The sequence below is a fragment of the Gracilinanus agilis genome, chromosome 3 (assembly GCF_016433145.1).
Source record: "Gracilinanus agilis isolate LMUSP501 chromosome 3, AgileGrace, whole genome shotgun sequence".
Classification (NCBI taxonomy): domain Eukaryota; kingdom Metazoa; phylum Chordata; class Mammalia; order Didelphimorphia; family Didelphidae; genus Gracilinanus; species Gracilinanus agilis.
In genome coordinates this window covers 88,223,488-88,295,576 of record NC_058132.1, presented here as the reverse complement: position 1 = coordinate 88,295,576, position 72,089 = coordinate 88,223,488, and the positions used below count along the sequence as shown (strand labels likewise).

The window sequence follows — 72,089 nt, the reverse complement described above, 5'->3', positions numbered from 1 at the left end:
ATTACTCTTATTCTGTCCTGGAAAAAGCTACCTGAACTGCAAAGCATGATGGACTAGTTATGAACTACTACCAAGGGAGGAACATTAAGCAGTGGGGCAAGAAAGAGATGAAAAAACTTCCTCCCTCCTCTCTGTGAAGGGATTCTTCGGTTGGGTCCCAGAGTATTAGATAAGATGTCACACACAGTTGCTATTGGTTGGTTTTGTTTAACTTTTTTTTAATGTTACAAGGAATAGTTAGAGAAGGGTATATCAGAAATGACTGTGGCATAAGAAACAAAGCATATCAATAGCATTTTAGAAGAATGACAAAACATGAACATAAGTAGGCAGCTACATATTATCAGTTGCAATTTTTGTACAAAAATGCAGAATGAGGCATTATAGAGAAGATAAATGATTAGGAATGGAAGCAGACCAATCCTGTAGCAAGTCATGCACAAATATAGTAAGAACTTACTGTTCACATGACACTATGATAGGCATTAGAAGGGATACAAAGTTTAGTTCTGACAAGCTCTTACCTAAAAGGGGGATTTCCAAATATAGCCATTACACAGAATTTTTCCTTCATTGAATTCTATCAATACCAGCAAAGTAGTCATGGTGAGATACATGCTGGTTTTTAGAATTACCACTTTAAGCATCAAAGTGAGCAGTTAACAGTTTTTGTTAAAGAAAAATTCTATTTGTTCAGAATTCGTATTAACAACAAAAAAGAAGCAGTATGTGTATGTGTGTTTGCTAAAACTACGGAAAACACTCTGGTATACACAATCAGCTTTCATACTGGTATAGGTCCATGATCAAGATGACTGAAAGAAGTTGTTTAGTAGCAGTAAATTCCACGGCATGGTATTGTAAGCTCAACTTTGATCCTTTCTCCTCTATTGGCTTGCTAGTGCTTCTGTACTTACCAACTCTAACTTATTTATAGGACTAATAACTTTGTTGTGCTCTCATGGGCATTTGGGCTCAGTGTCATTTATTTAATACCCCCTTGGTTATCAAGAATCATTTACTCTAATGTCATTTCCTATGATAAGATTGTTTGCAGTTAAAATCCTTAGAAATCTCAAATCCAAGCCCAAAATACAGTAAGTACTTAATAAATGTTTATTGACTAAGAAGTTCATTGCATTTTTTTTATCTTTTTCAATAGTAGGCTGGTTCACTTTGTATGTCCTGAGCACAGAAATCTGTATCTATGTCTTTGATAATGAACTTTGAAAGCATTTAATCAATAGGATCTGGGTGATTCTTTTTGTAAAAGATCCAGCATTATACAGAAAATGTACATAAGTTCTCAGTGATGCTGGGGCATTGATGGTGGTGTCAACGAACATGATGATCATCTTGACAACTGATAGAAATTATTTACTGGCCTGGGAGCATAGATGTCAAGGAGAAAGGAACAATTTAGCACACTAACCACAAAAGTTGAATCATTTAATACATGAGAGAAAGGATACAGAAGTATTTGAGACTCATTCTGAGTCCCATGAGGCAGCTCCCATTCAATAGGGGCAACATTTTTAAGGCAGAAGTTTGGAATATGGTAGTTCCCTTATTTTTGCTCATCACTAGTATAATATTAAAGGAAGAAGTACCTGCCTGGGAAGCATGGATTTGTTTAGATTGTGAGTTAGTCCACTGATTATAGAAGTGACTGCTAAGTGTCTAAAGGACTCACAATTTTGAAGTTCATGCCCTGAGCTGTCTTCATATCAAGCTTTTTTCTAGCCTATGCATTGATCCCAAGGCCAACAAAAGAGGCGGAGTTCTTCCTCTCTTTTTTTCTGATTAGTTAGATGAGCATATGTATAAATCATTTAGTTGTATTACTTAATACAGATTAAAAAGTATAAACTATATGAAAATAGAAAAAGACAATGAAAATGGGAAATAACAATGAGGTATATCTAGCTAACTAATTATGATATAGATAATTAGATAGGAATATACTTTAGAAGCCAATTAAAGAAAAGGATATGCTCCTCTTCCCACAACTACATACATACTTATGTAGTTGTGTATGTAATGTATGCATGTATGTAATATACATATCATATGCATATCAATATTGGAAAATGTTATTACTACAATGGAGAAAAATAGTTTTGTCACACATCATTCCAAATAAAACTTCAATGAACACTTCTTTTTTATTTTTTATTTTTAAAATTTTTATTTTGAATATTTTCTCCTAGTTATATATTTCATGTTCTTTCCCTCTCCCCCATTCCCCCCTAATACTCCTTAGCCGACACACAATTCCACTGGGTTTTACATATATCATTGATCAAAACCTAATTCCATATTATTGATAGTTGGACTACAGTTATCGTTTAGTGTCTACATCCCCAATAATATCCCCATCAGCCCATGTGATCAAGCAGTTGTTTTTCTTCTGTGTTTCTCCTCCCACAGTTCTTCCTCTGAATGTGGCTAGTTTTCTTTCTCATAAATCCCTCAGCCTTGCTCTGGATCCTTGCATCACTGCTAGTACAGAAGTCCATTACATTCGATTTTACCACAGTGTATCAGTCTCTGTGTACAATGTTCTTTTGGCTCTGCTCCTTTCACTCTGCATCAGTTCCTGGAGGTCATTCCAGTTCACATGGAATTCCTCCAGTCATTGAACACTTCTTGATTTATAATAGAAGCTAATATTTTTGTACCCATTCTAAGTACATGTAAACTAATAATTCTTCTGAGGCAATTTCTAAATTTTATATATACTATATACTAAACACCAGAAAGATCATAGTATTGATATGATTGGGATTATGATAGTGAAATGGGGATGGTAATGGGAATGGTGATGATTATGATGGTGATGATAATGGTGACAATGATGATGGTGATGGTAATAGTGATGATGGCCAGCTTCTTTTCTTCTCTGAAGGTCTTCCCCTATCATTCCTGTCTTCTCTGAAGACCTGAAGCATTTATTTTTTGTATCACTCATGTGACATTTCCTTATGCTACCATGATAGTTCAGGATTTATTTATATGTATATCTGACTCCTCTATTAAAACTACAAACTCATCCAAAGCACTTTATGTTATGGTAGCTCTTTCTTTCCCTAGTAAGCACTAAACAACATTTATGGATTGTAATGATGACAGTGGTTGTGAGAACTTTTAGAGCAGTGCCACAACACCTAAATCCAAAAAGGTCCCATGCCTAGTTGGCCAGTCGTTGGAACATGCGGACGATACTTCGTCGGATCTCCTTTGTCTTGGCACTGTAGATGATGGGGTTGAGAACGGGGGGTACGAAGAGGTAGATGTTCGACATGAGCACATGCACATACCGAGGAGCGTGTTTGCCAAAGCGATGCACGGTGGAGACACCAATCATGGGGATGTAGAAGATGAGCACGGCACAGATGTGGGACACACAGGTGTTGAGAGCCTTGAGCCTCTCCTCGCGGGAGGCGATGGCAAGCACGGAGCGAAGGATCAGCATGTAGGAAAGGATGATAAAGAGGAGGTCCAGGCCAAAAGTAGACACAAGCACAAACATTCCATAAATGCTGTTGACAGTAATGTCAGCACAGGCTAACTTCATCATGTCTGGGTGCAGGCAGTAGGAATGGGAGAGCACGTTGGATCTGCAAATAGGCAGCCTCTTAATGAGAAAAGGGAAGGGAAAGAGGGTGGCGAAGCTCCGGGCTGTCACAGCCAGGCCCATCCCGACAATGACCTGGTTGGTGAGAACAGAGGCATACCTCAGTGGGTTGCAGATAGCTACATAGCGATCAAAACTCATGGCCAGCAGAATGCCAGACTCCATCATGGAGAAAGAGTGAATGAGGAACATCTGAGTGAGGCAGGCATCAAAAACAATGGTCCTGGCATTGAGACAGAAGGTTCTGAATACAGTGGGAAGGGTAGCCAGGGACATGGCCACATCGCTGAAGGAAAGCATGGACAGGAAATAGTACATGGGTGCATGGAGGCTGGACTCCCCCCACACAGCCAACAGGATCATCGCATTGCCCCCAAGAGCCACTACGTACATCACACAGAGGGGCCCAGCCAACCACTCCTGAGAGCTCTCCAGGCCGGGGATCCCTGTCAGGAGGAATACAGTGGGGTGTGAGACATTGAACAGTCCCATGGTAAGAGACCGGAAAAATCTTCACTGTCAGATCTTCTATCACAGAGAGATCAGAAAAACCCTTTTAGAGGAGAATCAAAAGATAAGGAAATTGAAGGCTTACATTTAGAATTATAGCTCAGGAATTTAGCTATTCCTTAGCTATTTCTCCACATGCAAAAGGGCTAATTTTACTCCATTGAGTAGTCAGTCCCCTTTCCCCCTTGATTTTCTCTCTCTCAGTGCAAATGTTATTAAATCACTTGGCTTCACATCTGGTGGAAAAAGAACAATTTACTCAAAAGAGAAAGAATCACCTTATTGAGATAATATTGTGCCAAACAGCATAAAATATACTCAATATAATGACTTTGACAGAATCTTCTAAGAATGTTCTTAATTACCAGATAACTAGGTCTATGAGTCCAGAGCTCCCCAGAACTACCTCATCACATAGTGCTGTGAAATAGGGAATCATCAGAATGTTGGACTCACTCATCAAATGAACACAAATGGTGTTTGTTTCCCCACTGCTAGCAGTGTCTTTTGTCAGTAGATGGGTAAATTACTCAAAAGGCTGCAATCAAAGAATATATTATCAAAAGTGAGGACTCCCATGCTTCATAGCCATATCAACCCCTCGGGCTTAGATGGGACATGACTCATGGGGCACCACTCATCTGGCAGCCAAAGTTCTTTCTCTCAAGTGTCATCCCTCTCATCCCCTGTCTCCTGTCCTTTTAAAACTCCCATGATCGGCGATATTACTCATGTACAGCCCTAAGAAAAGTTACCTGCTAGGTTCTTTCCCAGTGATCCTGCCCTTTGACCCAAAGCATTCTGGAAAATGAAATCCCAAGAGAGCTCTCGTCTACATATATACAAATTTGTCTGGAAGTTAGGTGGAATTCCTAATGGAAGAAGAGAGGAAAAGGAATATGACCATAAGGACATAGGCATAGATTTAGAATTGGGAGATCTTAAAAATTATCCGGTCCAGCCCCTTCATTTTACAGATAAGGAACCTGAGGTCTTATAAAGATAAGTGATTTGGCAAATGTCACAGAAGTATTAAGCCTTAGAGACTAGATCGGAATACAGGTCCAACAATTCCAGCAGTGGTGCTCATTCCATTAGACCAGGGATCGGCAACTTTTTTGGCCGTGAGAGCCATAAACGCCACATTTTTTAAAATGTAATTTCGTGAGAGCCATACAGTGCTCACAGCACGCGCTCCTGTAACAGCGCCTGAAAAAAAAAATGGACTATATGGCTCCTGCGGAAAGAGCCATATCTGGCCCTCAAAAGAGCCAGATATGGCTCCAGAGCTATACATTGCCAACCCCTGCATTAGACCATATAATATAAACCACAGATGAGAAAACAGAATCTACGAGAAATATAGGACTTTGCCCAGTATAAGCAGCAGAACCAGAACCAGAACCTAGAATTCTTGATTCCCACTTCAATGAACTTGCTTCAGGAAGCATCTATTTGGAAACTGGCATTAAATCAATTTGCTAAATGTATGGAATCCTTTATAGAATATTCAAGTCACTGAATTTATTGACAAGTCCAAGAAAATTGATCTCCACTACACTGACAAATCATGGCTAATTGTTCTCTAATATCAACTGCACACACACACACACACACACACACGCACACACACACACATGCACACATACACACACACACACACACTATTCTCTAGGACTTTCAGCCCGCTACACTATATTACTGGAATCAAGGAAAGGCTTTTGCCAAACATCTCTTCTCCTCCTTATTATTACTGCCAGAACCAAAACTTAGGAAATACAATCCTTCCCTCCTCAGGAGAGCTGGAGCTCAGAATGGAGATGCTTTGGGAGCATTAGCCCACTGATAGGAAATCTCAGGGGTTGGTTAATAACTTAAGAGTCTTTTCTGAGAGCAAGGTTAGACTGCTAAGAGATTTTGAGAAAGGAGTGCCTTGGAAGTATAGTGAGTGGCAAACAATTCAGAACACTTTCCAATCTTCTTAAATTTTCTCCCCTTCTAAACACTACAGGCTACATTGGCCTACTTGCTATTCTTTGCCCTCAGTACTCCATTTCTCTCATGCTTATTCTTTCCTACTAACTGTCTCTTATTCCTGGAATGCTCTCTGACCTTACCTCAGCCTCTTGGCTTTCCTAGTCAAGATTCAGTTTAAATCCCACCTTTTGAAAGAGTTTCTCCCTGCCCCTCTACCCCACATACAGACCACCCCTGCCTTCCAGTACCTGAGGTTACCTTCCATTAACACTGTAAATATCTTGTGTTTGTGTGTGTTTGTGTGTACATTTATAGATTTATTTGCATTCTGTCTATCCCATTAGAATATGAACTTCTTGAGGAGAGGTATCATGTTGATATTCCCAGTGCTTACTGCATGGAAGGGACATATATAGGGGAAGGACATAATAATATTTTTTTTTTAATTTTTTTTTAAACCCTTGTATTTCGGTGTATTGTCTCATAGGTGGAAGATTGGTAAGGGTGGGCAATGGGGGTCAAGTGACTTGCCCAGGGTCACACAGCTGGGAAGTGGCTGAGGCCGGGTTTGAACCTAGGACCTCCTGTCTCTAGGCCTGACTCTCACTCCACTGAGCTACCCAGCTGCCCCCGGACATAATAATATTAATATATTAATTTTAATTTAATTTAATTAGTCAATAATCTATTCAATTTATGTTTTATTTTTAATTAAATTTACTTAAATTAAAATAATAAAATTTATAATTTTATTATATTATTATATAAAATTTAAATAAAATCAAATAGAAATCATTTATTTAATTGATTAATTGATTGATTGAAGTTAATTAATTAATATTAATATAAGGGACATATTAAACACATCATAAGTGCCTGTTGATTGCCTGCCTAAACAGAGATTAGAGTAGTGGGTGCCACCACCCCCTGGTGGGTGCTGCAGCGATTCAGGGAAGCGGTGATGGCCACAGGTGCATTTTGCAAAAGAGGTAGAAACATTAATACATATATCTTTCCTATTGATTGCTATTAAAATTTAAAAAAATTAATTTCCAGGGGGTGCTAAGTAATATTTTTTTCTGGAAAGGGGGCGGTAGGCCAAAAAAGTTTGGAAACCATTGGATTAGAGGATTGATGAAGACATACTTTGCACCAGTCAAAAGGTGACTGCCCACAAGTCTTCCTCAGCTGAGTGTATTATCGTTCATGGGAAGGAAAGGGTTTGTGGTTTGAAAACCAAGGTTCCAAAGAATCCCAGAAAGAACTTTCCCTAGAAAATCCATTTGTGCTGCAGGGTCCTTGAAGCCTAGAAGTGAAGGGGTGATTTGCCAACAGGAATGCAGGCTAGAAGCCACAAAAAGAGAAAATTAAAAGATCCGTAGTAGATCAGAACTGGAAGGCAGTTTAGAAGCATCTAAGCCAGTGGTACTCAAAGTGTCTTCCGGGAAGCCCCAAGATCCTTTCTGGATGTCCAAAAGGTCAGAATTATTTTCATAATAATACTAAGATGTTTTAATTTATAATATAGCCACTAGAAACAAATATGACACACAAACAAGCATATTGGGGGGGGCTCAGTAATTTTGAAGGGTGTAGAGTGGTCCTGAGAGTAAAACATTTTGAGAACCCCTGTTCTAGACCAGTCCCCTCATTTAAGAGAGGAAAGAAGTCATCCCAAAAATCATTGAGCTAATTTGTAGTGGATGTAAGATATAAATCCTGGTCTTCTGATCCCAAAGTAATGTTCTTTATGCTACCCCAAATTGTCCTGTCTGAGATGCCATCCTACCAACCCAACCTGGCTCTATTGCTAACTCTTCCCGACCTGCAGAATTTTTCTTAGGAATGATGGAGAAAATAAAGTCAGAACTAAACCTAGGATTTAAAAACATTATGAAGAGCAGATCAGAATGAAGGAACAATCAGTTAAACAATAAGTGAATTGCCAAGGCACTCTTCAGCACTAGAAATTCAGACAAAAATAAAGTAGTCCCTGCCATTAATGACCATATGTATCCAAAAGATATACAAATTAAATACAAGATAACTTCCCTGGGCCAATGAAAGCACCTGGGGGAGGAAAGGGAAAGTAGAAATACCTCTGCATGGGTAATGAATGAATCAGGACGAAATATGTCTGATTTCTTTTTCTTTCTGGGCTCATTTTCTTACTCCCCAAAATTATAATTGACATGATGTTCCTGAAGTGTGGGAAAAGGTTACAGACATTTACTTAGCATCTGCCAAGTGCTGGGAATTATGCTGAGTTCTGGAGATAACAAAGGAAGGCAAAAAACAGGCCCTGATCCCAAGGAACTTCTAGTCCAATGTAGGAACACAGTGGAAAAGTTCAGATTCTTAAGTTTTCACACTGGCTCTAACTCAACTTAATCTGGTGTGACTTTAGGTAAGTCATTTTATTTGAGACTCCACTTTTTCATCTGTAAAATCTGGATAACATTTACTTACCTTAAAAGATATTTTGTTAACCTTCAAGCATATGGAAGTTTAAATAATTCTTTCAGCTCTGATTTTGGATAACTGGAGGAAAATAATAAAATCCTGCCCAAGAAAAGAGTCTGATACTCAGACTCACAGAGAACCTGCTTTTGTAGCATATTCCTCTAGTTCCTGCTGAGAGCAAAGCAAAATGCCTGCCTGGGAGGCTGTCTTGAAGAGAGCAAGGAACAGGAAATACATTCCCCTCCCCACACACCCCATTCTTTATCTTAAAAATTCAGGCCTCAAGTAACTTTAAAGCTGGGGTTTTTAACTTGAAGTCCTTTGTTTTCCTACTTTTCTAAGTGTTGTTTCCTACCCCCAGGGCTCTGAACTCCCCTTGTTCCTTCTCTAACCAGAGCCCATTCTTTCCATTCCTATGTCTCTGTGCTGAACAGCCTTAGCTCTGACCTCAACTATCTCTTTTTTGAAAGAAATATCAGAGACCAGCTTTATAGGCCTAAGACCCAGCTATTGTATAATCCTAAATTCTGATTCAAGAACACATGGGTTTGAATCCTAGCTCTGACATTTATTAGCTAGTTAAACATGGACAAGCCACTTGGAAGTGCTTTGTTAAGAGTAATGGGAATTATTAAGAATTCTGGGAGGACAGATTTCATATTGGGCCCCTTTTCCACCTCCAATTCCTTTCCTTTGAGAAACTGATGCCTTGAAAACCTGAATTATCCCCTCATATTTTAGCTCCCTCTCTGTATTTGTCTCCTCAAGTTCCTTCAATTATATCTCAACTAGGAGGAATAGTAGGGATCATCTAATCATATTTCTCTTTCTCTCTCTCTCTCTCTCTCTCTCTCTCTCTCTCTCTCTCTCTCTCTCCTATTGCCTTCTCCCCTCTTGGTCTCTGTCTCTGTCTCTCCCTCAACACACACACACACACACACACACACACACACACACACACACACAAGCCCAGAAAAATTGAATTTACCCAAAGTCATACAAGTAATTGGTGGCAAAACTGGAGTTTTGCAAATTGTCTCAGCTTCCAATCTAATGTTGACTATCTTCTTTGAGATGCTGTCATGTTCATCTCTGTAACATCGCTCCATCCCTGGGACTTAACCTATCCTGTTATAGAACCAGGACAAAATTGAAGGGAACGGGAACCTTGCCAGCCCAGGAGGATCTCAGAACTCGCCAGACCCATTCAGGAAAATAGATTGATGAAAAGACAGCCTTATACACAAAACTGTTTGTATCCTTCTTGCCTGTCCCATTGTGAGCAAATGTGTCCTCACTATATTTATAGCCTGTTCTAAGGCTCCAGGGAAGGGATAGAGTGGAACAGGTGGAAGTGAGGAATGAGATGAAGCTCAGGACTCTTGAGAATTCATACTGCTCCTCTCTCTATGAAGATGTATCCTCCAAGTTGAAAGTTCCAAGTAAGAGAGTAGAATATGATCAGGCACACCTGTGGTCATTCCTTTCCTGGCTAGATCTGGTCAGGTTCATGATCTTCATCCCAGTGTGGAAGAGAATTTAGAATTGGTTAATTCTTGACTTCAGTTTTAAGCAAATGACTTTCAGCTCTCTTTCCTATGAAACACTGAGACAGGAAAAAGGAGTCTTCATTTTCCCTCCCCTCTTTTCCTGGCTCTCTTATCTTCCTGTGAAAGCACTGTAACCAAAAACTTCAAGATTAGCTTCAATGTGACAGACAGGATGGGGCCTGAGTTTAAACTGCATGCTGTGGTGCCAGAGCAATGATTCCAAGTCTCAGAAATTTTCTAGCTTTTGCATGACTTTTATATCAGACACCCGAGGTTTCAAGATTCTTTTGCAGTTGGATTGATTCCTTTTTTTAAGTCTTACCTTCTTTTTTTTTAATAGAAAATTGTATTTAATTAATTAATTTAGAATATTTTTCCATAGTTACAAGATTCATGTTCTTTCCCTCCCCTCCTCCCGCCCCCTCCCTCAGCGGATGCACAATTCCACTGGGTTTTACATGCCACTGATCAAGACCTATTTCTATATTATTGATTTTTGCACTAGGGCAGTGATGGGCAAACTTTTTTAAAGAGGGGGCAGAAGGAAAGGAAATGCTCATCTGTCAGTCTGTTTTTAAGGCAACAATTTTGAAGTTTCATTGTATTTGTCAGGGAGGCTATGGGAAGGATAGCCAGAAAGGAGAAAGTGAAGTGAAACCTGATGAGCTTTCCTGAAATATTATTCCAGGAGAGGTGGTGACCAGTCAGAAGAAATATAACAGGAGACAAGTTTCTGTAGGGCATGGTGTCTGGTGTGGTCACGGTGGCAGCTGGCAGGGAGGTTAGAGAAGAGGTACAGGGAGTAAACTGCAATTGAGATTTGAATTCAGTTCAAATGAACTCCAGTTCTAAAACTTTTTTTACTACATCTTAGTGTCTTCATTGACAGACCTTCAAATACTTGAAAACAGTTATCATGTCTCTTCTAGATTTTATCCATTCTAAACTTCTCTGTGCCTTTCAAACATTCCTTATATGATAAAACTATTTCCTAATATTTCTTACTGTCCATAATACATTTAATTTTGCCAATGCCCCTTATAAAATATGGCACCCTTATTTGTTCAAAATATCCTATTTAAGAATGTGGTGAAAACCACCCTACTCTACCCAATTTTATCTATGATTTCTTTACTTGGTAAAATATAATATCTCAATAATCACTTCTAATCCTGGGCCAAATCTTTGAAAGCCATGTGATGAAATGAAATGATGTTAGATAAGAATTCTGTTCCAGCTGGCTGGGGGATTTTTTTGATGCCTCTTAAATTGTATATAAAAGCACCAAATTACCTTAAATGGGATTGATTTCCAGAAATGGTAACATGTGGCTAACCTCAATATAAGTTTGACTTGGGCAGAGTACTCTAGGGCTATTGACTACCAAGTTTTTGTTATTGAATTCCTGCTTCTTCCTTACTGTGTGACCTGTTACTTGAGTTGCTACTCAAGCCAGAGAAAAGGTCAGACGTTTCTGAGCATTGGAACCCTTTATATACAGTCATGATATCAAAGATTGAATGATTATGGAGATAACAGTTTATCCTCTGACCTCATAGGATTAGGACTGAAAGAGATCTTGCATATCATTTATTTTAAATCCTAGTTTTAAGGATGAGAAATCTGAGATCTTCCCAAACGACTTCTTTAAGAACATGTGTCTTTACAGAAATTGAATGTGAACCTAGGTCTCCTGAAGTTCAGTGCTCTTTCCCCTATACCAGTGGTTCCCAAACTTTTTTTGCTTACCGCCCCCTTTCCAGAAAAAATATTACTTAGCACCCCCTGGAAATTATTTTTTTTAAATTTTAATAGCAATTAATAGGAAACATATCTGTATTAATGTTTCTACCTTTTGTGTAAAATATAATACAGGCGTAAATTAGAAACATTCAACTTTGAAATTATGAAACTATTTATTGAACTCAGAATAGAATGTAATACAAAAAAAGTTAAAACATTCAAAATCCCAAATGCACCTGTGGCCATCACTGCCTCCCTGGATTACTGCAACACCCACCAGGGGGCGGTGGCGCCCACTTTGGGAACCACTGCTCTATAGCATGTTGCCTATTAAATTCTCTCATATGTAAAATGAAGAGGTTGGACTACCTCAAAAGCTATAGTTATTGCTTGTATTGGTCTATGATTCTATTAATAGAACCCAAGAAGACATTTGGGATTTTTATTCCATTAAACTAATCTGCATTAAATGCCAGTATCAAAATATCTACCTGGAACCCATTATTACAGACATAGGTGGATGAATTGCTGAAGCTAACTCTTGAGTCCTTTATATACATTGGGTCAAACAGATCACCTCAAACTTCACTCATCATTTTTTAGACTTTCCAGAAAACTTGGCAAAGGCTCTCCCTTCCAGATATCTAGTGGGCTCTCCATTCAGACCTCTTAAAGTTCCCGATCTTGTATACCATCTTTATTTTTCCACCTAAAACCCAGAAAAAAAATAGACAACAGAAGACAGAAATAACAAGAGTCATTTGTTCATGTGAGATGCAGTAGCAACTCAAATGTAGAGTTTTCAGACCTTAATTACTATTGGAGGCTTATAATAGATCTTGCCTCTGAACTCAGACAGTATTAGTTAGTAAAGAGACAAAGTCTTCCTTTGACTGGTTACTTCCTTTGAGAGAACTCCAAGTTCCAATACAGTAGTCTATCTTTTTGATGTGGTTATCAGACTAGAATCATGTATAGAATTCTGCACATTCTCCAAACTCAGAAGCAAGGTCCTTCCAGTACATGTCATTACAGTTTTCCAGAAGAGGTTTCCAGCTTCTTCCACTAAGAAACATTATATTAGCTGTGCATCATGCTGAGAATGCTCACCTCCCTGTAACATTTGTGTGTTATGTTTGTACTCAATTAGAACATGAGCCCTAACAGCCCCAATGTAGCATGCCTATAGTAAATATTTCATAAATGCTTTGACTTGCTTCTTGACCAAATAGAAAAATAGATATTTCTCACTCTAATAAATTAAAGAACTTTGTTCTTTTTTTCTATAATTTGTATAGTTCATCTATCATTGAATTATAATTCACTGAAGTATATGATATGTATGGGGGGGGATGAAATCCACTTTCTGCCCAAATGTTTTCCATTTTTTCCAAGCATATTGTTAAATTAAGGATGCTTTCTCCCATTTTTATTTTCTCTTGGTATATCACATGCTATTTGTATATATTTGATAGGAAGTCTGCTTCATCTTTTCTATTACAGTGAGCTATTTCTCTGTTTTTTTTCTCCTTACTAACAGATACATTTCATGCTGAAAAAACTGTTGAAAAATGCTGTCAATTTTCATTAGGTTTTTTGTTTGTTTTTTGTTTTTCCTTTAACTTTGCATTATTGCCAGTTCATTTTTTCCAAATCAATATTGTGACTAATCCATTTCTAAAATGATACTCTTTGATATTTTCATTACTATTACATTAAATAAAGATCAATGTGCACTATTGGATAGTAAGCTGAACTCAGATTGTTCTCCAGAAAGATTGCATCTGTTCATAGCTCCACCAATAGGGTGCTAATGTTCCCATTGGAAACTTGCAATTTTATTGCTGTTAGATAAAAGACTGATAATGAGAGTATTTATTGGATGTCTGCTGTGCCATGCACTATGCTAAGTGTTTTAAAAATATTATCCCATCCTTGTAGCAATCATGTGAGGTAACTGCTATTATCATCACCCCCATTTTACAGATAAGAAAACTGAGGCAGAGAGAGGCTAAATGACTTGCCCAGGGTGACACAGCTAGAAAATATCTGAAGTCAAATGTGAATTTAGGACTTCCAGGCTCTGGTCATATCCACTACTGACTGCATTCTAGAAACCTATGCTATATGTAGAATGAAACAAAAATGTATAACAAAGAAACTAGAAGCTGACAACTCCAAAGGGTTCTACCAGATATTTTCTGTCTTACTCCAGGTTCATTTTCATGACAGCCATGAGCATGATGAAGGTTGAAAAGACATTTATTACTGTGCCTTTACAAAACTCCATTGCACTTTTCCTAAGTGGAGTCCCTAGGCTCTTTAGAAATGATGCAGAGCAAAAAAAAAAAAAAAAGAGTATAGTTGGGTTGAAAAAAAAATTAACCCCAAGTCTGATAGGAAGCTGGAATCAGACTTGAGGTTAATTTATTAGAATGAGGTGATTTTTCCCTGTTCAACAGTAGGAGACAAGAGGAAGTGATCCATTTTTTAAAAATAATTGTCTTATAATTGTTCTTTTAGACAAAACTTTGGAGCTGAAATAACCAGTTAGATGAGACTTCAGCATCTCTCATCCAAGAACTACAAAAAGTTGTTACAACAGTGAACAAGACCATCTGTTTTACTATGTCTTTGAACAAGTTGTTACATTTTATTTCTTCTCAATTTCTACTACAAGATTACCAGTGGTTGGAGGATTTCTACGTTAAGATGATACAAAATAATTGTGGTTCCTATTTTCCTCCCTTAGGAGTAAACAAAGTACTTAAGGAAGGAACCATGAGTTCTGGTTTTGAGATGATGCTTACTAACACCTGAAACATGCCTTGAACCTCGGATTTGATATAGCTGTATGACACTTGGCATTTTGTTTGGAAGAAAATAAAGTCAAGACAATCAAGAGGGAGATGGAGAAGGGGCTGATTCAGGGAGAAAGCTGTTTGACTCAGTTTCCTCATCTATAAAATGGGGTTAAAAATAACATCTACCCATCTTCAAGGGTTGCTATAAAGATCAAATGAGATAATACTTGCAAAGTGCTTAACACAATACCTGACACATAGTAAGTGCTATATAAATGCTAGCTATTATGTGTGTGTATGTTAATATTGCCAGTTTTTTGCCTTGCTCTGGATCATTGCATTGCTGCTAGTAGAGAAGTCCATTATGTTCGATTATACCACAGTGTATCTATCTCAGAGTATTTGAAACCATGCTTGCATACTCGTGGCCATGAAAGGGTCAATGCTGATGCTGGCACCAAATATCAGACTGCTCCAGGGAATTGATCCCTTGGGAGCTCTTCTTCCATTCCCACATTTTATCCTTAGGGCACTATAAAGGTTCTATAAATACTGGACTTCCAAGTAAGGAGTAGCCACTCTGCTGGCTCTCTCCATGCAGGAGAAAACAGCTCCTCTCACAATCCAGTGAGTGAATCCCTCACTCCTAGGGATCCCATCCAAGTCTTGAACCCAAACCAGACTCAGAGCCTTATCCAGGGCTTTAGATTCAATCACCATCCTGACCCAAACTTTAATCCTAACTCTTGCTCCATCCCAGACCTTGATCCTAAACCTTAGAACCTCTATCTAGTATCAGTCTTAACCCTGACCCACACCTACCAAAAACAACAACAACAACAACAACAACAACAACAACAAACAGTCCAAAAGGAGCTAGCTGTCTGAATGTGAGATACCAGAGTCTTGATCTGATTCGTTCTAAACTCCTTCATTAAGAGGACCACACCTGCAGGGGCCAGGGTGGGAGAGGTGAGTGAATGTGAGTCTCTGCTCCTTCTTCCTCTTGGTAAAAAGACAAGGGATTTAGGAGTTAGAAGTGGGCTGGGGAGGTTATATATGCTCTCAGTCTCAGTCTCTACATTATTGGTCTTACTTAATTTTTTTTCATTAAGAGGGAATCCATCAGGAGTTAGAGGTGGGGTTCCATATGAGGAAATGGCTGTGGTATGAGAACAGGTAATCATAAGCTATAAAAACAAACAAAAAATTATGTGTATATAAATGTTCATGTGTGAAGGATTTGGAAATATTTGTTTCTGTATGTATTTGCACATCAGTGAATGTGACTTTGAGTTGTATTGTTACTCATTTTCATGAATGTTTGCATGCCTTTGACTGAGTTTCCAAAAAAAAAAACCTGTATGTTTATAGATGTACATATTATGTATGTGTGTTATATATATACATGCATATATATACACACATATGTATGTAAATACATATGATTGGGATTCTTTTGTGTTTGAATTTATGTGGGCTTTCTATTAATGTGTCTTTGTTCTGTGAGTGCCTGTTAAGAGTAGCCTTGTTAGGAACAAGGGCAGCCAGTGTCTAAGGGGACAGAGTACCAAGCTTGGAGTCAGGATTGCCTGGATTCAAATCTGGCATCAGACACTTCCTAGCTGTGTGACCCTGGGCAAAACGCGTAATTCCAATTACCCATATGAGTCCTTTGCCTTAGAATCCATAGTCATTACCCATTCTAAGAAAGAAGGTAGGGTTAAAAAAAACCCTTAAGAACATAGAACTTCAGAATTGAATGAGACCACAAATTTCCATTCTAATCCTTATTTTACTAAGTTAGTTAAATTAAATTTAAGAAATTAAATCCTAACAGCCTTTTTATGTTGTGAGTTCCAGGACAAGATCCTAGGGGATGTGAACATAAATAAAAAGCATAAAGCTGATAGTGCAATAAGAGAAATAGCCTAGGGGCACAATTAGCCATGGGGCATAATGTTGGGAGTGCAGAAAAAGGGTTTTGGGGAATAGTGGAAAGAGCACTGATGTTGCCATCAGATCACCTGAGTTTGAGTCTTAGCTTCACCATTTTTTACATGTGGAATCTTGGATAAATTTCAGCCTTCCTCAAACTCAGTTTCTTCATCTATAAAGTGAGCCTCTTAATATTTGCACCACCATTATATGCATATTGACTCATTAGAAAATTCCTAGACTATTGCAATAATTTCTTTACGCGTCTTCATGATTCCATTATCCACTCCTACTTTATGAAGGTTTCCAAGAGAAAACAAAAACCTTAAGCATGGATTTAGTCCTGGCATCCTTCTGATATCAAATTTTCAGTTTTTTCCTCTTGGATATAAAGAAAATGTAAAACTGCTTCACCTGGCATTGAAGGCCACCCTACCTCCTCATCTTCATTTCCTCTTACTTTTCATTACATGCTCTACACTGTAGCTAAACTAGACAATTCTTCATACTCAAACATGTTTTTGCTTTCAGCCATGCTTTCTTTTTGGCTCAAGCAAAGGATCCCTGTGTTCTTGAATGCTTACCTACCTTCCTCTCTGTCAATTAGATTTTCTCCCATTTCTAAAGGCAAATTCCAATGTTCCTTCCACCAATAAGTTTTTCCTTATTTCAATCTACCTTCCCTTTTTTCCCCCTTATCTTAATCTACCTTCCCTCTTAGATGTACCATTTTGTTTGGAGTTCCCTAATGCTTTTATCTTAAATACCTATTGTAAAATTTCTGCCTTAGTAAGAACTACTATTGAACTAATTGAGGAGGTTATGGTATGGCAAATAGATCTGCCCACCAGAGAGCTAGGGATGCAGGTCTGAAGGTCAGGAGACAGAAGAGGCTAAGAGACAAAGATTTAGGTCACACTGAAAATATTTGTAGACAATGAGACCAAGTCAGTGGAAAATTAGAGACTGCAGATATATGACAGCAATGTGATGATTAATGGAACAAGGATCTGGAGAAGGGAGCAGGGAATGATGGGATAAAAGGCAAATATAAACATTATTGGTCTTAGTAAGAAAAATCTTTTAGATAGGAGGGAAACCAAATAGTTTTAGAAAAGATATAAGACTGGGAAGTGAGGTAGCTCAGTGGATTGAGAGTTAGGCCTGGAGACAGGAGGTCCTGGGTTCAAATTTGACTCCAAATACTTCCAAGCTATGTGACCTGGGCAAGTCATTTAACCATCATTGCCTAGTCCTAACACTCTTTGGCCTTGGAATCAATATACAGCATTGATTCTAAGCCACAAGGGAAGCATTTTTTTTAATGAAAAGATATAAAGATTTAGACATGGGGAAAAAGAACAGAAGGAACTTTGGTTAGTTCATCAAAAGTTTTCTTAAATAAGAGAAAAAGTTATTTTTTGGATAAGGGCAACTTTGGGAGAGATTTGGCATAACCATTGTGGAAGATATATTAAGGACTTATATAGGAGGCAAAGAAAAAGATTGTTGTGCTTATTTAAAGACAAAGAATATGGATTTTTAACTTACCCTATGTTGGGGAAAGAGACTGGTCCATTTTTAACTTTGATAATAGTATAAGAGAATCTAATGACTGGCTTAATTAGGTTCTGAAGTATAGCAGACACTGATAAAAACTTGAGCTATACTATCCTTTAGAGATTTACTATCCTTTGGAGATTCTTATACTGAAGTGTACTTTTGAACCTTCTTCTCCTCCCTTGTCTCTAGAATCTAAAGGAAAGCCTGCACAGAATACTATAATAGTCTTTAAACTGGAAGAATACAATATCCCGTGATTATGACAAGTGTCTTCCCACAGAAGTTCCAAGTATGTGTTGGGGGAGGAAGTACAACAGCCATATTTAAGTAAGGCTTGAGAGTTTTTGTTGTGCCTGCTCCCCACTGTCCCAGATCATGGAATTACCTGACTGTAATAATAAGATGCAATACATACACATTCCTGCCCTCCATACACACAGAGGTATATCTCATATTATGGTGCTTCATTTTATTGAGCTGCACAGATAATGCATTTTTAAAAAATAAATTGAAGATTTGTGGCTTTGCTGTGACATATCTTTTAATTCTTGAAATATTTTAAACTTTTTCATTATCATTATTATTCTATTTATTATTGTCATCTGTGATCAGTAATCTTTGATGTTAATATTATAATTTCTAGCACCACGAACCTCGTCCATATGAGAGAGTGAACTTAATAAATAAATTTGTGTATATTCTCACTGCTCCACCAACTGGCAATTCCACAACTCTTTCCTTCTCCTCTGCCCTCCTTATTCCCTGAAACACAACCATATGGAAATTATAAGGCCAGTCAATAACAATACAATAGCCTCTAAGTGTTCAAATGAAAGAAAGAGTCCATGGAGGAAAACTTTATTGTTGTCTTATTTTGTGAAATCGTCACAGCCACCCCAATCTTCAGCAGCCCCCGTCCTGATTAGTCAGCAGGCATCAACATCGAGACAAGACCTTCCACCTGCCAAAAGATTGTGACTTGCTGAAGGCTCCCATGATGGTTAGCATTTTTTATCAATAAAAAGTGTTTTTAATGAAGGTAAGTACATTGTATTTTTTTAGACATGTTTATTGGGGTTAGTCTAGAAGCAAACTTGCAATATCTCCAAAGAATGCCTATATGGTGTTAAATTTGAAAACTACTTTATCTTATTTTAACCTCACAACAACCCTTGGAGATAGATGCTATTACTATCTCCATTTTACAAATGAGGCAACTGAGATAGAGAGAGAGAAGTAAAAATGATTTATTCAAGCTCTTAAGTATCTGAGTCTAAATTTGAACTCAAATCTCTCTGATTCCAGAACCTATGTTCTAACTGTCAGATTACCTCATGTCCTGTTAACTCTATATTCCTTTTGTATTTGGAGACAGGAGCTAGAAGAGAGTGAGGCTGAAAACAGGGCCCAAAACATCTGTGTACCCTCCCCATTCCAAGTGGAATTCTACCATGTGGCATTTCAATGACTCTCACTTCCAACCAGACAAGTTGCAGCTGACAGGCATCCCAGGTCTGGAGACTGGAGAAGGGTGGGTAGCTCTCATCTTCTGCCTGCTCTACCTGATCTCCATTGGGGGCAACCTTGCCATCCTAGGCCTTGTGGTGCGAGAGACTGCCCTGCATCAGCCAATGTACTACTTCCTATCTATGCTCTCCCTCAATGACCTAGGTGTCTCCCTATCTACGTTGCCCACTATGCTGGGTACTTTTTGCTTCAACTACCGTGAGGTTGGCTTTGATGCCTGTCTGGTCCAGATGTTCTTCATACATACCTTCTCTTTCATGGAGTCTGGGATCCTGCTGGCTATGAGCTTTGACCGTTTCGTGGCCATCTGTAACCCATTGCGCTACGCTACCATCCTCACTAACACCCGTATCGTGGTCATGGGCTTGGCCATCCTTGCAAAAAGCTTTGTCACTCTCTTCCCTTTTCCCTTCCTGGTGAAGCGGTTGCCTTTCTGCAAGGGAAATGTTCTGCATCATTCCTACTGCCTCCATCCTGACCTTATGAAGGTTGCATGTGGAGACATCCATGTTAACAACGTCTATGGGCTTTTTGTGGTCATCTTTACCTATGGCGTTGACTCAACCTTCATCCTCCTATCTTACGCTCTCATCTTGAAGGCTGTACTAGCCATTGCCTCCCAGGAACAGAGACTCAAGGCACTCAACACCTGCATTTCCCACATCTGTGCAGTTCTGGCCTTTTACGTGCCCATCATCGCTGTCTCTATGATCCACCGCTTCTGGAAGAAGGCTCCGCCTGTAGTCCACGTCATGATGTCCAATGTTTATCTCTTTGTGCCTCCCATGCTCAATCCCATCATCTACAGTGTCAAGACCAAGGAGATACGTCGTGGAATTCTAAAAATCTTCCAAAAATCTTAGAATTATAAAATGGAAACATCAGGGAATAGAGAAGATAGAAACTCATTCTCCACAACCTTAGATACCATGTCAAAATGAGGATGGGCACATTGGATCCAAAAGGATGCTAATTTGAGATAAATAAAAGGCCACCACCTTTGTCACAACCACAAAGTGAACTTAAAGAATTGTTGAATTTATAGAAGAAATTTTAAGGACCCACATCCAATTAATTCATTTCACAAATGTGGAAATCTTCCTGAACTTGTTCTCCCAAAATATGGCAATGATGTTAGACTGGATATTCTGTTTTAGTTGAAAGATCTCTAATAACTTATAAAGGGGTTAGATTCATATGGGAAATATATTATTTAGACTCATTCTTGGTGTGTGAGAATGCAATCAGGAAACTGTGTAAAGGTATGGTCTCTGCCCTACTTCTTCACAATGGGGAAAATCTAAGGGTCTAGAGGACTTCTAGAGAAGACCAGTATGAGTAGAGAGGTGGAAGCATATGAGGACTGGTTTTACAAATTGAGCTTCTACAATATGAGAAAGGAAGTGAAAAACAGTGAAATAAGTTTAAAAGATATAAAATTCCTGAAGAGCACAGGGAGATGGAAAGTGGACTTGTTTTTCAATCTTTCAATCAATTAATGAATCAATATTTATTGTTTCCTCATCATGTGCTATGCACTGGGGACCCAGATATAAAAGAAGTATACTTGTCTTCCAAGAACTTACAATTTAGCAAGGGGAGACAACATGTACATTAGAAAAAGTCACTCTAGCAGCTATGTGAAAGATATATTGGAATCAGAAGAGAACTGAGGAAAATAGGAGGCTACTAGAATGTCTAGGCAAGAGATGATCAGAATTTTAACTAGAGTGGCACCCACATGAAAAGGGAGGAGAAGATGATTACAGAAGATGATATAGAAGTCATAATGATAAGATTTGTCCTCTGAATAGATCTGAAGAGTATGTGAGGAGTTGAAGGAAGACGATAACCTGTTTACAATCCTAGATGACTTGAAAAATGGAGATGCCCTAGTTAGAAGAAGAGAAATTTAGAAGAGTTAATTTGGAGAAAAAATAATGAGTTCTCTTTGGGACATTTTGAATTTACAATATCTACTTCAAAATGTTGATGAGATAGTTGGTGATTGATAATTGTGGCCCAAGAGAAAGACCAGAGCTGCACATTTAGTCCTTGGAGGTATCAGCATATTACTGATGAGGGGAGAGAGTGGAAGAGAGTGGGAGAGAGAGAAATAGAGAGGGAGAGAGTGTCCAGCATAAAACCCTAGGCTATACCCACAGTTGGGAGGGAGTGATATAGATTATGGACCCACAAGAAAACTAAGAAGTTGTCTGACAGATGAGAAGAGAATCAAGAAAAAGCAACATCATAAAAACCTAGAGAACATCCAGGAGAAGATAGTGGTCAATAGTGTAAAATGACCTAGAGAATAAAAATTTTAAAAGATGGAGAAAAGGCAATTAGATTTTGCAATTAAGTAATGATTAGAAATTTTGAGGAGCAGTTTCAGTTGAGTGAAGAAGTTGGAAGCCAGATCATGAAGAGATGAGAAATGAGCTAGTAGAGAAGAGTGGAAGTAGAGGCTATGAATGTAGTGTACTTTTTTTTAGATACTAAAGACTAAGAAGCAGGACTTCTGGGAACCAGGAGGAAATGGTTTGAGGCCTTTCTCACTCTTCCAGTGAAGAATCCCCATGATGAACTTTTCCTGGTAGAGTTCATAAGCTAATAATTAGAACCAGCTCCAGAAAATTCAGAGAAATTTCTAGGGATATCACAGACAGAGGGCTTATGGAATAACACTATAGCTGACCTAAGACAAAAGATAAATTGTGATGAGGGAGTTTTAAAACTTTTTTTATAATTCACTATAATTTCTCCTGTCCATGCAAATACATATTAAATACAAATAATTAATTACAAGCAGACATTATAATTTTACTTTGAAATTAAACATTTCATCTTACTATCTCTTGTATGCATAGATTCATTGTGCCATTTGACTTAGCTTAGTTCTTCAAGGTATTTTTCAATTTTGAACATTCTTTAAAGACCAGTGAAGACAGCATCAAGGAGGGGGACCTCAAGCTTCTCCATTCCACGAGTCTTCTGAACTAGAGCTTAGCGGATCTTGAAAAAAGGTACAATTGTAGAGGTCAAATTCTGACAAAACTTCTGAATAAGAAAAATATTCCTTAGTTCTGAATGACAATCCACTTATTGAAACAATTGAAAGAATCATAAACCTTATAAAGGCAGTAAGTATATTTCAAAGAACATAGGGACACAAAATTGGGGACTTTGGCTCAGATCCTAGCTCTTTTGTTTATTACCTATAAAACCTCTGGCAAGCTCCCAAACTCTCTGAGATCTGGGTTTCCTCATTTTTAACCTTTGGGGTATTAATAATTACATTTCCCTATTGTTGTGAGGAAAGTATTTTGTAAGTATGAATTTTAATTATTTTAATTATGTGTTTATTTTGTAATTCATTTATATTGTTTTAAAAATATTTAGTTTATATTTTACTAAATGATCAATATAGTTTATAAATTTACATTTTTAATTTTTATTATATATTTTATTTATAATTTCTGAATGGCATCGTGGCATGGTGGAAGAGATGAATTAGTTTGAAGTCATAAGAACAGAAAATTATGGTTAAATTTAATTCCACCTTTGACCTTTGACATTTTCTAACCATATGACCAAAAGTTATTCACTTAACCTTTATGAATTTTGGTTTTTTTTTATCTATGAAGTAAGGTGATATTTTATACCTAGCAGGGTTATTGTGAGAATTAAACGAGAAAATGTTTGGGAAGTATTTTGCAAATCTTAAAAGGTCAAGAAATCATGAGGTATAGTGTGGATAGAGAGCCAACCATGAGGTCAGGAGATCAAGTATTACTTCTGACTCATACTGGCTATGGAAGACCCAGGGCAAGTCTATTAGCCTTTAAGTGTTCTGGGAAACTCTGAGAACATAAATTGAAGAAAAAGTGGCAAATTGCATTGGTGAAAGGAGTTCCCTGTACAAATGAAGCCCCACCTATGAGAAAGAACGCTATCCACATCCAGAGAAAGAGCTGTGGGAGCAGAAACACAGAAGAAAAACAACTTCTTGATCACATGATTCAATAGGGATGTGATTGGGGATGTAGACTCTAATCGATCACCCTAGTGCAAATATCAATAATATGGAAATAGGTCTTGATCAATGAAACATGTAAGACCCAGTGGAATTGCACATTGGTTATGGGAGGGGGGTGGAAGGAAGGGAGGGAAAGAATATGAATCATGTAACCATGGAAAAATTTTCTTAATTAATCAATTGAAAAATTAAAAACAAACAATAAAACAAATGAAGTCCCATACATAGCAACTGTCAATTATTACTGTAGATTGGAATTTAAAGATCCTGTAATCTATCCCTTAGTTTTATAGATAATAATAAAAACTAGCATTTTCATAGCACTTTAAAGTTTGAAAAGTGTTTTACTAATATTATTGTATCTAATTGTCACAACTCTGGGAAGTAGATGCTATTATTATCCCCATTTTTGTAGAAGAAGAAACTGAGGTAGACAAATGTTAAGTGATACCTCAGTCACATTGCTAGTATCTGAGACTGCATTAAAATTCAGGCCTTCGAACTCTTAAGTTCAATTCCCTTTTCATTGTGCCACCTAGCTGCTTTTGATGGGGACAACAAGATGGAGAAATTGAGGCCAATGGATGGGAAATAATCTACCCAAGTATATATTGGAATTTGGTAACAGATCAAGTAAGTAGAATCTGGGTCTCCTAACTTTCAATTTAAGGGTTTTTCTACCATCTTACACTTTTTTTTTTAAGGCAAAGGTTTTTATCATTTTTTATGTCATGTATCTTTCAGTCTCTCTGTCTCTCTGTCTCTGTCTCTGTCTCTCTCACACACATACACACATAGAATTTCCTTACTATGATGAAGGGAGAAATATATAAGGCATCACTTTGGGGCATACAATAAAAGTAATTAAAATACTCAGTAATCCCTCACATTTTGAAGGGATCCATACTTTCTAAGGTACTCAGTTTCCCATTGTGTCTTTTCAGTATGAATTCCTTTTTTTCTCCTTTTCCTTTCTTTTGGAATATACTACATACACGACAGACTTTGCTAGGTGTTGCTAGGCTACACGGAACAATATGATTCAAGTACTACCCCCAAAGGAATGTAGTCCTTACAACAGGATAATACAAATATAATGGGACTTGTGCCATAATCTAGATAAAATTAGGTACTATTGGAGCTCAGAGACTGAAAAGTCACTTCTATTTGGGGGGAGTAGGGAAATCAGGAAAAATTTCCCAAATGAGGTGATATTTGAGAGCATACTTCTCTTTTAAATACACCATTATTGAGCTTGCTTGAACAGAAATGTTTCAAGAGTGATTTATGCTTTTGCATCAAATCATTTAGAAACTTTTCAGCTATGGAAATCAGGATGCTTGGCAGCTGAACTCTATCAAGCAATTTATTTTTTTCTCAAGAAACAGGTAGAGATTTTAAATGAAGAAAAGACATTCTTGGCACAAACATCCAAATTCATAACAATATATTCTATAAATTGTTAATATAATTCTCCACAATAAATCTAAAGATACACGGCACATATATTTCTTCAAAGAGTATGAAATCAGATGAACTTTTCTAGATCTAATTGAACCTACTTTTATTCCCAGTTGCTCTCAAAGAGAGAAAGATATGATAGAGACCAAAAAAAAAAAAAGTAAAGCGAGGAAGAGCAGCCCTGTTCCCTTCACTTCAACCCTAGAGAAGGATTACTCAGAAGACATTTGTGTCATTAGCCCACAGTCACTATTTCCAGTCTAATCAGGTCAAATACTAGACATTGGGCTTGCCCTTTGTTCAGCCAAGAGCTGCTAGCAACATGACAACTTCTTTTTTTCTAGAATCTATGCCAAATCACTATCACCCTTGTTCTACCAGAAGTCATTAGTGGAGCTAGGGCAAGTTATACTCCCACTACAATTCCAAATAGCAGGAAGATAATTGTTCACTTAAGTCTAATATTGTCAAGGATGGGTAAGCAGGTATGCTTCTAATGGTGCTATGAGAAGCAGAACTTGAAGGGAGGGTGGAAAATAGATAAGTATTTATATTCAGTAATTATGAAAATAATTATTTGCATTTATATTCAATTAATTTAATAAACATTTATTGCGCCTCCTATGTACCAGCACTGTGATGAATGCTAAGGATACAAATAAGGGAAAAAAAGACAATCCCTGACATCAGAGAGCTGACCATCTATTGGGGAAGGAACATGTAAAAGGAAGCTGGAAATGGGTGATGGAGGAACTGTTGAGGGGTGTCTATGAAATCTGAACCAAGCAGAGATGCTGATGAAAAGTGGAGGGATGGGTGGAAGATTGAGATTTCCATAAAGGAAAGCTTTGGAAGGAGTTTAGTGCTTCACTTTCTGCCTCTTTAATCAGAGGAGAGAAGAGGCTGAGGGGAATTGGCAAGGTATGAAGTATGAAACACTGATTAAATCAGCATGATGATGCGATTTCAGTGGATCAGCTGATCCTTGGAGTCTAAACCAAACTGAGCTCCTGTTGAGGTATGGATAGTTGTATAACAATTACAATGAATAAAGTGCTTTTATATCTATCATTTCATATGCTCACAATAGTGCCATGAAGAAATCAGAGCAGGGGTTATTCTATGTGTCTTACAGAAAAGGAAAATGAGTTTCAAGTAGGAAGATTAACTTATTCAAGATCAAAAAGTGATTCAACCACTCTCTGCCTGATTGGAATTTGCTAGCAAGTAGATTTGAGCTCAATACAAGGAAAAATATTTCCAACAATTATAGTTATCTCTTTGGGAAATGAGTTCCCTATCCCTGGAGATATAAGTGGAAGGCTAGATGACTGTGTCTCAGAGATATTGTAGAAGGATTTTCTCAGATACAGATTGGACAAGGTAGTTCCTGATGCATTATTAATATTTAATGATTCTATAAGGTAGTCCCATTTCTTAAGGACCCAACAGTTTAATTGGAAAGACATATTATGCCAGCAGGAAAAGAATCTCTGTTGGATGTAAAGCAAGCAAATATAAAATAATATGGAGAGTTTATGAGGCAGACCAAGTATGACTTCCTTTCATCCTTGTCAGAGATGGACTCAGAGGTGTCCTGAATTGTGGGCTCTCTGGGGTCAGCTGCTGCTATTCATTTTGCTTCCTGCAACCAAAATGTTTGAGTTGTGATTTGGCAGAGCTGAAGAGGCCATCTCTTCCTCCCCAAATCTCCAGTGACCTTGGTATCATAATGTCTCATCCTTCATTGCTCTGCTAGCTAAGTGGGTCATATATATCAAACATGCTAAGTTCCTCAGTGATTTGGTGTGAGTATATGTTACAATGAAAGGCATAGAAATATGAAACATTTTACAGGTCCTTTATTAAGGACCCATTCAGTGACTCAGTCCTCAAAATTCCAACCTTATTTCTGCCCTAGAACCAATCCAGCAAGACATCTTTCTCTGAGTATAACAAAATCTACTGGGTTGACAATAGGTACATTTTGAGTTTCCAGGTCCTTTAGAGAAAATAGGCTAAAGAAGAGAAACTACCCTTGGACAGATGTGAGGACTTTTCCTCTTCAGAAAAGAGAAATATCTGTGATTTTGATCACAATGTTCCCATGTTTGAGATCAGTTCCCTTCACTTTTTGTCGTTTCCACCCCTACAGCATAACTCAAGTTCCACCTCTTCCAGAAAGCCTTCTCTGATTTTCTTATTGGATAATGGCCCCTCCATCAAGTCAACTCAAATCAACAAACATTGAATAAGCATCTACTGTGTGTCAGATGCAGAATAGTGTTAAGTGCTGTGGTAGTTACTACCTCTCTAATGTGTTTAGTATGCAATAATTTGTGTTTGGTTATGTGTTTTGATCTCTTATTGCCCTCTCAAATAAAGTTTCTGCTTACTAAAGGTCCTGCCTGCTAATCCCTTCACTCAAGGGGATTAATAAAAATAATAAACATTCATTAAATTTTATTATGTGGGATATAGGATGTTCCAGGAAGACTGGTACTCTGGTGGGAGGGTTTGCCAATCCCTTTTTGTCAGGGCTGCTTTCTTCCTTTGGTGTCCATCTACCACCCAGTTCTCACCTATGACCCCAAGAACCAATAGCAGGTATAATGTCTACACCCTAGTAAACCAACTCAGCAGGCAGGCTTAATTGGATCGACAGCAGTCCTCAGGTCTGTCACTGAGTAAAGGGTTTGTCTGCCCCAGGCATGAGAAGCCTTCCCCCATTGGAAGGGGTGGATGAGAGCAATTGGTTCTAGTAGTCATGAAAGTGGCTGAAGTAGGCTCTGTGGAGTGCTTAGAGCTTGGCTAGACATTGAAGAAGCCAAGGTCAACCACTGCTTCCCATGTCATCACCAGTCATCTTGACTTTTGCCTTGACATTGGACTTCAGTGACTCTAGATGAGAAGGAGTCTAATGAATCACATAACTCTGAATCAAGAGCTATCACCAATGCTGTTACCACCAAACAATCACGATGTGCCAAGAACTGTATTGTGTGGAGCATATAAAGAAAGTCACAATAGTCCCTGCTCTCAAGGAGGTCACAATCTAAAGAATAAGACAATATATTAAAAGCTGAAAAGTGGGGAGGGCAGAGAGAATGGAGGGCTAATGGCCCAACATGATGAACTCTTGCAGACAGGTGGGAAATGATGACGTAAATGTCCTTATTACTCTCCTTAAATGGTGGAGGATCTTTAGGATGCCAACCTTTAATCAGCAGAAGGAAGGGACCTGAGGAATAGGGACTGATAAGTTTCTGGAGACAATGCTCAGGTCCAAGGGTGTAGCCATTCTACATTCTCTTCTATAGAGGAGAAAACCAAAACCCAAGAGATAAAATACTTTGTCCAAGGTCACTCAGATAAAAATTAGAGCTAGGATTTGAACCAAAATCCTGGACTCTTTATCCTAATCCATGGTTATTCCATCAATGATTATTTCAATTTCATCTTCAGTCTAGCTCTATTCAATCCTTTCCTTACCATCTACAAATATGACCAAGACTCCTGTTCTTAAAAGCAAAAGAAAATAAAAATACAAAAAGTTTCTCCCTCTCCTACCCACTCCTCACCCCAAATCCTGTCATTCTTCAAAGCTGTCCAGTAGGTTCAAGGTTGGCCACGAAGGAAGAGAGTTATTCAGTTATTTTTTGGATGTGTGCAACTCTTCATGACTACATTTGGGGTTTGCTTGACAAAGATACTGGAGTGTTTTGCCATTTCCTTCTCTAACTCATTTGACAGATGAGACAACTGAGATAAATAGGGTTAAGTGATTTGCCCAGTGCCATACAACTAGTAAGTAGCTGAGGCTGGATTGAACTCAATTCTTCCCAGCTCCAAGGCCTGGTTGCACCACTTAGCTTCCCCTAAGTGCTCCTCCTGATCTTTATGGAATAGAGGACATGCTTCACCTGTTCTCTTTCTCCATCTTCTTCTCTGAAACTGAATTCTAACTCTGACCTGAATTTTGGGAAGATGATAATGGGGTCTGGGGATAGGCAAATGTATTTCTGCACATGCATACGTGTGTTTAATAATTTATGAATATGTACTTTTAAGAATATTATATGGATATGTGACAAGCAAGTGAATCTGTGTGAGTCTGTATAGATGTGTCTATGGATGCATTTGGGGATGTTATCTCTGGCTTTCCTTCCCCAAGGGGACCAAGTTTTACATCATTACTTGCTGATTTAGATACTTCCCCAGAGACACAGGAACCTAAGGCCCCAGAGACCTATCCCTGGGGGAGTTTCTTTCAGAGATACTATATCAGTGTGTTGCTCCCAGTTTCCCAGCTAAGGCTCCCTCAGCTTGCAGCCACTTTAGATATTGGCTCATAACTTGTCCATCCATCAATCTGCTCTTCTGAAGGGAGGTGAGTATTTGTGTATTTGCCAGTATCATAATAGAAATGACAGTGTGTCATAACACTATGTATTTTTTATTTATTTGTGTGTCCAAAATTTCTTTATATGTGTATGTCTCTGTGTAAATACATTAGTTGGAGAGAATGACTATAAGTTTGTGAGGAAAAGGCCATATAAATGTCAGTTATTATAAAGATGTGATTAATGGGCATCTCCTAGACTTTCTAGAATGGAAGCCTAACATTTTGAGATTCAACCAAAGACATGGTGAAAAAGAGTAGAAGCAAGTGTAGAAGGATGGAAAGATCTCTGGACTGGAAATTCAGGAGATAAGGATTCTAGAACTTTGCAAATGAAGAACTTATAGGAACCTATCTAGTTCAACCCAAACATAACTTTTTTTAAATCCTTTAAAAGCTTCTGCTTAGAATTTAGAGTTTTTACTAATTTTTTGTTCTAATTATGAAAAGTGCTAAAGGCTAGACAGTTGGAGTTAAATGATTTGTCCAGGGTTACACAGCTACCAGACATAACTCTTTAGATCTCTCTCTCTCTCTCTCTCTCTCTCTCTCTCTCTCTCTCTCTCTCTCTCTCTCTATTTATCACACACACACACACACACACACACACACACACACACACACACACACACTCACACGGTCCACCACAAGGAAGAAAAGAGAGATAAATGGACAAGGCAGTGTTTACTGGGCAGTGATTAGCTGAGCATTTTGTTGGGTTCACTGACATGCTTATGAATTCTTGGAAAGGATGGGATAAACAAATATCAAACTGAAAAGGGAATTTAGAAGACATCTAATTCAACTTCTTATTTTAGAAATAAGGAAACTAGAAAAGTGAAGTATCTTGTCTCAGGTCACTTGGTAAATCAGAAAGCTTGAATTTGAATCCAGTAATGTTAACTTCAGATCCAGCACAGAATTCTTTGCAGTACAGTGTAGCATCTCTAAAGTGAGTGTGTTTGTTCTGGGACCTCCTTTGTCTACTGTAGTTTTTGCTACAGGCTCTTTTCCTAACAAAATTATTCCACTTTCCCCAGAAAAGTAGATTCTCTTTAAACAGTAAGCCCTCCTTTCCTTGAACATAAGAGGTTCCTAGCTAAAAAAATGCTAGACAGTCACAATAGCATCTATCGGGATGGCCAGTAGAGATGAGGATAGTGACAGACATTAAGATCAGTGAATGGAAAAGCAGTCAGGGATGGTGTTCTTCAAACCATGTGCCTTTGAGTGTGTGTATGTGTATATACATAAATGTGTGTGTTTGAGTATATATATATATGTATATGTGTATATTTTTTAAACATCCTCTGCTTTTGAGTTCCCTTTGGATTTGTTATATTTGGATACTTTTCCTCTTAATTTTTTCAGCTATTTTTAAAAAAAATGTAATCATAGTATACAGTATTCTTATTTTCTTTTCTTTTCATATTTTCACATATTTCCCTTTCATATTTTCTTTATATTTCCAATAGCTGTCATTTCTAATAACAGAATACAAGCCATTACATTCAAATATCGCAAACTAGCCAGCTATTTCTCCCATTCATTGCCTTTATGTTATTTTCCAGTTATTTTGTCATAACAAATAAAGCTTCCATGAATATTATATCATGCTCTGAAAATTTTCCTTTCTCTTGGGCACTCAGTATCCCAGGTTAGCTTGTCTGAGCAGTAACAACATTTAAAGATGTCTCCCTGACACTTCTGTATCTAATGATACAGCCTGCACTCACCATTTAATTTCCTTTTGCTTTCTGAAGCCATAGTTTCCATAAAAGCCCCAAGGTTCTTCACAATATTACCACCTTACCCCCAACAGCCTCAGCATCATTGTAGGGCACCAAACTCAGCAAAATACTAACGAATCTCCTGGTCTTCTCAAATACTGATGTCACTAAAACAAACTACATTTGGGCTATTTAGGTCTTGGCCATTCTGGAATTTATTTCCAAAGCCTGATATAGAAAGAAAAAAATAACTAGTGTTGTAAAACTCAGAGACAGCAAATCTAGATCCTTCATTTGATTCTGGCCCTGACTTATGGTAAAATCTTGGGAAAATTATTTGGTGTCTGTGGGCTTTATATTCCCTATTTGTAAAATAAGTGAGTCAGAAATAATTATTTCTAAGGTCCCTTCCAACTCTTAAATTTTTAATATTTTATGTACAGTCCCTTCCAGCTCTAATATTCCATATTTTGGGTTGTATGGTGCTTTCCAGCCTAAATAGTCTATGATTGTGTAAGTTGGAGATAAAAAGAGGGTCTGCCTTCCTGACAGGTCTTCCTGACTCCAGAACTCCTTTCACTATGGGATTATGTAGTGTGGGTGGTGGTATGTGATTGAATTGACCATAATCTTTACTGGACTCTAAGCTTGAGATGTTCTTTTCGATGACAGGCAGAATTAACCCATGGGAGTCCTGATTAATGCCACTCTTTCCCCTTTACCGTTTTACTTGACGGGCATCCCGGGGCTAGAAGCACAGCATGGCTGGCTCTCTATCCCCTTCTTTGCCATGTATGTGGTGGCGATCGTGGGCAACACTTTGATTCTGGCAGTGGTGCAAGCAGAGTCCTCTCTACACGAACCCATGTACCTTTTCTTATCCATGCTGGCCATCACCGAAGTAGGTGTTTCTGTCTCCACATTGCCCACTGTAATGGGCATCCTCTGGTTTGATGCTCGTGAGATAAGCATGGGAGGCTGCCTGGCTCAAATGTTCTTTATTCATACTTTCTCCTGCATGGAATCTGGCGTCCTACTAGCCATGAGTTATGATCGCTACGTTGCCATCTACAACCCACTGCGTTATACAACCATTCTGACTCTGCCTCGAATTGTCGCCATGGGATTGGCCATCACATTGAAGAGTGTGACATTCATGGCCCCACTGCCGTTCCTCCTGCAACGCCTGCCCTTCTGCCACGCCAATGTCCTCTCCCATTCCTACTGCCTCCACTCAGACCTGATCCAGTTACCGTGTGCCGACACCACCATCAACAGCATCCTGGGCTTGTCCATTGTCCTGGCCTCCTTTGGGCTAGACTCATTGCTCATAGTGTTCTCATATGCCTTAATCCTTCGGACGGTACTGGGCATTGCCTCCAAGGAGGGGCGACTAAAGGCTCTCAATACCTGTGCCTCACACATCTGTGCTGTACTGCTATACTACGTGCCTATGATAGGAGTTTCTGTGATGCATCGGGCTGCCAAGCATGCATCACCCATTGCCCACACCCTCATGTCCAGTGCTTACCTATTTGTGCCCCCTGTGCTGAACCCTATCATCTATAGTGTCAAGACCAAACCCATTCGCAAGGGAATACTTTCCCTCTTCTCCAGGAAGAGGGTCCTGCCCTAAAGGCTTTCCTTGGCTAGAATCAGGGACATTCAGTAACTCACTGGGTTTGGGTTTAGCTCCTTGACAGGCACTGAAGGGAGAAAAGAAGAAGAAAATATGTGTGCAGATATAAAAACTGGATCTCATATGAAACCAGGAATCTTTCCTCTGCTGGCTTTAAAAGAAAGAGGAAGATAAAGAGAAAGATAAAAATGGAAGAAAGCTTCAAGTTACACGGCAACTAAAAATCATAGCAAGGTGTACTTTATTCCTTTTGTTTGATTTATGCTTACTGTTTATTTATGAAAGGCTTTTTTTCCCTTTTCTAAACCTTACTTTATCTCCTACAATTAGATTAAGGGTGAAGCATTGCAAGGTCACAAGAGTTCTTCTAAAGAGTATTTGGGGGCTTCTCTGGAATGCAGCTTTTGATGAATGATATGGCAGCCAAGGAAGTGAATGCAATTTAAGACTTCATTATGAGAGGATTCATGTCTAGAAGTAGAGCAATGACAATATTTTTCTTCCTGGTGGTATATCTTCTAGACCTTTTTATATTCAGTTGTCGGTGCCACATTTGAGGAAGAGGATTAATAAATAAACTAGTAATGGGTAATCAGGAGAGTAAAGGGCTTTGAATTCATGTCATATGCAGATTTGTGGAAGAAACTGGCAATGTTTAGTTTAAATAAGAGAATATCTGTGGATAGGGAGGGAATGGCAAGTGTTTTCAAATATTTAAAGGCTGTCACATATTCAGCTAAGTCTCCAAAGGTGAGCTGGGAACAAAGTGTAAAAATTGTAAAGAGGCTAATTTGGTCTTAATGGAAAGAAAGCTGCTTAGCCATTAGAATTAAATAAAAGTGGAATGAACTTCCTTGGAAGACATTGAGGTTCCATTCATTGCAGATTGTCTAGATGACCACCTATTGATTATCATGTAGAAGAGATTCTTGTTCAGGGTGGACTAGTTGACTAGTTGAACTAGGTGCCCAGGTGCCCGAAGGTCCCTTCCAACTCTGATTCTATTATTGATTAATTAGCAGCCTGTTCCAATAAGTGTTACACTCTCTATTATCTATAGCCTTGTCCATACATTTCCCTTCTTCTATAACACCATCCCTACCAATCTCCCCTCTTGAATGTCACCTATCTTTCAAGGGTCAGCTGAAATGCTAACCCTTCTAGGAACTTTTATGTGAAAATCAGGGAGAGGTTACTCATCTCCTTACCCATTCAGAGTAAATGTTTCCTTTCTTGGATTTATAATAACACTTTGTTAAAAAACAGGATATGGTATAGTGTAAGAATTCTTAATCTTTTTTTAAATTTTATTTAATTAATAAATTTAGAATATTTTTCCATGGTTACATGATTTGTATTCTTTCCCTCCTCTCCTCCCTCCCCTTTCCATAGCCAATGATCAATTCAACTGGGTTTCACATGTATCACTGATCAAGACCTATTTCCATATTATTAATATTTGCAATAGAGTGATCATTTAAAGTCTATGTCTCCAATAATATCCCCATTGAACTGTGTGATCAAGGAAATGTTTTTTCTTCTGTTTTTCTGCTCCCACAGTTCTTTCTCTGGATGCAGATAGCGTTCTTTCTCATAAGTCCCTCAGCCTTGCTCTGGATCCTTGCTTTGATGCTAGTAGAGAAGTCCATTATGTTCAATTGTGCCACAGCGTATCAGTTTCTGTGTATAAGGTTCTCCTGGTTCTACTCCTTTCATTCTGTATAGTTTCTGGAGCTCATTCCTGTTCACATGAAAGTCCTCCATTTCATTATTCCTTTTAGCATAATAGTATTCCATCACCAACAGGTACCACAATTTGTTCAACTATTCCTCAATCAAAAGGCATCCCCTCATTTTCCAATTTTTTGCCACCACAAAGACCATGGCTATAAATATTTTTGTACAAGTACAATAAGGAAAAATTATTATCTCTATTGGGTACAAACCCAGCAGTTGTATGGCTGAGTCAAAGGGCAGGCAGTCATTTAAAGCTCTTTGGGCATAATTCCAAATTGCCTTCCAGAATGATTGGATCAATTCACAACTCCACCAGCAATACAATAGTGTCCTGATTTTGCTACATCCTCTCCAACATTTATTACTTTCCTTTGCTGTCATATTAGCCAGTCTGTTAGGTGTGAGGTGGTACCTCAGAGTTGTTTTGATTTGCATTTCTCTAATTATAAGAGATTTAGAACATTTTTTCATGTGCTTATTGATAGTTTTGATTTCTTTATCTGAAAACTGCCTATTTGTGTCCCTTGACCATTTATCATTTGGGGAATAGCTTGATTTTTTTTGTACAACTGACTTAGTTCCTTATATATTTGAGAAATTAGACCTTTGTCAGAGGTTTTTGTCATAAAGATTTTTTTGAGAGAATTCTTAATCTTTTGGTTAACACCTTCTCAGGATGTTTTAAAATTCATTAAATTGTTTTAATATTCATTAAATAGATAATTGGATAAAGAAAATCAATTATATTGGAATAAATAATTTTTTTCTATCCATTTTAATGAACCATCTGAAATGTATCCACCAACCCTTAGAGTCAAGAACCCTTGGATGTACAAATGGCATTAGATATGAATCTGGAATGCACTGGGTGAGAATCTTGCCATGGAAAGGAACTTCCTGGCTCTATGACCACATACAAATTCCTCAACTTTTCTGAGCCTTATCTATGAAATGGGATTACTACAAACTTTGTCAACTACCTGGAAGGTTTGTTGAAATTCTGATAATACACGCTAAGAATGCTGCAAACCTTAAAATGCTATCCCAAGATAATGATTATTTTGCCTTCCAAAAGGGTTTCTCTTCATTTTTTCTTTATTTTAAGTTCATCCTTGTTTTTTCCCTATACTTCTTCTAATTGAGAGTTGCTTGAGATCAATGGCTTGGCCTTATCTCAACTTTATATTTTCTCATTCTCCATACTTCATTCCCCATTGATCACTTCCACCTACCATAGTCCTTTGTATTTAAGAAGCACCCAATAAATGTTAGTTAAATTGCAATAAAGAATAGCCTTTAAATAGTGTATTAAGGTTTATAAATCCCTTTATATATGCAAATCTCATTTGATCACAACAATCCTGTGAGGTAAGAGCTGGTATTATTCCCATTTTAAAGATGAGGAAATTGAGGCTAAAAGGGGTTAATTGATTTGTCCAGAGTTGCAGAGTCTAAGATAGGATTCAAACTCAAGTCTTTCTAATCCAAGTTAGAACTCTGTAGCCATTGTACTATGTAGAAGTCAAATTCCTTGGAGTGGAGGAGAGGATTTTTCCATCAAAATAGAATTGATCAACTTAAGAAAGTTTGACAAGCTTCACATAATTCACATAATGACTACAAACATGTTTTTTTTTTTGTTTCTGATGTCAAGTCAGAAAGCAACAAAATTAACCAAATACAGTAATGCTAATACCATAAAATCAAAATTAAATGACATTGTTCCTTTCTGTTAACAGTTCTTGATCTAAATGTTTGTGGAAGAATGCATTTTCAAAGGGATAGGTTTAGAGGTTTGTTTAGAACAGTGATTCCCAAAGTGGGCTCCACTGCCCCCTGGTGGGTGCTGCAGTGATCCAGGAGGGCAGTGATGGCCAACGGTGCATTTATCTTTCCTATTAATTGCTATTAAAATTAAAAAATAAATTTCCAGGGGGCTAAGTAATATTTTTTCTGGAAAGGGGGCAGTAGGCCAAAAAAGTTTGGGAACCACTGGTTTAGAACAATCTGTTGCGGTGAAACAAAACACAGGAATGCTTAAATTCTTTTTTTCTAAACTAAATGCTGAAAATGTTTAAATTTCCAAAAGAGGAAGAATTCTGATCTGTAAGAGAAAGAAAAAGCATGTATCACAGATGGAATAAAGACCTGGAGATGACAAACTACAAGAATAACATTATTTTCACTGCTGAGCTACCTCTATCTTCCTCTTCCCCTATCCTCCAATAAAATAAATGAGAATAAAAAGCCTGAAGCATGCCAACTTTTTGATTGTTGACTTCAGAACATGATTAGATGTACCTATGTAATAGGAAATGTTCAAAATGATGGTGGAATTGTGGCTGATCTATCACCTGTTAGTTTAGAGGATGATTCAATCAATCGAAAGGTCCCTAGAAAGTCCAACACTGTGGCTATTGCTACCTGGGGAAAGCCATCAATCCAAGTTTATTTTTACTGATTGAAGCAGCAGCTATACCCTCCCAGAACTAGTCAGTATGAATGGATGATTATGGAAAGTCTATACAATTTTAAATGGCAAATAAGTATGTTTTTTATGTTTGCCTCCCCCAGTCCTCATATAGTGCTTTACACATAGAAAAAAACTTATTGGTGAAATGTTTGTTTTTATTTTTTTTAAATCAAACACATTTTGAGGCATTGATGGATGATGGTTTCTGAGAAAAAATAACTCCATTTACAAAAGGACTGTATTCAGAATAAGCCCCCTTGTTCTTGTAAAGCCACAGACCTTAAGATTTGGAAGGAACCTCAAAAGTCATTGGGTTCAACTCACACCTAAGTAAGAATACTCTCTACAACAGGAGTTCTTCTCCTTTTTGCAGTTGGTGAAGCACTATGGGTTTTTTCTGGGGGGGGGGAAATACACACACACACACATATAGGGTAAATATAGGGGTTTTGACAAAATAAGAGAGCAGCTTTTAATAATTTAATTTTTAATGAGAATATAGTAGAGTTGTAAATTAATATCCCTTTAAGCCAGAGAAAAGAAATAGTGATAGTAAAGTAAAAGAATATAGTAAAGGAGGGAAAGAGAGAAAAGAGGAAAGAGAGATTACTAATCTTATACCGTATAAGTATACCTAAATTTCTTAATACTACCTCTAAGTGTCTTCTGAGGACAGTTTCTTCTGCCTGGTACAAGCCAGGCCTAATCTAACCTACTCTAACTATAAATTATTTACTAACTCCCTAACTCCCTAAAATAATAGGCACCTACCACTCACTCACTCCTTCAATTAGTTTTCTATAGTAGCCCAAACCATCAGTAGCCAACTAACAGCAGATCCTTGCCTCAGAGACAAACCTTCTGCTCTCTAGGGATCCTATAGGCAAAAAGCCCTTTAAAGGCTTAAGCCAAAAGCCCTCTCAGTAAGCTCAGGACCATCTTTATATTCCAGTAACTAACACCAACCCATACTACCAGCAACCAACCCGCAACTCACACCCAGCAATCAACTTCCCCACAACTGCCAGCCCTCACTGTCAGCAACTGACTCACCAACTGTCAGCAACTGACAGCCTGCAACTGACACTGGCTCAGCAAGGTGCTCCCCAGTTCCTACTTCCTCTCACTTTGGGTTGGTTAATTCCTACACATCTCAGTGGTAAGAGGACCTCTAGGTCCCCCATTAAATTAAAAAAAGGAATAAAAGAATTCCTCTTTACAGTATAATACTTAATATATAAAATAAATAAGAATAAAAAGAAATAAGTTTTATTGATATGCAGTTATCATTTTTTAAAAGCAAGTTCACAGATCTTAGATTTAGAACTCCTGATCTACTGGATATCTACCCTCCCCCAAATGATTCTCAAATCTTTTTTCATCTGAAGATCACCTGGAAAGGGTTTATCTGTTCAGTGGCTCCCCTCAGTGCAGTTGCCCTGACTTTATCCTTCCCTGGCTACCACTGCCCTGTATGTGTCATCCCTACCTAATAGGACATGAGCTCAAGTTCAAGTATTGCCTTTATTTTGTATTTATATCCCCAGCCCATAGCACAGTGCCTAATACATAGTAAGTACTTGATACTTTAAAAATAATTGCTCATTTGTTCACTCATGCACTCAATGCTCTCCAATGAAAGGAAACCCTTCATACTCAATATGTTCAATTCTGTACCTTTTTAATATCAGGAAGTTTTTAATTACATTGAGATATAATCTTCCTTTCTCTTACTTCGGAGTTGCTACTTCCAGAGTATTAAAATAAGTTTAATTAAAAAAATAAAAAAGCAAATGATCATTTCACATATTAGTCAATTGATCAGTCAAGAAGCTTTTTTAAAGTATCTATTATGTGCCAAGCACTGTGCTAGATTACAGGACTACAAAGACAAAAATTAATCTCACTCTTACAATTCAGGAGCTTAAGTTTTAACAGGGAAAATATGTACATATATAAATGTATACAATATATTGGGATTTGCACTAAACCTATGCTTATATTAATATGGGAAATTGCAGAAGAAGAATCTGAACCTGGGAATTAGAAGTGGCCATCCAGTAAAACTCATAAGCAAAAGTAATATTCATACCAATCAAATAATTGCTCAAAATTCATTAGCATCCTTTCTGACATTTCCAGACTTACAAAGGTACCCAGAGTCCTGAGATTTGCACAGAGGTTACAAAATTGGCATATGACATAGATAAGACTTACATACATATTTTCCAAGCTCCAAGGCCAGTTTTCTACCCACTGTACTCTATGGCTGCTCATAAACATATATGCCAAGTAAATATAAATAAATTTATAATATATTTGGACTATACTTTCCCCCCATATAAAATGTATAACACAATGGAATTACCAATACATCTGGCATGTTAATGCTTGTTTTATAACTGGTTTATAGTTCTTATATCTTTGTTTTTATGACAACAGTTAATCCCATCCTTAATTTATTTGAATCCAGTCCTTGGTGAAGTCCCTATCTTCACAGTGTTCCTGTGGGACAGTGTAAGTTATCAATTCACTTAATGGCACCTTTTTCAGGGTATTTTTCCTTTCAAAATCAGATCTTACTGAGAAGAGAAGGGCACTTAGACAAAGCATATAAGTGAGCAGAATTTTGTGCTGTAGTTTGTGATTCAGTGAACCTCACCATAGGAAGCTTGTCTAGTCAGATGAGATCACAGAACCATCACCTAAGTTCTCCTGTCCTCCTAGTGGCCCCCTGCCCAAATGGTAGATATAGAAAGTAGGAGGAGATAGGCTTCTTATATGTTTCTTTATTAAACCAAGAACCACAATAGGTAGAGAGTTGGTTTTTATCCTAGCTCTCTCTGAACAGAACTTGATGCTGAGAAAATCCTGATGATTCGCCAGCGAATCTCTTTGGTTTTGATGGAGTAGATAACAGGATTGAGCATGGGAGGGACAAAGAGGTAGATGACGGACATGACTGTGTTTAAATGTGGAAGGGAATTCTTTCCAAAGCGATGGGCCATGGACACACCCACCATAGGCACATAAAAAATGAGAACAGCACAAATATGGGACACACACGTGTTGAGTGTCTTAAGTCGCTCTTCCCGGGAGGCAATTGCTAGTACAGAGCGGAGAATGAGCACATAGGAAAGCAGGATGAGGGCAGAGTCCAGACCAAAAGCAGAAACCACAATACAGAGGCCATAGATGCTGTTTGGAGTGCTGTCCCCACAGGGCAGGTGGATCAGATCTGGGTGAAGGCAGTAAGCATGGGACAAGATGTTGGCTTTGCAGAATGGTAGACGCTTCAGGAGGAAGGGAAGTGGGAAAACCATAAAGAAGCTTCGGAGTACAACCGCCAGATTCATTTGGGCAACTCGAGCATCAGTGAGAATGGTAGAGTACCGTAGTGGGTTACAGATGGCTACATAGCGGTCAAAGCTCATTGCAAGAAGGATTCCTGACTCTGTCCAGGAGAAGAAATGGATAAAGAACATTTGGGCCATACAGGCCTCAAAGGCAATCTCTCTGGCATGGAAGCAGAAGGTGGCCATCACAGTGGGCAATGTGGACAGTGACACACCAAGGTCATTGACCGACAACACAGCAAGGAAGTAGTACATAGGCTGGTGAAGACTTTCTTCTTCCTTAACAATGAAAAGGATCAGGCAATTACCCACAATGGAAACAGAATAGAGGGCACCAAATAGTAGGAATATCCACTGCTGAGAATCCTCAAATCCTGTGAAGCCAGTTAGTATGAAAGGGGGTAAACCAGAGTCATTGTTGAGGAACCTTTCCATGTTGGGACTTTTGACCAGACTACACAGCTACATTTTAAGGAAAGGAAAGGAATAGACATGTTATTGTCAAATACTTCAGTATAATTAGCAAGACCTCCCCAATCTTCCCATACATCAAAGTTATCTTCCCTACCTCCCCAATATATGCCTGATGCACCAGTGAAGTGAGTCAATTAAGGTCCTTTAGTCTCAATCCCTTTCATTCATATTATGTGTGTAGAATATCCATTCTTTCCTCTTGCCCAGATATGACCTCCTTTTAGACCTGTCTTGAAGTTTATCTCTTCCAAGAAGTCTAACGACTCTAAGTCAAGATCATACCCCCATTTCCTGTCTACTATCAGGATTAATAGTAATAACAATAATATTTATAGTCACTGTTATTATTAGAATATATCTGTATACATGAAAATATGTACATGCATATGTAATTACATATATGTTTGCATACATGGTGTAAAAAGAATCAGTCATTCATAGGTGTCTCCTGTCCAAGAATAGGGACAGCAATAATGATTACACTCTGATGTTCATATGGAAACTCATCAAACGTCAGTAATAAAACAAGGTGAAAGAGATCTTAATGTAAGATGTTGAAATTTTACTTGATAGGCAAAACTGAGAATATCTTGAGATGGTATTCATAACGGAAAAGTGATTTTATTTTAATCTGAGACTTACAAAGCACTTTGCTTAAAACTACTTTCCTGGTTTTCGGATTTTTTTCCCTCCATTCTCTAATTCCTACTCAACTTACTCTGAGACCTATAAATAAATTGAATTGAATGTTGGGGAGTAAAAGAACAAATTCCATATCTCAACATCATATGTATGTCTTTACTCTCTAGTGGTCAACAACTCAAATCTTCTAGTGGAAGAAGAAAATCTCTATTATACTACCACCATTTTGCATGTAGCTCCTGGGTGAAGATAGAATCTCCAGTGTGCCTTTAAGCTTAAACAAACTAAAACATGATCATTTTTTAAGTGAAAAACACACACACATGTATATGTATATAAAGACGTATATACGTGTGTGTGTGTATTTGGGTATGTCTAGAAAAAGTCAGTAATTCACAGCTGTCTCCTGGGAATATCCAAGAACAGGGGCAGTAACAAGAAATATATACTCCAAATTTCATACAGAAATTCAGAAAAATATCAGTAATAAAACAAGGTAAACAGAGATGCTATAATGTAAGATGCTGAATTTTTACTTGATAGTGATGATCTTCATGATGATAAAATGACCATAGTTTATAAACAAGGATCAAATTAGGGAAGTTTGATCCCAGTTTCTAGGAATATTTTTTCTTTAAGCTTACTTTACTTTATTTTATTTTTCTTTAAGTTTATTTAAAAGTCAATAAAACTGGACTTTGGTGTTAGGGTTAAATAAGAAACCAATGCAAGGCAATAAAGTTTTGAAATGATGGACTACTTAATTAGAGTACCAAATTAATTAATTTTGTGATTTTATTGATTATTTTACTTTATTTTAACTTTTTTAAGCTTGATTTTATTCCATTTTCTTTAGTTTTATAAATTTTTGTTTTCTTTATTCATGTTTAATTTCATCATTTTATTTTACCTTATGTATTTATTTTCAGATTGCTGCATTTTTACTGTTATCCAGTAGGTGGTTGGTGTATTGGCTTGTGGGGTTGTAAGCAAGAAAGCAGGATCTCCCAAGACTAGAGGCAGTGCTAGAGAGAAAAGCAAATACTGGGGATACCAGGGTGGAGGGTGTGCAGTGGCCTTGTAGCTGCCCTTTGTGTCTTGGGGCCTCAGAAAAGAGGGGAAAAGAGGAGTTATGGAAGTTACTTTCCTGGTTGTTCCATTTAGCTTGCTATTCTGCTGTCTCCACCATTAGGGCTCCCCAGCCATGCTCACAGGAAAATCCTGCAAGCAACAAAACTGAAAGAGAAGAGAGTGAAATCTGCTCTTCCCTCAGTTTATCAAACTTTTTCTCCTCCCACTAACACTCACACATCAAGTCACAAGGGCCAATTGTGCCTTTCTATTTTGCCTGGGCTTCCCAGAGGGGCACTCCAGGGTGTAGTGCAGGGGACATTTGCTATGACCTACATCTCCTGATTTCTTGACTCAACTGCTGTCTTTTTCCTGCTGCCATTCTATTGTTGTGACCCAATCCACTTCACGATTTCCTTTACACAATCAGAAATTAACAACTTAATGCACAATTTTTTTAAAAGGAAAGGTTTTGGCCACATTAGAAAAGAGTAAATGGAAGGTATATATTCATGTATATATAAAAAGCTGCTGGGGAGGAGGATTTCTCTACTTTCATAAGGAGAAATTAGTATCTCCCTTCTAAAGGGATCCAAACTTTCACTAATTTTCTATAGGAAGTTGCCAAAGATTGCTAATATTAATTGATGCATTCTGTAGAATAAAACAAGATGTTATCCTATACAAGTTTCTCTCCAGTGTGGTTGCTCTGATTTCTTGCAAGACGGTCACTCTCTATGAAAGCCTTTCCATACTGTTTTCATTCATAAGGTTTCTCTCCAGTGTGGATACTTTGATGTGCAGCAAGATGTTCCCTCTTTATGAAAGCCTTTCCACACTGTTTACATTCATAAGGTTTCTCATCACTGTGGATGTTCTGATGTGCAACAAAATTGTTCCTATGAGAGAAGGTCTTTTCACAGTGTTTGCATTTATACCGTTTATATCCAGTGTGGATGTTCTCATGGCTAGCAAGAACTTTCTTCTATCTAAAAGCCTTTCCCACATTGTTTATATTCATAAGATTTCTTTCTAGTGTGGATTCTTTGATGTGCAGCAAGCTCGGGGTTCTGACTGTCTGACTGAAAGGTCTCCCATCTTTATCTCTCACAGTAACCATCTCAACACGTTTATTATTTGGATGTCTATGGTCTGAACTTCAGCCAAAGGCCATTCCTCCTATGTTACCTTGATACACAGGCATTTCAGGTTTCTCATGGGACTGAACAAGTCCTACTTCTTCACAAAAGCATTTCCTATATTCACTATCCTGACAATAGTCATTTCCTGAGGTCCATTGCATATTCTGAGTTATGACTGAATTTTGGTTGAATTTCTCTGCAGTTTCATCAAATTCACAGTCACTCTTTGGATTTTTATTCAACTTGCTAGCAGAGTCACAGATTTCTTTTGAAAGGAAGTCATGAGGATCCTCATTCATGCGTCCTTGGGGGCTAGATCCTTCCACAAAAAGGCTCACCTTTGCAGACAACTCAGTCTCTGCCTCTAGGCAGGAGTTCCTCAAGCATTTTTGCTCTAGCAGCCATGGTGATTCCCCTTGGTGAAAACAGGAGATAAAACTTTCTGGAGGAACCGGAAGCCCCACAGAGAGTAGATTCTGCACATTCTCCAGCATGACCTCCTGGTACAGCGCTTTCTGAGAAGGGACCAATAGGCACCACTCTTTCTGGGTGAAGTCCATGGCCACATTCTTGAATATTATTGACCCCTGGGAGGGGGACCTCGAGGTGCCCGGGCCATTCCCTCTGACTCCGGGATCTCACCTTGGGCCACACTGTAGTCCCTCAGGGGGTGGAGCCCCAAGGTGGGGAGACTTCCTCTTTAGAGCCAGTAGCTGAGACTGCCAAAGCTTGTGTAACTTCAGAACCTAGGCATTCTGGGAAATAGTCTTCCATGGGGGAGGGCCACGGCTTCCATGAAGTCATGACAGGGCATTCTGGGAAATGGAGTCTTTTTCCCCCGGGCTCCTGGGCTTAGGGCTATTGTGGGGGAGGGGCTATATAGGATTTGAGGAAGGAGGTGCAGCCGCCCTCTCATTCCCACCCCCATTTCCCGTCAGCTCTACCCTGACTCCTCCATAGCCTGGAAAGTACCTCCAGGGAGAGCCTGACACACAGACTGATTGATTGACTGAAGGATCAGTGGATCTATGCTCCCCAAAGCTTGGGGGTGGCGCTAGGATCCCTCAGGACCCCACACTCATCGGTGTCCCTCCCCCTCACCACACACTTTTTCAGCCCCAGTCGACCACCTGTAGGAATATACTTGAATGCAGTATTTTTTAAAATTTTATTTATTTTTTAGAATATTTCCCCATATTTACATGATTCGTTTTTTTCCTTCCTCTCTTCCTTTACTGCTCCCAGAACCAACAAGCAATCCCACTGGGTTGTACAAATGTTGTCACTTGATACCTATTTCCATATTATTCATTTTTACTATGAAGAGATTTTTTTTAAAGTCTAGACCGTAAATCACATCCCCATATATACCAATGATAAGTGATGTCATATGTTTTGCTTTTGCATTTCTACTCCCATAGTTCTTTCTCTCAATGTGGTTAGCGTTCTTTCTCATAAGTCCTTCAGGAGTGTCCTGGCTTGTTGCATTGCTACCAGTAGCAACGTCTATTACACTGGATTTTTCCACAGTGTTTTACTTTCTGTGCACAATGTTCTTCTGGTTCTGCTCATTTCACTTCACATCAGTTTATTGAGGTTCTCCCAGTTCATATGGAAAGCCTCTAGATCATCAATCTTTACAGCACAATTGTATTCCATCACCATCATATACCACAATTTGTTCAGCCATTCCCCAATCGAGGGACACCCCCTCATTTTCCAATTTTTTGCCACCACAAAGAAAGCAGCTATGAATATTTTTGTACAAACATTTTTCCTTTGGGGCACAAACCCAGCAGTGGCATCATTGTATCAAAGGGTATGTATTTTTGAATATATTATTAATGGGAGAGTAAGTGAACACAGAAAAAAAAGGAAATAGTGATCACTGAAAGTTAATTGGACTTTATAATGAACAGGTTTTGTTTGACTAACCTCATTTTCTTTATAGAATGAATTACTAGGCTGGTATCTAGGGAAAATGATTGGGATATTATATACCTATATTTTAACAGCCATTTAAAAAAGTTTCTCATGTATTAAAAATGTTTTTAATAAAACTCTTACCTTCCATCTTAGAATCAATACTGTGTCAGAAGAGTAGTAAGGACTAGGCAATGGGGGTTAAGAGACTTGCCCAGGGTCACACAGCTAAAAAGTGTTTGAGGCCAGATTTGATTCCAGGAACTCCCATCTCTGGTCCTGACTCTCAATCCACTGAGCTACTCAGCTGTGCCCTTTCTCATGTATTTTGAGACAGTAATGAGCCAAATTTTAAAATAGCAAATTAATAGAGATAAAACCAAATGTTTATGCTTGCATTAAAAAAATCAACTTCACAATCTTGGTTAGGTAACAGTTTGTTAAAAACAACAACCCATAGCCAAAGATTAATAAAATCCAAGATGAATATAAATCAATATTGTAATATAACCTCAAAAGAGTTGGTGTGATTTTTAGGCTCTGTTAAGAGAAACTGTGTATAAAACGAGGAAGATGATAGTTCTCTGTTCTTTTCACTATATCTGGAGAATTATGAGACTGTGGATCAACTTGTGAAAATAGCTCCACAGAGAGTAGATTCTGTACATTCCAAAGGACATAAATGAGAGCAATAATAGGAGTAAAGGGAAAAGGGAAAGATGCATCTAGGTAGATTTAAATTTAATTCAAGAAAAGACTTTTTGGCAATAAAAGCTGCCCAAAATAAAATAGGCTACCCTAAAAAGTACTAAGTATTCTGATCTCTGAATAAAATGGTGTAAGGAGCTCCCTCTCCTAAGGAAGACCAGCTACTACTGTGAAGTTCAGAGTTAGTGAGTTGCCTTGCACAGTGAGAGGTTGAAAGACTTGCCCAGATTTATATGATATATATATATATATATATATATACTTGCCCAGAGGCATTTATTAAGTGTCTGCCAGAAGCCAGGCACCTTGGTGAGTCCAAAGAATGAAAAAGCAATGATACAATTCCTACTAGAAAGAAGTTTCCATTCTATTACAGAAACAATAGGGACATACAAGGTGTTCCAAAAGTCTTCCTGTAGTTTTAAACTATTTAGGCTCATTAGGCTTATTTTAAGCTATTAAAGTTTTAAAACAACTCAAATTTTTAGGCTTTCCTATATATATGTGTATATAGAATAAACATGAATATAAATAGCACAAATATATTTATATAAATATAATTTAGAATAAACATGAATATAAATAGCATAAATAAATATAAAAGAACATTATTTTGGCTTTTATGTGACTGATGGATTGGACACAATAGATCTGAGGCAGGGTGAGCAGCTGGAAAACTGTTAGAGATGGGCTGAGGACCTGAACTTGGGTGGTGACAATAGAAATGACATGGCAGGTTGGGTGGGGAGGTATTGCAGAGAGAGGTTCAAAGAGAAGTTGGTAACCAGTTGGATAACTGGGAAAGAAAAGAAAGCACAAAAACAAAGATAAGTAAGTTGGAGCCTGAGTAATTGGAAGGAATGCCATGTAATCAGTAGAAACAATGGGGTCAGGTTTGAGGAGAATTCAGAGACGTTTTAGAGCTTTGGGTGCTAATAAGTAGGATGGGGGGGTGATAGAAGATAAAGTGGACTGCAGACCCTTACATGGTCTTAAATGTCACTACAAAAGTGGCTTCTGAAACCTGATTCTGGGGAGGAGATTATTCTTCTAAAGAAGGAACTATCCAACCTTCCTTCAGACCTAGAGCCCTACCCTCCTAGCAAGTCCCCTTTCCTTTGAGACCCAACATAACCCTGGGTATGTATTCCTGAGTAGGAGTGCATATAGAACTTACCTTCCTTGTGGAAATCTGGAGGATAAATAAAGGGTCTTAGGCAGAAGCAGCACTGCCAGCCCTCTGTGTAGATGATGAAGGCTTCCAGTACAATGAGATTTATAAAAAAAATCACAGGGGAGTCCCCAGGGACTCTGATGATTATGGAACTCAAAGGCCCTGAGGTTCATTTATTCTACCAGGAATATGTAGAAAGTTAAAGGGAGGGAGGACGGGAGGGGAAAAGCGTTCTGTGGTTTCTTGGAGTCTTAATTTGGCAAGGTCAGTCTAAGCAAGGTCCCCACCTCTCCAACCTAACTTCCAACCATCCCTGGCCACATTAGCACTAACCATTAGTTCAATTGGTACTTGGCTCTGAGCTCATTCTCTTTCAGAGATAATACAATGCACTATGCACAAGCTAATAAGACCTCAAAATAAGAGTTAGAAATTTTGTATAAAACCAAGGTTTGGGTCCCTGGCTAGAGGGTAAAGGTCATTTCCAGATAGTCTCCACCAATCAGACTATGTCCTAGGTTAGGATTTTTAGCAATGTTTGGGATAATCTTTGATTTGGATTGGGGATTAAATCAAGTTAGGATTAGGGTTCAGTCAGTGGCCAGGAATAAGAATCAATCTGTAGCCCATGCCAGAGATTATTCTGCAGAAAAACTTAAGGTCATTTGTAACTGGGAGTAAGCTATATTTAGAAGGTTCAGAGCTTTGAGCTTGTTAGGACTCAAGGTATGATGGGGATTTAGAAGGAGGTCTATGGTTGAGGTCTGGGTTTAACCTAGGAATAGTCATTATTTAGTGCAGTGATATTCAAACCTTTTGGTCATATGTCTCTATCAGTAAAAAAATATTTAAGCATGTACCCTATATATATGTATATATATACATACATACATACATACATACATACATATATATGTTTACTTTTTACATACAAGGCAGCTAGGTAGTGAAGGGAAGTACTGGATGTGGAATCAGGAAGACTCATGTTCATGAGTTCAAATCTGGTCTCAGACATTTATTAGCTGTGTGATCCTGGGCAAGTTGCTTAACCTTGTTTGCCTTAGTACTACTGTAAAATACTAGGGAAGGAAATGGCAAACCAATCCAGTATCTTTGCCAAGAAAGCCCCAAATGGGGGCAGCTGGGTAGCTCAGTGGAGTGAGAGTCAGGCCTAGAGACAGGAGGTCCTGGGTTCAAATCCTGCCTCAGCCACTTCCCAGCTGTGTGACCCTGGGCAAGTCACTTGACCCTCATTGCCCACCCTTACCAATCTTCCACCTATGAGACAATACACCGAAGTACAAGGGTTTAAAAAAATTCTAAAAAAAAAAGAAAGCCCCAAATGGAGTCACAAAGAGTCAGACACTATTGAAACAACTAAACAAGTATGTATGTGTGTATATATATGTATATATATATATACATGTGTGTGTATAAAATTTTAATAATGATTAGTTGCATTATACATCTTATTCCAAAATAGAAATTAAAAAGAATGAAATGAAGTAAAAAATGATTTTTGATCCTGGAGTCAATAGGGAGCCATTGTTTTTATTTTCTAAAAAAATTAAATTTAAATTTAAGAAATTAATTTATTGGTTACATTAAAAGTCATTGTTACACATCAAAATCATCTTATCCCCTCCCTCCCCTCCCCACACTATAGAAGACATCATCTGACAAAAATATGTATATATAAATCATATCTTTTGTGTTTCTATTTTTCAGTTCTTTCTCTGGAGGTGGACATTATACTGACAAGTTATTCTTCAAATATTAATTTGGAGCTGTATATAAATGTTCTCTTGGTTTTATTTATTTCATTCTTCATAATGCAAACTGAGGCACAGATTCCATGGAACTTAATTCTATTTCCCAAATGGAAATTACACCCCAAGTCATTGTGGCAAGCATTGACCTTGCTTGAGACCTCTGCCCACTTTCCCTGAACAAGAAGAAAAACAAGATGTATGAAGTAACTGTAAGATTAAAAAAGTCTTTATTTAGCAAGACCTATATGTTCATGGGAGCAATTTGGTCTAGTACCAAAAAGCTCAAAATATAGCTGGTTGGTAGCTATTTTATAATTCTTAGTGAAGAGAGTTGGAAAAGGGGTTGGAAGGGGCTGATCCAGGGAGGGATCTGGGGTGATATGGGTGGAGAGTTCCCAGGATGGGATGACAGATTCTCAAGTTCCAGGTGGAACAAAGACATCACTGATCAGAGATGTCATATATATATATATATATATATATATTAAGACAGCAAGATAAGGGTATGAAATAACTCACTCCCAAGGTTTCAGCAAAACAATGGACTACTGAGTCTTGGAACTGGATGTCTCATAGTTGAAGCCAAGTGATAAAACGAATCAGAGATAGGGAGTCTGAAACCAGAGATACCAAGTCTGAGACTAGAGAAAGCTCAAGAATATTGCTTATCTCGTCTCTAATCACATCACTGAAAAATACTCCAGACTGGCTTTACAGGGCAGCACTGTGGACAGAAACATTTCCCAGGATCCTTTGGCTATGGGTTGTGTGAGTATATGAACAAGGCCACCTGTGACCATGTCACTAGCACCTGCTATTGCAGCCAAGGTTTCAAAGGCATCAAGTATGACTGAGCTGCCCTCATAATGGAAGAACTGAATCCCTACACCAAGATTAGCCCAGCTCTGGGCTCAGAGAGACACTCAGTGGATGCTGTCATCAGCGTTGTTCTCTTACTCTTGGACATTGTGGCCCTCTTGGGCCTGTTTGCTTGGCATTGCCAGAAGCAGAAAGAGAAAGGCAATGACCTGTCCCAAATTTCTTACACACCAGCCATGAGAATGATCGACATTGACTGCTCTTTGTCAGGCGTGTCTCAGAGTAGCAGCCTTGTTCAGTGCTTTTCCAACCCCAGAAACCACATTCTGGAATGGAGGTGGCTTCCCAAATAGTCAGTATTTTGAACAGGAACAGCTCCATTAAGCTCAGCAGTAAATTCCTTGTCAGAGAAGAGTCTGGGTGAACACCTTACAATTTTGGGAACATGCTAGACTCCTATTTCCTGATCAGTGCCCTGACCTGCCTGAGGACATCTACATTGAAATTAGAGACCTTGGCCACTGTAAGGATTAATTTGTTATTAAGTAGTTAATTAGCTAGTAAGTAGCCATTCTGGATATTTAGAAGCAAGAGTTTTAGACTCGAGAAAGGGGTTTCTGTATTTTGCCTTGTCCCCTTTGATTAAATAGGACAGAGAATAGGTTGTGGGTCCCTGAAGAGGAGATCCCAGAACCTACTGGGAAAAGCCAGTTGGGAAAACTGGTCACTCACTCTCTGGAGCGTACTCTCTGGGAGTAGGTAGCAGGAGATTTGCTCTCATCATTCTGTGAGGATTTTGGTGAGAGTTAGCTTGGGAAAACATCTTTCATCTGATGAAGATTGGAGAGTACTTGAACTGGAAGAGTTTGGCAGGAGCTTTTCTCTAGAGGAACTCTAGGTGGCACTAAAGAGCAACATGTGTGAGAACTGACAGGCAACTATATTTCTGAAGCTGCATAGACACAGAACTGTGAGTATCCAATATAAGTGAAGGAATTTAAGAGTAATTATAAATTTATATATTAGCATAAGGATAGATAGATTTGGGGTGTAGGCAGACAGTGGTAGAATAGTTTAAGGAGTTTCATGTTTGGTGAACAAGAAGAAAATCCTCACGGATTAGTTTTTGGGGGCATATATTTAGAAATCCTAGAATTAGGGTAATAGTTTTTCCTATGTTGCTTTCTATTTCCTTTTCCTATCCCTTATACTCCTTATAGTTAATAATAAATTAGTTGGATTATGCTGTGTCCAGAAGCTTCATATACCATCTACCACTGGTCATCCTAACATCTTGAGCCTATATCATCTATCTATAAACAATAACAAATATCAAGATCAAGATCAACTGGCCATTGATATAAACATCAATAATATCCAGAACACCACCAGCTGAGCCACACACACCTGTGGTCCAGTCTAGTATCCTAGGACTAAGAGAGCTGGTTTCCATGGTTACCTCAGTCAAGCTCTTTTTTTCTTCAACTTACTCTGGGTCCTAAAGACAATCAGTTTCTCCAAAACATTCTGAGTCCCAAGTAAATAATGTCAGTTTTGCACATTTTCATCACATATAGTAGAGCAACTCAAGAATATCAAGATAATGTACAAATTGATTTCATGTTGGCCTTTCCAAGTTTTTTTAATTAACCTGCTCATCATTTCTTATAGTGCAATAATGTTCCATCATAATCAGACACAACAACTTGTTCAGCCATTCTACAATTAATGGACATTCCCTTGATTTCCAGTTTTTTGCCACAAGGAGAGCTGTTATAAAATTTTTGGAATATAGAGGTTCTCCTTTTCCCCTGATCTCCTTGGGAAATAGACCTAACTGTTGGGTCTAAGGGTTTACGCAATTTTATAACTCTCTGATCATAATTCCAAATTGTTCTCCAAAACAGTAAAATCAGTTTGAAATTCCTGTATCACTGTCTCTACATTTCTACATCCCCTCCAACATGTGTCATTTTGTCTTTTTATTGTTTTAGCCAATCTGATAGGTGTGAGTTGATATCTCAGAATTGTTTTGATTTGCATATCTCTAATCAGTAATGATTTAGAGCATTTTTCATATGCCTATATTTGGCTTTGAATTTTTTATCCAGAAACTGTTCATATCTTTTCACCATTTATCAATTGGAGGACAACTGGAGGTTATTAAGTACATAGTGGAATGGTAAGAAATGTATTGTAGGAAAATAATTTTAATAGCTTTATGAGGTCTGAATTAGAGAGGGAATGAAGAAACCAGGAGAACTACTAGAAAAAATGTTGCTCAAATCTAGGTGACAGCTGAAAAGGGCCTAAATCGAGGGACAATTGTGTGAATAGAGAGAGAAGCATACAGATACAAAAGATCTGGGGATGCAGAAACTGGAACATTTGACTTCTGATTAGATTGGTGAACCTGTATGCTTAGAAGGATCATAGTGATATTCCAGGAAAATTTAGAAGATGGTTGGGCATATGGGGGGGAACAGAAATGATATGAGTTGTCTAAGGAAAACTGAAAGCCATTTGCAATGGCCTATTATCTAGTGAAACTCACTCTGCCCTTCACGAATTTAAGAGAGGGGATGGGGTCTTTCTCTCATAATCATAACCCCAAAGTACACAACCCACTCTCAGATGGGTGTTTTTTGCATCCACATGGTAGTCAATGGTAATTAAAAAAAAGAAATGGTTTGTATCTATGATGAATAATTTTTGTATAAACAAAATCAGTCTGTGTATCACATTCAAAGTTAGTATTACTTATGCTGGTAGTTTAGAACTGATTATTGAATGTTGGTCCATTAATAGTTGAGTTTTGTTTATTATAGAATTAACCATTGTAGCTGAATGGCTAAGGATGATTCAGAACAATTTTGTGTAGACCTCATGATACCTCATTTGAAACTAAGTCCTTGAATTTAATATACCTTTACATTATCACCATCAAGGAGGACTCTTGGCAAAGAAGACATCACTACTTCTTGGGGGTAGCTCTAAATTCATAATGAATTTCTCTTACATTGAGCTGAAATTTGTATCCCTACAATCTTACTGAGCCACCAAAATTAGTCCTACTTCTTTCCTCTGGGATGGACTAGTGATTTTCCAAGTTTCTCTTTCATCTGATATCTCTTCAAATGCTTGAAGACAGTGTTCATCTCCCATCCACTTCTCTTTATCAAGCCAAAAATCACTACCTCCTTTAGTCAGTCGTAATATGGCATGGTCCCTAGTTTTCTCATTGTCTCAATAACCCTCTGCTAGACGAGGCAAGTTCAAGTATATTTCCATCATAACTTGATCCTAAAAATCATCTTTTGTAGTCTGCGGCGTATCTCCTTTGTCTTGATTGAATAGATAATAGGGTTAAGCATCGGTGGCACAAAGAGGTAGAGGACAGACATGAGAATATGAACAACATGAGGAAGGCTGCCTCCAAAGCGGTGCACAATGGACACGCTCACCATAGGCACATAGAAGATGAGCACAGCACAGATGTGGGACACACATGTGTTGAGTGTCTTGAGTCGTTCCTCACGGGAGGCGATGGCCAGAACAGAGCGGAGGATCATGATGTAAGAGAGAAATATGAGTGCAGAGTCCAAGCCAAAGGTGAGAAGCACAATGGATAGACCATAGTGGCTATTGAGGGTGACATCAGCACATGCCAGCTTGATCATGTCCACATGTAGGCAGTAGGCATGAGAGAGGACATTTCGTGGGTGGCAGAAGGGCAGTCGCTGAAGGAGCAGGGGAAAGACCAGGATGAGCAGGAAGCTGCGGAATAATGTGGCCAGCCCCATGGCCACAATGCGGGCATTGGTGAGGATTGTGGCATAGCGAAGTGGATTGCAGATGGCTACATAACGGTCTAGGCTCATGGCCAACAGGATCCCAGATTCTGTCCAGGAGAAGAGATGAATAAAGAACATCTGAGCCAGGCATCCTTCAAAGGAAATCTCACGAGCATGGAAGCAAAGAGCAGCAAGGACAGTGGGCAGTGTGGACAAAGAAACACCCAGGTCATTGACTGAGAGCAAAGATAGAAAATAGTACATAGGCTGGTGCAGGCTTTGTTCTTCCTTGACAATGACTAGGATTAGGGCATTGCCCACAATGGAGATAGCATAGAGCAGGAGGAGTGGAATGGCCAACCAAGGTTCCATTGCTTCCATTCCTGGGAAGCCTGTTAGGATGAAGCTAGGGGAGCCAGATATATTGGTCCTGAGATTGCCCATGAGAGAAAACATGGAGTCTTTGCCAGCAACCAAAGAAACTTTCTAGAGACATAGAACGAGAAGAAAAAGATATCATATAACTGTTCAAGAGAATAGTTCAAGAGAGATAGGTTATCACTGAAGATAAGTCAGGATAGTGTGAATAGTGTTTTGGGGCAAAGGAGCATATGTACTCAGGGAGTACAAGACAATCATAAAGTTCTTTCTATTTTTATTAAGTCTTCTATTTCTAAAGTTCACAATGAGTGTGGACAAAATTGAGAGAACTCATAATGAGGAATAGAGAGATATTATTCAAGTGATACAGTAAGAGAAGAATCAGTTGTGGCGCAGTGGTTAAAACTACTAATTCTTGAGTCAGGAAAAGCTGAGTCAAATCCAGCCTCAGACACTTTCTAATTGTACGACCCAGGATAAGTCACTTAAACTCTGATTGTCTGCCAAAAGGTTGCACTGGAGAAAGAAATGGCAAACTACTCCAGGATCATTGTCAAGAAAACTCCATGAAGGGGTAGCTGGGTAGCTCAATGGAGTGAGAGTCAGGCCTAGAGACAGGAGGTCCTAGGTTCAAACCCGGCCTCAGCCACTTCCCAGCTGTGTGACCCTGGGCAGGTCACTTGACCCCCATTGCCCACCCTTGCCAATCTTCCACGTATGAGACAATACACCAAAGTACAAGGGTAAAAAAAAACAAAAACAAACAAAAAAAACTCCATGAAGAGCTATGGACCATGGGGTCAGACAGGACTAAATGACTGAACAACAACAACAATGAAAAAATAAACTGTAAAACAAATACCTAGAAAGATACTGACATAACCAAGGTAACATAGATAATAAATGTTAGAGCCAGGCTTCCAATCCAGGTCCTCTGTCTTCAAATCAAGAACTTTTTTTTTTCCACTGGACCACAAGAAGGCTGGGGGCCCTTTTCTCTAAAGGTACTGCCTTGAGGTCATTCTAGGTAGGGCTAAATTTAGGCAAAATAAGTAGAGGAATAGTCATCATTCTTTAAATGGTAGGGGTAATTCCAGATGGGCTTCTAGGTGACACATTGAATAATGTAGGAATCATGAAAATTAGAGCTCAAGTTTGGCCTTAAAATTTTTTAGCTGTATGACCCTGGGTAATCCACTTGTATCCTTTAATTTCCTTTTCTATAAAATATGGAAAATATTAACAGCTACTTTACCTTTCAGGATTGATGTAAGAATAAAATAATAGATGGCAACTACGTGGCTTAGTGGATTAGAACCAAGACTAGAAATGGGAGTTCCTGGTTTCAAATCTGACTTTAGACACTTCCTAACTGTATGACCTTGGGCAAGGTACTTAACCCACACTGCCTAGCCCTTACTGCTCTACCTTAGAAACAATTGCAGAGTATTAATTCTAAGATGGAAGGTAAGAGATTAAAAACAAAAAGAATAAAATGATAATATGTATAAAGAATTTTTGTAGGACTTCCAGGCTAAGTTGGTTGCAGAGTAGAAAAAAGGGTGACAAAAAGCAAACACATCCAAACTTTCCAAAATAAAAATGGAAATTGGTCACTAGCTCTCCAGGAACTCAAATTATAGTCCAAGAACCAATTAAGAAAGAAAGAAGACACTTGGCAAGAAAAGTGGGAAATAGTTAAAAAAGAAAATAACAATTTAAAAGACAGACTCTCCCACTGGAAAAAGAAGTACAGAAATCACATTAAATGATAAGCAAATTGGAGACCAGAATTGACCTTCTGGAAGCCATGAAAAACAGGATAGATCAAACCACAATAGAAAATCAAAATATCATACCTGAAAACCAGTCTTTAAAAATCAGAACTTGGCAGATAAAAGCTGATGATCTCACAAAACAGCAAGAATTAATAAAGCAAAGTAAAAAGAATGACAAAAGAGAAGGGAACATGAAATATCTTATTGAGAAGATGAAAGACCTGGAAAACAGATCCAGGAGAGACAATATGAGAATTATTGGTCTACCTAAAAACCTAGAAAAAAACAGAAGCCTTGACAACATATTACAAGAAATTATCCAAGAAAACTGTCCTGATATTCTCGAATAAGAGGGGAAAATAGACATTGAAAGAGTCCATAGATCTCTGTCTATATTAAGTCCTCAAAAGAAAACTCCCAGGAATATAACTGCCAAGTTCAAGAACTTCCAAGCTAAAGAGAAAAAATTGCAGGAAGTAAGAGACAATTCAGATATCAAGGATCACCAAGCAGGATTACACAGGATCTGGCAGCTTCCACACTAAAGGATTGCAAGGCTTGGAATATGATATTCAGAAAGGCAAGAGAATTGTTTGGGTCAACAGCCAAGGATCATCTACCCATAAAAATTGACTATATATTTCCAGGGAAAAGTATGGGCATTTAACAAAATAGAAGATGTCCAAGTATTTGTAAAGAAAAGACGAGAACTACATGGAAAATTTGATGTCCAAATAAAAATTTCAAGAGTAACATGAAAAGGTAAACAAGAAAGAGGGAAAAAATTTAGGAGTTTCAGTAAGGTCAAATTGTTTATATTTCTATATGAAAAAAATGATATTTGTAACTCTCAAAAACTATATTCACTATCATAGTAGTTAGAAAAATTATTCATAGGTAGAAGTTGGGGTACTAAGTAGTTTAAGATGATATGTAAAAAAAAGGATGAATAGAAGATGGCATCAAGAGGAACTTGAAGGAATAAGAATAATAGGATAAATTATACCACATAAGGAGGAACATGGGAGGGGGAGGGAGAAATACAATTAAAAGAAGGAGAGGAAGAGAGTGCTAATAGATAATAAATACTTAAATCTTACTCTCAGTGGAATCAACTCTGAGAGGGAAGAGCATCTATATCCATTGGCATATAGAATTCTATCTTACCCTACGGGAAGTTGAGAGGGAAAAACCAAGGAGGACATTAGGGTGGGGAGTTCCAAAAGGCAGGGAAAGAGAGGGGGAGGGAATTTAATAGACTCTAAAGAAAAATATAAGGGGAATTAGAAAGGGTGGGTGTGAAGGGAAATAATATAAGAGTGAGGATTAGGGGGACTGATTTAAAAGTAAAACACTGATATAGAAGGAAATAGTGAAAGAAGAAAGGGCAGGACTAGGAGAGGGAAATAAAAATGATGGAGAATAAACAGGTGGTAATCGTAACTCTGAATGTGAATGGAAATGACTCACCCATAAAACAGAAGAAACGGACAGAGTGGATTAGAAACCAAAATCATATCATATGTTGTCTACAAGAAACACACATGAGGCAGGTAGACACACACACGGGGTAAAGGTAAGAGAATGAAGAAAAATCTATTGGGCAACAACTGAAAAAAGAAGACAGGAGTTGCAATGATGATATCTGACAAAGCCAAAGTAAAAATAGATCTGATTAAAAGAGATAGTTAAGGTAATTACATCTTGATAAAAGGCAGTAAAGACAATGAGGAAATAGCAGAACTCAGCTTATATGCACCAAATGGTATAGCATCCAGTTTTCTAAAGGAGAAACTGTTGGAGCTTAAGGAGATAATTGATACTAACACTACACTAGTGGGAGTCCAGAACCCTCCTCTATCAGATCTAGATAAATCAAAACAAAAAATAAATAAGAAAAAGATAAGAGGTGTGAATGAAATCTTAGAAAAATTAAGAGCTAAAAGATATACGAAGAAAAATAAATAGGGACAAAAAGGAATACACCTTCTTTTCAGTATCACATGGTACATGATTGACCATGTACTAGGTCATAAAAACATTGCAAACAAATTCAAAAAAGTAGAAATAATAAATGTAACTTTTTCAGATCATAATGCAATAAAAATAATAATTATTAAAGGTATAGGGAGAGGCAATTCAAAAATTGATTGGAAATTAAATAATATGATTCTCCAAAATTGGTTGGTTAAAGAACAAATCATAGAAACAATTAATAATTTTATTGAAGAAAATGATAATGAGGAGACATCACATCAAAATCTATGGGATGCAACCAAAGTAGTACTCAGGGGAAAAATTTATATCCCTGAGTGTATATATCAACAAATCAGAAAGGGAAGAGGTCAATGAATTGGGCATGCAGATTAAAAAACTTGAAAAAGAACAAATTAAAAATCCCCAGATAAAAATCAAATTGGAAATCCTAAAAATATAAAGAGAAATTAATAAAATTGAAAGTGAAATAACAATTGAATTAATAAATAAGACTAGATGCTGGTCCTTTGAAAAAAAATAGACAAAGTCCTGATTAATCTAATTTCAAAAAGGAAAGAAGAAATGCAATTTAACAATATCAAAAATGAAAAGGGCAACCTCACCTCTAATGAAAAGGAAATTAAGGCAATCATTACAAACTATTTTGTCCAATTATATGGTAACAAATATGTCAATCTAGGTGATATGGATGAATATTTACAAAATTATAAACTGTCTAGAATAACAGAAAAAGAAATACAATATTTAAATAATCCCACATCAGAAATAGAAAGCAAACAAGCCATCAAAGAACTCCCTAAGAAAAAAATCCCCAGGGCCAGATGAATCCACAAGTGAATTGTATCAAACATTTAAAGAACAACTAGTCTCAATACTATACAAACTATTTGACAAAATAAGCCAAGAAGGAGTTCTACTAAATTCCTTTCATGACACAAATAAGGTACTGATTCCAAAACCAGGCAGACCAAAAACAGAGAAAGAAAACTATAGACCAATCTCCTTAAAGAACATAGATGTAAAAATGTTAAATAGAATGTAAGTTAAAAGATTCCAGCAAGTGATCATGAGGATTATTCACTATGATCAGATGAGATTCATATCAGGAATGCAAAAATGGTTCAATATTAGGAAAATCATCCATTTAATTGACCATATCTACAACCAAAGCAACAGAAACCACATGATTATCTCAATAGATGCTGAAAAAGCCTTTGACAAAATACAACACCCATTCGTACTGAAAACACTAGAAAGTATAGGAATAGAAGATCCTTTCCTAAAAATAATAAACAGTATGTATCTAAAACCATCAACAAACATCATCTGCAATGAGGATAAATAAGAAGCATTCCCAATAAGATCAGGAGTGAAACAAGGATGCCCATTATCACCTCTATTATTTAACATTGTACTAGAAACACTAACAGTAGCAATTAGAGAAGAAAAATAAATTGAAGGTATTAAAATAGGCAACGAGGAGACTAAGGTATCACTCTTTGCAGATGATATGATGATCCACTTAAAGAATCTTAGAGAAACAACTAAAAAGCTAATGGAAATAATCAAAAACTTTAGTAAAGTTGCAGGATACAAAATAATCCCACATAAATTATCAGTGCTTTTATATATTTTCAACACATCTTAGCAGCAAGAGTTAGAAAGAGAAATTCCATTGAAAATTACCCTAGACAATATAAAATATCTAGGAATCTATTTGCTAAGACAAACACAGGAATTATATGAAAACAACTGTAAAACACTTTCCACACAATTAAAACTACATCTAAATAATTGGAAAAAACATTAATTGCTCATGGGTTGCATGAGCTAGCATAATAAAAATGACAATCCTACCCAAAATAACATACTTATTCAGTGCCATACCTATCAAACTACCAAGAAACCTTTTTGCTAAATTAGGAAAAAATTATAAGAAAGTTTATTTGGAAGAATAAAAAATCGAGAATATCAAGGGAAATAATGAAAAATAAAATGTGATGGATGGGAGCCTAGCAGTACCAGATCTTAACTGTACTATAAAACAGTTGTCATCCAAACAATATGGTACTGGATAAAAGACAGAAGGTAGGATCGGTGGAATAGAGGTAAATGACCTCAGGAAGATAGTGTACAATAAACCCAAAGATAGCAGCTTTGGGGACAAAATCCTGCTATTTGACAAAAACTGCTGGGAAAATTCGAAAATAGTATGAGAGAGATTAGGTTTAAATCAATATCTCACACCCTACACCAAGATAAATTTAGAATGGTGAATGAAGGAAAGAAGGAAACTGCAAGTAAATTAGGTGAACATAGAATAGTAAACCTGTCAGATATATGGGAAAAGAAAGAGTTTAAGACAAAGCAAGAGATAGAGAATATTACAAAATGCAAAATGAATAATTTTGATTACATTAAGTTAAAAAGTTTTTGTAAAACAAAACCAATGCAACCAGAATTAGAAGGGAAGCAACAAATTGGGGGAAAATATTTATAATAAAAACCTACATCAGCTTTCTATATATTACCAACAAAGCTGAGCAGCAAGAGATAGAAAGTGAAATTCCATTAAAAAAATTACTAGCAAAAAACACTGTTACTTGACCACTCTGAGCCTCAGTTTTTTCATCTGTTAAATGTTGGTAAAAATGCTTATAAAAATACTCACAAGGAGTATTATGAGGCTCAAAGGAGATGATATATTCAGTTATTTTATTTATTCACATCCCTACATTATATATCTTTATATCCTCCACCATATATATGTTACATGTATATACACACCTACAAATATACATGTATACACACAGAAACTCTCTATATACCCCTTCATATATGTGTATACCTAAATACGCTATACATATACATATATATATATATACATCATACATATATACCAATTATTATTATTTTCATTATTTTTAAAAATTTAAATTTGAACTCAAGAGATGAAAACTGAGGAGACCAGACAAGGAAAAGATAGAAGCCGCCAGCCTTGAGACTATCTCTTAAAACTTACATCTTAATTGTTTTATCTGCAATAGAAATGCCTTACACTAGCTGAGATCTCAAGTTCTTTGAAGCTCCAAATTCTATATTATACTCTGGTACCCTGAATTAACACTTAGAATAGAGTTCAGAACATAAAAGAAGTGAAAACTTACAGCTTGAGATACAGAACTCAGCAAGTCTGAGTTCTTGGGCTTCTTTTTAATTGGGTAAGTGGACTTTTCATGTGATTTTGGAATATCCTTCCCTAAATATCTCTCATCACATTTGAGTACACTAAGTGAAAAAGATTAGATTCTGCCATGATTCAGAGTCTTTGGGCCTGGTCTCATCAACAACCCTGCTTTCTTTCTTCATGGCATAAGTGTAATAAAGTTGAACAAGACTCTTTGTCACAAAATTGGCATCTGAGAGGCAGTATCTCGCACAACTCAACAAACTGTTTAGTAAGAGTTGGAGGGATATGATTGGGAATGTAGACTCTAAATGACCACTCTAGTGCAAATATTAGTAATATGGAAATACGTCTTCATCAATGATACACGTAAAACCCAGTGGAATTACTCATTGGCTACAGGAGCAGGGTGCGAGAAGGGGAAGGAAAAACATGAATCATGTAACCATGGTAAAATATTCTAAATTAATTAATTAAATGAACTTTAAAAATTAAAAAAAAGGAATTTTGTAAATCTTAAAGCTCTATGTAAATGCTAATTATTATTATTATTATTTTCAGTGAAAGCCTAAGCCAAAATAAAGTTAGAAAGGCTGATATATATATATATATATAGTCATACTCATGTGGTTTGATTTGGAACTAGAGCACTTGCGTTCAAAGCCTGACTCTGATATTTACTGCTCTGTGTGTCCTCAGAGATGTCCCATTACCAAACTTTATTTTTCTTTCTTTTTCAATTATAAGTATATTAGTGGGGGATAATAAAGCAGACTGTTTCAAATTAAAAATTTTAAAACCTCCTATGTGCTATGGTCCTCACTTTCCTTATCATATAAAGATGTCCATTTTCAGTTGTAAATCATAATAACCTGAAAACTAAAAAAGGATCTGAGAACTAAAGCAATTGATATTGTTTACTACTCCTTTCCCAATAAAAAGGTGAAAGGGGAAGATTTTTTCCCCAAATCTATGTAGATTTTGTTGGGAGAGAATGTTAAATTGTTGCTTCAAAAAAGAAATTAAACAAGAGGACTCTGGACAAAATGAAAACAGGAAGAAATTGTAGTTAAGTATAAAGAAGACTATCTAGTTATAGGGATAAAAGCCAAGTAAAGCCTTATTTTTAGATAAAAAATATCAACTCCACAAGTCCAAGATGTAGGAGTCATGGCTAGAGCTAGATGTAAACTGGGACTAAAGGGAAAAAATGATGTGGAGAAATTTTAGTGGATTTAAATCTCAATAAATCAATAGTGGAATATAGTAGGCAATAAAACAAACTAATAAAATCTTTAGATTGAATTAGAAGGAAGAGTGTCCAGAAAGCAGGAGATGACTACCTGTCTATTTTCTGTGCTAATCAAAATATAACAAGGATATTGTGCTTATATTATAGGTATTACATTTTAGAAAAGACATTTATGAGCTGGAGTTCATCCTAAATAGAGTAACCAAGATGCAGAGCCTTGAATGTTTTATATGAGGAACTAGTAATTTTTAGCCTGGAGATGATAATTATTATACTTTCAGAGTTGGAAGGGACTCTGGTATCCATCTAATCCAAACTATACCCATCAAGTGATCACTCAATTTTTACTATCTTTATGTACTTGTGCATTTCATATATTAAAATCAAATATAAGATTTTGTGTTTATACCCAATAAGTTTAATCAGGTTACATTTAGTCTATCATTCAAGCCTGTTCAAAGATTTTGGGATTCTGGAAGATAACCTAGGTAGAAAAGTAAAATAAAATCATGTAGAGTATTCTTGAGGCTCTGGACTTTTGGTCACCATTCTCAAGATCTCCAGCTTATCAAGGCCATTCTTAAAATTCTATGCCTATACTCTTAGAAGATAGCTTTCTTGTTATATTCTAATTCATGAAGAATAAAGACAGTCATGTCCCTCTGTTTTCTGGGCCAATATAGAGACTCTGAAGCTCATTCACCCAAACTAAAAATTAGGTGAAATTTCTTTTGTATTTCTAACTGTTTTTTGTTCTAGACATAATCAGGAAACCAAAATAATCTCATCCCATCACACTCCCCTTCCAAAAGAGACTGCATCTAAACAGAATGATAATTTTTCATTGTTTTTAAGATGCTCAGAAAAGAATTCACTTATGCTTTCTATTTTCCCCAATAGTTCTAAGGTCTAGTACCTCTCATCATCATGAAGTTGTATCTGGAGTCTAATCTTAGTACCTCTGGTTCTAGGTTATGGTCACACACCCTTCTTCTGTCCTTGTTAAAGTTGAGCCAGAAAACCAGCCCTGTAGAGATCTTTCAGTTCTGAAGTCATTCTATGATCTGGTCTAGAGAGAAGAGGGTTGATTCTATAACTGGAGTCTGGGAAGAAGAAAGGGAAAGGACCAAGAAGGAGAATCCTTGTCAAAGAGACAGGGAAATGTAGGAGAAAGGAGACAAGGGAGATATTGAGGGTGGAAAGGTTCAGTATAGTGAGAAAAGGAGAGAGAAGGCCAAAGAGAAGGAAGGGAGAGAAAGAAGAGAGAAAGTGAAGAAAGAAATGGAAGAAAAATGAAGGAGAAAAAGAGGGAAGCTCAAAAGTAAATGGAGGGATAAAAAAGCAAAATGAAAAGAGACAAAACAACTTGAGCAAGACTGAGAGGGAATAAGAGTGTCCCCCTGACTGACCCCACAGACTCTGGGGTGAAGGACTCAGGATAGACCCAAGACATTGCTTTCCCAATGCCAGGGTGGTTGGATGGTGAGCTGTCACTCCATTTGGGAGCCAAATATTTGGCTCTGGGTTCAAAAAGAAAAGCATAGTATCATCCTTCCCAAGAGATAAGCCTCTGGGGACAGTCTAATTATTGTGAGATCCCACAAGCACTTAGCTAGGCTGAGGCCTGACTAGGCTTGATGCTTAACCCCAGAGATTCTGGTAGGACCTCCCTTAATTGGGGGAAGATGTGATAGAAAAAGTTTTGTTCTTAATGTCAGAAGACTAGAGTAACAGTTCTGAGTCTCTAGGGCCATTTATGTAACTGCTCTGACATCATGCAAAAGAGAGGTATTCAATGAATTCACATTTATATGGTGTTATATGACTTAAAAAGGACTTTTCTTACAGTGGTCTCAGGAGGCAGGTGGTTAAAGTTATTCAAAAATATTTATGATAATTTAATTTATATTGTATTGTTTATATGCATGTATATAAATACATATATATTTATATATTACATAGGTATGCGATTATAAGTATAGACACATACTTATCTGATAAGGAAACTTGCTGGGACAACCTAGGTGCTACAGTAGAGAGAGTGCCAGTCAAAAAGACCAGAGTTCAAACCTGACCTCAGTCATTTATTAGCTGTGTGATTCTGTCCAAGTCACTTAATCTCTACCTCAGTTTTCTCATCTGTAAAAATGAACATAATAAGCATCCCTGCCTCCCAGGTACTGAGAGTTGTTGTAAGGATAGAATGAAATAATATTTGTAGAGCATTTAACAAAGTGTCTGGAACATAGTAGGTTACCTATAAATGCTAGATATTATTAGTGGATAGAGGGCTAGACACAGAGCCAAGGAGAGCCAAATTCTGGCCTCACACTTACTTGCTTTTTGGTCTTGGGAAGATCACTTAACCTCTGCCTCCATTTCCTCATCTACAAAATGGGGATAACAACAGTGCCTATGACTCAGAATTGTGAGGAACAAATGAAGTAACATATAGTACAATACTTTGCCAACCTTAAAGCTCTACGTAAATACTAGCTATTGGTATTCTTATGAGTTATAGAATAATAGAAATTGAGGTGGAAAAGACCCCAGAGGCCACCTACTCCAATTCTATCATTTTACAGTTGAATCATATGGAAGCACAGAAAGATAAACATCATTTCCCCCCCTAAAACCCTTACCTTCCATCTTAGAATCAATACCATGTATTGGTTCTAAGGCAGAAGAGTAGTAAGGGTTAGGCAATGGGGGTCAAGTGACTTGTCCAAGGTCTCATGGCTAGGGAGTGTCTGAGGCCAGATTTGAACCCAGGACCTCCCATCTCTAGGTCTGACTCTCAATCCACTGAGCCACCTTGATGCCCCCAAAGATAAACATCTTGACCAAGTTTAAAGGTATTCTAGGTGGTGTTTGAATCTTGTTCTTTTGACTTCATAACTGATGCTTTTTTCTCCTGTAGTATACTTTCTCCATAAAGATTCTGGGTTGGAAATACTGGTTCTGACATTTGTTATTTGCTAGATGTGCCCCTTGGGATAAGATAAATAACCTCTACAATTCTTGATAAAATCGAGCTTTGGATTAGATCACTTGTAAGGCCCTTCCTAGCTCCAGATCTAAATCCTATGAGCATTTCCTATGATGATCACTTTATACACTCTATTCCCTATTTAGTTCAAATAAAAAGCCTGGTATCATTAGAACAGAAGCCCTCTCCTTCCCATTGTCAGGTACTTTAGAACACAGAGTCTTATTTAGGACTTGATACAAGGCAGAAAAATATACACTCAGAAAACTCTAGCACATCCTTGGTCAGAGTATATCCCAAGGATGTCCTGGCTTCTGTAGCAGTTTAATGGTTCAGGAATGAAAGTAGAAGAAGAATGAAGAAATGAATGGCTTAAATGTTTTCCTTAAAATGGAAGGGGTTATCTCATCAATTTTTCTACAGTACCTACAGGATGATGTCTAAATCTTATTAGCTAGTATGCACATGTCTGTGTTTTTATTATTATTTAGCACAGTGGAGATGCTCAATGATGTTCAATGAATATCTTCTGATAATTTGGTACCTCTATTCTATTCTTTGAGACAATTGATACAATGAACCATAACTTCACAACTCAACAAAGGCTAAGTGGCATCAAATTCAAGTTGTCTCACACTTTTTGGTGTGTGTATGTGTGTGTCTGTACTAGTACTAGCACATCATTAGGGATCTCACATACTTGGAAAATCAGCCATTTCCTCTAGGTCTTGGAGTCTCCCTTAAAGAAAGGCTGATTGAGTGACCATATCTCTTCCTATCCTCAGTCTGTTGCCAAGGCTGATGTGACATTACTTAACAGGTCTTTTGGTTTCTTTTTCATTAGTTTTTCCATTTGGTCTTTCATTTCCATTATCTTTTTAAAATTTTTAAATACTACGGATTACATGTAAGTTGTATCCTTATTCCTCCCTTCTAATCCTTGACATGGGTGGGACAAGCCTAGGATTTTAAAGTTCTTTTAGTCAATGGTAGAGAAAATAACTGACTTTGATTTTTCCCAAACTGTACTCTTTGCATCCTCACCATATTTCTATTTTGAACAATTCCAGCAGAGTTTTCAAAATCTTCTTTCATACTCTCAAGGAGTTTCACCTAGGTATCATGCTAGAAAGAGTATTTTCCAGAAATACACCATCTGATTTTAATTCTGTATATATGTACATGTGAGTGTGTACATGTGTGTATCTGTGTGTTTTCTGGGAACCAAAAAATTCTATTTTAAAAATATTTTGGACTTGCTCCTATATCAAAAATGAGTTTTTTGAGTAACTAGAAAAGTATAATGAGTTAGAAGATGGAATATAGGAAGAGAGGATTGGGTTCTAATCCTGATATTGTAACTTATTACTTGATATTATCCTCAGAAAGTAACTAGGTCTTCATAGTCCTCGATGGGCAAGTCACTTAACCCCAATTCTCTAGCCCTTATAATTCTTCTCCTGGAAACCAATATTTATTCTAAGACAGTAGGTAAGAGTCTAAAAATAGTTTTTAGGGACATTCCTCTTATCAAATTCACTTCTGGTTTTGCTATAGTCAATGGATATGGCACTCCTTTGCTTGCAGAACATGTTTTCTCAGTTGTCAGGTGAATCATTGCTTGATTGTTTCATGCAGGTGACTACTGATTATTACCATTTATTGCCAATAATGAACACAAAAGGGATCCACAAAAAGTGCAGCTATAAATATTATTGTACAAGTCTTATTATCTATGATGTCTTTGGGGTACAAACCCAGCAATGGTATGCCTGGATCAAAGGGCAGGCAATCTTTTAGAGCTCTTTGGGCATAGTTCCAAATTGCCAAACAGAATGGTTGGATCTGTTCACAACTCCACCAGCAATGCATTAATGTCCCAATTTTGCCACATCCCTTCTAAAATTCATTACTCTCCCCTGCTGTTATTTTAGCCAGTCTGCTGGGTGTGAGGTGATACCTCAGAGTTGTTTTGATTAGCATTTCTCTAATTATTAGAGATTTAGAATACTTTCTCATGTGCTTATTGATAGTTTTGATTTATCTGAGAATTGCCTTTTCATGTCCCTTGCCCATTTATCATTTGGGGAATGGCTTGATATTTTATACAATTGATTTAGCTCCTTGTATATTTGAGTAGTTAGACCTTTGTCTGAGTCTTTTGTTATAAAGATTTTCCCCAATTTATTGCTTCCCTTCTAATTTTGGTAGCATTGGTTTTGTCTGTATAAAAACTTTTTAATTTAATGTAGTCAAAATTATTTATTTTATATTTTGCAATTTTTTCTAGCTCTTGCTTGGTTTTAAAATCTTTCCTTTTCCAGAGATCTGACAGGTATACTATTTTGTGCTCATTTAATTTACTTATAGTTTCCTTTATATTCAAGTCATTCACCCATTCTGAGTTTATCTTGGTATAGGGTGTGAGATGTTGATCTAGACCCAATCTCTCCCATATTGTTTTCCAATTTTCCCAGCAGTTTTTATCAAATAGTGGGTTTTTGTTCAAAAAGCTGGGTACTTTGGGTTTATCATTAACTGTCTTGCTGAGGTCACTTACTCCAAGTCTATTCCACCGATCCTCCCTTCTGTCTCTTCACCAGTACCATATTGTTTGGATGACTACTGCTTTATAGTACAGTTTAAGATCTGGTACTGCTAGGCCCCCTTCCTTCAATTTTTTTTTCATTATTTCCCTTGATATTCTTGGTCTTTTGTTCTCCCAAATGAACTTTCTTCTAGTTTTTTTCTAATTCAGTAAAAAAAATTTTTTTTGATAGTTTGATAGGGATAGCACTAAATAAGTAAATTAATTTGGGTAGGATGGCCATTTTTATATAGTATAGTTTAATATATCTGGTACTGCTAGGCCACCTTCCTTCACATTTTTTCATTATTTCCCTTGATATTCTTGATCTTTTGTTATTCCAAATGAACTTTGTTATAGTTTTTTCTAATTCTGTAAAACAGTTGCTTTGTAGTTTGCTAGGTATGGCACTAAATAAGTGAATTAATATGGGTAAAATGGTCATTTTTTATTATATTAGCTCATCCTACCCATGAGCAATCAATGTTTTTCCAATTGTTTAGATCTAGTTTTAATTGTGTGGAAAGAGTTTTGTAGTTGTGTTGGTATAATTTTTGTGTTTGTTTTGGCAAATCGATTCCAAAGTATTTTTATATTGTCTAGGTGATTTTAAATGGTGTTTCTCTTTCTACCTCTTGCTGTTGTGATGTGTTGCAGATATATAGAAATGCTGATGATTTATGTGCATTTATTTTGTATCCTGAAACTTTGTTAAAGTTGTTGATTATTTCTACTAGCTTTTTAGTTGATTCTCTAGGATTTTTAAAGTAGACCATCATATCATCTGCAAAGAGTGATACCTTAGTCTCCTCATTGCCTATTTTAATACCTTCAATTTATTTTTCTTCTCTAATTGCTACTGCTAGTGTTTCTAGTACTGTGTTAAATAATAGAGATGACAATGGGCACCCTTGTTTCACTCTTGATCTTATTGGGAATGCTTCTAATTTATCTCTATTGCAGATGATGTTTGCTGATGGTTTTAGATACATACTGTTTATTATTTTTAGGAAAGGATCTTCTATTCCTATACTTTCTAGTGTTTTCAATAGGAATAGGTGTTGTATTTTGTCAAAGGCTTTTTTAGCATCTATTGAGATAATCATGTGATTTTTGTTTGTTAGATTGTTGATATGATCAATTATGTGGATGGTTTTCCTAATGTTGAACCATCCTTGTATTCCTGTTATAAATCCTACCATGATGTTAAGATTTTTGTACCTATGTTCATTAGGAAGATTAGTCTGTAGTTTTCTTTCTCCGTTTTTGGTCTGCCTGGCTTTGGAATGAGTACCATATTTGTGTCTTAAAAGGAATTTGGCAGGACTCCTTCTTTGCTTATTATGTCAAATAATTTATATAGTATTGGGATTAGTTGTTCTTTGAATGTTTGATCGAATTCACTTGTGAATCCATTGGGCCCTGGTGATTTTTTCTTAGGGAGTTCTTTGATGGCTTTTTCAATTTCTTTTTTCTGATATGGGATTATTTAAGTATTCTATTTCTTCTGCTATTAATCTAGGCAATTTATATTTTTGTAAATATTCATCCATATCACTGCGTCATTTGAAATTATTGTAAGCCCTGGAAACTACGTCTCCCAGGACTCTCTCTGCTACAACTTCCCCTGACACCTCCCACTTCCTTTGGGGGAGGTGTTAGGGAAAGTAGAAAAGGGAAAGTTTGTCACCTTTTCTCTTTCTCTACCCTGAGCTCTGCTCTCTCTCTCTACCCAGAAGAAGCAGCTCTCTCAATCCTGGAAGCAGCGCCCTTTACCCTGAGACCTTTTTCCCTTTCTAACTCCTAGATTTCCCTAGACCTTTCCCTTTCTAATTAAAATAAAACCTAGCTATTCAAACCCTAAAGTTGCTCTCTGATCATTCATTTGAAGGCTCTGGTCAATTTCCCCCTGCTGGGGCTGGGACCCTGCTACCTTCCTTTCCCTTCCTCTACCTTCTTCTCTCCTTGCTCCCATTCATCCTACCATCCTCCCTTCCTCCCTTCATTTTCACCCCACATCACCAAGATTGCTATATTTATTGCCATATAATTGGGCAAAATAGTTTTTAATGATTGCCTTAATTTCCTCTTCATTAGAGGTGAGGTCTCCCTTTTCATCTTTGATACTGTAAAATTTGATTTTCTTTTTCCCTTTTTGTATTAGATTTATCAGTTCTTTGTCTATTTTATCTGTTTTTTTTCAAAATAACAGCTTCTAGTATTATTTATTAATTCAGTAGTCCATTTACTTTTGATTTTATTAATTTCTCCTTTGATTTTTTTAGTATTTCTAATTTAGTTTTCATATGGGTATTTTTAATTTGTTTCCTTTCTAGTTTTTTAAGTTGCATGCCCAGTTCATTAACCTCTGCCCTCCCTAATTTGTTAATATATGCACTCAATGATATAAATTTCCCCCTTAGAACTGCTTTGGCTGCATCCCATAGGTTTTGGTAAGAAGTCTCATCTTTGTCATTGTCTTCAATGAAATTATTAATCGTTTCTATGATTGTTCTTTAACTAGCTGGTTTTGGAGAATCATATCATTTAATTTCCAATTAGTTTTTGTTTTGCCTTTCCATGTATCCTTGCTAATAACTATTTTTATTGCATCATGATCTGATAAGTTTGCATTTATTATATCTGATCTTTTGCATTTGTTTGCTATGTTTCTATGCCCTATTACATGGTCAATCTTTGTGAATGTTCCATGTGCTGCTGAAAAGCAGGTGTATTCCTTTTTGTCCTTATTTATTTTTCTCCATATATCTATTAACTCTAATTTTTCTAGGATTTCATTCACCTCTCTTATCTCTTTCTTATTTACTTTTTGGTTTGATTTATCTAGATCTGATAGGGGAAGGTTGAGGTAACCCATTAGTATAGTTTTGCTATCTATTTTGTCCTTGAGCTCCTCTAGCTTCTCCTTTAGAAGTCTGGATGCTATACCATTTAGTGCATACATATTGAGTACTGATATTTTTTCATTGTTTATACTGCCTTTTATCAGGATGTAATTACCTTCCCTATTTCTTTTAGCCAGATCTAGTTTTACCTTGGCTCTGTCAAAAATCATGATTGCAACTCCGACCTTCTTTTTCTGAGTTGAAGCCTAATAGATTTTGCTCCAGCCTTTCATTTTTACTCTATGTATGTCTGCCTGACTCATGTGTGTTTCTTGTAGACAACATATGGTAGAATTTTTTGGTTTCTAAACCACTCTGCTATTTACTTCCATTTTAATGACAAGTTCATCCTATTCACATTCAGAGTTATAATTATCAACTGTGTATTCCCAGACATTTTGATTCTTTCTCCTTGTCCTACCATTTCTTCTTTCACTATTTCCTTCTATACCATTTTTTTGTTTTTAATCAGTTCCTCTGATCCACTCCCTTATTGTACTTCCCTTTCTCCCCTCCCCCTTGTTGATCCACTCTTATTCTTCTTCAGGGTCTTTTAAAACTACCCCTACTCCCACCTTCCCTCCCTAGTGCTGCTTCCCTCCCCACCAGTCCTTTTATTACCCTTCTACTTCTTTATAGGGCATGTATCAAATTCTCTGCCCCAATGGATCTGATTATTCTTCCCTCTTTAAGTTAATATTTATGCACTTAAGTATTAAGTATTTTCTCTCTCCAAACTCTTAGCCCTTCCAGTGTATTGATATTCTCCCCTGTTTGCCCCACAAGCTTCTTTATGGAATATAAATTACTCCATTTTGTCTGTTTTCTCATTTTTCTTAATATTACTTCCTCTTTTCCCTTTAATTTTACACATTTTTATACATACATACACACATTCATATATATGTATACATATGCATATATATATCTTGACATTTCATCC

The 72,089-nt window shown here is 37.3% G+C and overlaps 5 protein-coding genes across 5 annotated transcripts; 2 read left to right on the top strand and 3 right to left on the bottom strand.

Annotated features, from left to right (window-relative positions):
* Positions 1-3,190: 3,190 nt before the first annotated feature.
* LOC123238681 (olfactory receptor 51I2-like) lies at positions 3,191-4,129 on the bottom strand. Its single transcript, XM_044665889.1, has one exon. The coding sequence runs from the start codon at positions 4,127-4,129 to the stop codon at positions 3,191-3,193; it is 939 nt and encodes a 312-aa protein (XP_044521824.1).
* Positions 4,130-19,636: 15,507 nt separating this feature from the next.
* Positions 19,637-20,575, top strand: LOC123241123 (olfactory receptor 51I1-like). Its single transcript, XM_044668828.1, has one exon. The coding sequence runs from the start codon at positions 19,637-19,639 to the stop codon at positions 20,573-20,575; it is 939 nt and encodes a 312-aa protein (XP_044524763.1).
* Positions 20,576-32,029: 11,454 nt separating this feature from the next.
* Positions 32,030-32,980, top strand: LOC123241122 (olfactory receptor 51I2-like). The gene has a single exon (XM_044668827.1). The coding sequence runs from the start codon at positions 32,030-32,032 to the stop codon at positions 32,978-32,980; it is 951 nt and encodes a 316-aa protein (XP_044524762.1).
* Positions 32,981-40,021: 7,041 nt separating this feature from the next.
* LOC123238680 (olfactory receptor 51I2-like) lies at positions 40,022-40,984 on the bottom strand. The gene has a single exon (XM_044665888.1). The coding sequence runs from the start codon at positions 40,982-40,984 to the stop codon at positions 40,022-40,024; it is 963 nt and encodes a 320-aa protein (XP_044521823.1).
* Positions 40,985-53,564: 12,580 nt separating this feature from the next.
* Positions 53,565-55,228, bottom strand: LOC123238679 (olfactory receptor 51I2-like). The gene is made up of 2 exons (XM_044665886.1): positions 55,215-55,228; positions 53,565-54,498 (listed from the first exon to the last, which is right to left on the bottom strand). Exons 1-2 carry the CDS (start codon positions 55,226-55,228, stop codon positions 53,565-53,567), a joined length of 948 nt encoding a protein of 315 aa, XP_044521821.1.
* Between the last annotated feature and the right edge of the window lie 16,861 nt (positions 55,229-72,089).

What these genes read in the sequence shown, in the direction of transcription:
- LOC123238681 (XM_044665889.1), bottom strand. Translation starts at nt 4,129, where the DNA reads ATGGGACTGTTCAATGTCTCACACCCCACTGTATTCCTCCTGACAGGG.
- LOC123241123 (XM_044668828.1), top strand. Translation starts at nt 19,637, where the DNA reads ATGTGGCATTTCAATGACTCTCACTTCCAACCAGACAAGTTGCAGCTG.
- LOC123241122 (XM_044668827.1), top strand. Translation starts at nt 32,030, where the DNA reads ATGGGAGTCCTGATTAATGCCACTCTTTCCCCTTTACCGTTTTACTTG.
- LOC123238680 (XM_044665888.1), bottom strand. Translation starts at nt 40,984, where the DNA reads ATGGAAAGGTTCCTCAACAATGACTCTGGTTTACCCCCTTTCATACTA.